This window comes from Aotus nancymaae, unplaced genomic scaffold, assembly GCF_030222135.1.
Source record: "Aotus nancymaae isolate 86718 unplaced genomic scaffold, 86718_ANA_hifiasm-v0.15.2.pri h1tg000006l, whole genome shotgun sequence".
NCBI classification, from domain to species: Eukaryota; Metazoa; Chordata; class Mammalia; order Primates; family Aotidae; genus Aotus; species Aotus nancymaae.
Genome location: NW_026988417.1, coordinates 30910701 through 30982789, shown reverse-complemented (window position 1 = coordinate 30982789; position 72089 = coordinate 30910701).

Genomic DNA, 72089 nt, shown 5'->3' with positions numbered 1-72089 from the left:
CTTTGGAATAGAGATGGCAGTGTCAAAGCAAGAGAATATAATCATCTTTTTTTATCCATAGCCATATGACCTTTAAAATTTTACATATAATTTTAAAATGTGTGATTTTATTATCACTAGAACTACTGAAGCCATATTTCCCATTTTTTTAATTTAGTGAAAGTCTGCACAATCTAGACACCTTTTCCTAATGTTTTTATGATCTATGTGATGTATATAATTAAGGCCTTTGCTGATGCAAAAGGTTCTTTTCTATTTTCCCTAAAAATGGATGACAGTGTGTTAGAATATAGGCTACTCTTACTGCCAACATTTCTCTTTAATGCTCTACAAATGTAGTCCATAATCTTCTGTAATTATTTTGCACAGAAGAAAAATATGTGGAAAGAAAAATGATGCATTCTGGTTTAAAGTACAAGTGCTTTTTCATCAGTTTCAACCATTTATTTAATTTATATTTATTGATCAGTTGCTGCATGTCTGGAACTGAACTACTAATAGAAAATTTGCAAACCTCAGGGAGCTTAGTCTGATGGAAAATAGCTATAAACCTAATAATGATATCTATTAAAACTCTTAGACATATAAGTTGATAGAATTGGTGGTGGCAAAGGTTGAATTGCATTTGGCTCATGAACTAAAAATATTTTCTGTGTTTTTAAATGGTTGGAAAAATTTTTAAGTATTTTAAGTAGTTGGAAATTTTTTAAGTTTTATAAATGTTATTTTGTGACACATGAAAATCATGTGGCATTCAACTAGCTTCCTGAATTAAAATTTACCTAAACCTAGCTATTCTCATTTTTCACTTATGTTGCAACTTCAGCAAAGTCTCAGGATACAAAATCAATGTGCAAAAATCACAAGCATTCCTATACACCAATAACAGACTTAAAGAGAGCCAAATCAAGAACGAACTGCCATTCACAATTGCTACAAAGAGAATAAAATACCTAGGAATACAACTAACAAGGAACGTAAAGGACCTCTTCAAGGAGAACTACAAACCACTGCTCAACGAAATAAGAGAGGACACAAACAGATGGAGAAACATTCCATGTTCATGGTTAGAAAGAATCAATATCGTGAAAATGGCCATACTGCCCAAAGTAATTTACAGATTCAACACTATCTCCATCAAGCTACTAATGACCTTCTTCACAGAACTGGAAAAAACCACCTTAAACTTCATATAGATCCAAAAGAGAGGCCACATAGCCAAGTCAATTCTAAGCAAAAAGAACAAAGTGGGAGGCATCACATTAACAGACATCAAACTATGATACAAGGCTACAGTAATCAAAACAGCATGGTACTGGTACCAAAACAGAGATACAGACCAATGGAACAGAACAGAGGAGTCAGAGGCAACACAACATATCTACAACCATCTGATCTTTGACAAACCTGATAAAAACAAGCAATTGAGAAAGGATTCCCTGTTTAATAAGTGGTGTTGGGAAAACTGGCTAGCCATATGCAGAAAGCAGAAAATGGACCCCTTCCTGACACCTTACACTAAAGTTAACTCTAGATGGATTAAAGACTTAAACATAAGACCTAACACCATAAAAACCCTAGAAGAAAACCTAGGCAAAACCATTCAGGACATAGGTGTAGGCAAGGACTTCATGACCAAAACACCAAAAGCATTGGCAACAAAAGCCAAAATAGACAAATGGGACCTAATCAAACTCCACAGCTTCTGCACGGTGAAAGAAACAGTCAATAGAGTGAATCGGCAACCAACACAATGGGAAAAAATTTTTGCAGCCTACCCATCTGACAAAGGGCTGATATCCAGAATTTACAACGAGCTAAAACAGATTTACAAGAAAAAAACAAACAAGCCCATTCAAAAATGGGTGAAGAATATGAGCAGATACTTTACAAAAGAAGACATACATGAGGCCAACAAACATATGAAAAAATGCTCATCATCACTGGTCATTAGAGAAATGCAAATCAAAACTACATTGAGATACCATCTCATGCCAGTTAGAATGGCAATCATTAAAAAATCTGGAGACAACAGATGCTGGAGAGGATGTGGAGAAATAGGAACACTTTTACACTGTTCGTGGGAGTGTAAATGAGTTCAAAAGACAGTGTGGCGATTCCTCAAGGACCTAGAAATAGCCATTTGACCCAGCAATCCCATTACTGGGTATATATCCAAAGGATTATAAATTGTTCTACTATAAGGACACATGCACACGAATGTTCATTGCAGGACAGTTTACAATAGCAAAGACCAAGAACCAACCCAAATGTCCATCGATGATAGACTGGACGGGAAAAATGTGGCACATATACACCATGGAATATTATGCAGCCATCAAAAACGATGAGTTCACGTCCTTTGTAGGGACATGAATGAACCTGGTAACCATCATTCTCAGCAAACTGACACAAGAACACATAATCAAACATCGCATGTTCTCACTCATAGACGGATGTTGACCAATGGGAACACATGGACACAGGGAGGGGAGCACTATAGACTGGGGTCTGTTGGGGGGAAGTGGGGGGGACAGCAGGGGGTGGGGAGTTGGGGGGAGATAGCATGGGGAGAAATGGCACATATAGGTGAAGGGGAGGAAGGCAGCAAATCACACTGCCACGTATGCACCTATGCAACAATCTTGCATGTTTTTCACAGGTACCCCAAAACCTAAAATGCAATAAAAAAAAAAAAAAAGAAATGTTACCATGAGGGGCCAGGCATGGTGGCTCACGCCTGTAATCCCAGCACTTTGGGAGGCCGAGGCGGGTGGATCACGAGGTCGAGAGATAGAGACCATCCTGACCAACATGGTGAAACCCCATCTCTACTAAAAATACAAAAAATTAGCTGGGCATGGTGGCACGTGCCTGTAATCCCAGCTACTTGGGAGGCTGAGGCAGGAGAATTGCCTGAACCCAGGAGGCTGAGGTTGCGGTGAGCCGAGATCACGCCATTGCACTCCAGCCTGGGTAACAAGAGCGAAACTCTGTCTCAAAAAAAAAAAAAAAAGAAAAAGAAATGTTACCATGATTGCTTTCATGCTATTACAGCAGAATCACATACTTGTGCAAGAGATCTAAGTTTCACAAAGCCCAAATTATTTACTCCGGCCCTTTATAGAAAAAACGTTTGCAGCTACCTGGTCTAGAACAGTGGAGCATTCTTTCTGGGAGTCCTATTACACAAAAAAAGTAAAAATCTACTGTTTGAAAAAATAATAGACCTAGTACAATGAAATTTACTTATTAAAGCACTTTCATTGGCATTTTAAAATATGAATTATGTTATTTTTCTTAGTTTTCCCAAAATTGGTACTTTCTAAAGATATATATGTTATTTGCCATTATATATATATGATTTCATATATTTATATAAATAAACATATATTTATGTATATTTTATATATATTGAATTTATATATATTATAAAATATATTTATATATATTTATACATTTTATATATAAATATATATAATATATGTATATATAATATATAAATATATATTTATTTATATAAATATTATATATATACACACACACATCACGTGTATCTTTTAATTTTGTTAAATATATAGATATACATAAATAATACATGGAAATCTGTGGGTGAATATTTTATATCCTTACAACTCCTCAAATATATTATATCCAGACTTTTCAGCTGTCAAAATCCTTCATAACTGTGTCCCAACTTGCTATTCTGACCTTATATTTCACTAGTACTTACTTGTGCCCTTCCTTTAGCGAGACCGTTCCTTTAGCCAGACTGGTTTGCTCCAGTTTTAGCGAACGCTTACTTACCCACACACACAGATGCATATGACATCGTCATATATTGAAAGTATGACCTCATGTGTTTTACTCATTCCTTTATTCATTAAACAAGTGATTATGAACACCTATGGTGAGGCAGGCATGACTCAGCACTGATTATAAAATGGTAATTAAACCTGATATATATTCTGACCCATGAATCCTAGCCTCTGGAGATGGTATCTAATGTTTAAATAAATCAAATGTGTTTTTAAACTATGGAATAGAGTTTAGGGCCACAAAGAGTAAACATAGGTTCTCATAATAATTTAGCTAAGATCTTTCATATTTAATCTATTTTTGAAAGTGAAACATTTTATTTAATAATGAATATAAATAAATGCTTATTATACAGTATAGCTAAAAGTATTAAATTTTATTTATTTATTTATTTGCAATGGAGTCTCACTCTGCTGCCCAGACTGGAATGCAGTGGCATTATCGTAGCTCAGTGTAACCTCGAACACATGAGCTCAAGCAATCCTCTGTCTCAGCCTGCTAAGATACGACTACAGGCATTCACCACTATGCCTGGTTATTTTTTAAATTTACTTTTTTAGAGACAGATTCTTGCTATGTTGCCCAGGATGGTCTCAACTCCTAGCACCAAGCAATTCTTCCACTATGGCTTCACAGAGTGCTGGAATTATAGGTATGAATCACCACCCTTGGCTGAGTATTGAAATTTCATGTATGTCCTTTACATTCATTATGAGAACAAAGACAAAAAACTCATTTTAAGTTCTAAAATTATTTTGTTTAACTTATTACATGAATTTAATTCCAGGAAGGTTTTTCCCATTAGCTCATTTCCACTAAAAATGAAAGAAAAAAATGGAAAACTATGTGGGTTTTAAAAATGTGTTCTAAAACTTAAGACATTCCTGAAATCACAGATAGTAAATGAAAAATATTAGATATCACCTCAAGACATCTGTTGCTGCCTTAAAATTGTGACTGTTTCTTTCCTTTTAAGGGAGTGTTATTACATGCTACTGTGGTTAAATCGATTGTTATTCTGATCATATGCAATGCACAAGGCATTGAATAATATACTAAGGACTTCTTTTTGGCTATTACATTTTTTAACTTTCAGCAGGCAGCTTTTTTATGTCTTCATATTCAGGTTAAATCTGGCCCAATGTCATTTATACAAATGGGTGAAAATTTTCTCATATGTTAATGCAAACACATCATTATCCAATAATATAAAATAATCTATTTCATTTTTGTTAGTATAGAAATAAGCCTTAATGTTAATATTGTTTGTGTAAACAAAATTTAGAATTAGGCTTTCATTTCAGAGATTCAGTTTTTAAGAAGATGCATGCCAAATGTGTGTGTTTTTTTCTTTTTTCCAATGATTTGTAATATACATTTTATGACTGGAAATTTTTTTGTACAACACTCCAATAAACGTTTTGATTTTTTTTTAAATGCTCTGCTAGCACTTTCCTGAGTTTTAGCAAAGGCAAGCCCATCTTGGAATACAGCACTTTCTGAGATTTATAAATAGGTGTAACAGTCATCAAAATATGTTTCTATTTGCTATAGTAGGTCAAAAGTGATTTATGACTAAAATAAAATCACAACCAAAATTCTAGGTAGATATTAAAATTGAATATAGATGTTGGTGTCTGGATTTCATAATTGGTCAAATGACACTGAATGTGACTTCTGATCTGATGCTATAGCACAGCATACAAGAAAGTGATGATAAATAGAATTTTAAAAGAAAATTCCTCATTGTTCCTCTGTGTCGTCCTACAAAAGAACATAGTTACAAACACTCAGTGCATTTGCAATAATGTGCATGAAAATTTATGAATTTGAGTGACATATCTTTGTTAACCTGACAAAATTATAATAAAGCCTATGAGTATAAGACAAAGTGAATCTTAAGCTGTGATTCATGGAAAAATTTTACTTTTCTTTTTTCTTTTTTTTTTTTTTTTGAGACAGAGTCTCACTGTCACCAGGCACCAGGTTGGAGTGCAGTGACACAATCTCGGCTCACTGCAACCTCCACCTCCCAGGTTAAACTAATTCTCCTGCCTCAGCCTCCTGAGTAGCTGGGACTATAGGCACATGCCACCACGCCCAGCTAATTTTTGTATTTTTAGTAGAGACGGGGTTTCACCATGTTGGCCAGAATGGTCTCGATCTCTTGACCTCATGATCCACCTGCCTCGGCCTCCCAAAGTGCTGGAATTACAGGCTTGAGCCACTGCACCCAGCCGAAAAATTTTATTTTTCTTAAAGCTTATCCAGTTACAGTTGGTCTTCAGTCTACTTTTAAAAAATCTTTATTTTATTTTGTTCTGTTTTAAAATAGTTTTTTGTGTCCAGAGTGAAAATTTACATTAAGAAGAAAATGTAGAATTTTATAAACTAGATGAAAGAAAAACAAACGTTCTGGCTTCAGGTGCATGTACTACATAGTTTATTTAAATGGGAAATGAAATCAGTACAAATCATTTTCTCATTTTGAGGCTAGGAAATTGCAATGTTACCTGTGACACTTGGAATATAAAATAATCAATCCCTACTTCTAATAAACATATGACATATTCAAATATTTTCCAAATTTTCAGTGGGAGAAAACCTAAAGGATTTTCTAGTGCTGATGACACCAGGAAGATAAGCTTCAAACCTGCTTTGGAGAGAGTCAGTAGCAGAATTCTGGATGACATGTGACTGGAAGTAACAGCTTTTCTATCATAAATTATTAAAAACAATGAATGCTTCATACGGAAGAAATAAAAATTGAAATCTTAGAGAACCCTAATCCCTCTCACAGGATGTGTGACAGGGGTGTGGCTCATTTGTTTGGCCACTGTGCACACTCAAACCCCTTACAGGAGGAGAAGCACACAGACAGGCAGGTGAAGGAGCTGGGGCAAGTGCCCCTGGGCTCTGGCCCCATGGCAGTGTCCAGGTGTGGGAGCCTGCAACGCCCGAAGCCCAAGTAGGCATGTGTTACAGTGTCCTGCTTTAGCTTTAACCTTCATGAGCAGCTTAAGTGTTAACTAGCTCAGTGCCCTCTTGGTACCCAGGTCCTTTTCCATTGTCCAGGAAGAATCAGGTCTCACATAGACTTGAAGGATGAATGTTTGGGGTTTTATTGAGTGGTGGAGGTGGCTCTCAATGTGGTGAATGGGGAGCTGGAAGGGAGATGAAGTGGAAAGATGATTTTACCCTGAAGCCCGGCCATCCATCTACTTTTTGACCACCCCCAGCCAAACTTTTCTTGGCATTTGGACACCGCTTTTCTTCTCTCTGCCATACAGTTCTGCTTTTCTTCTATTCTTCTGTTCATCTCCTCTTCTGCATGTGTGCTCATCTGGTTGTGGAGTCCAGGGATTAGGGTTTATATGGGCACAGAATATGGGGGTGTGGCTGGTCAAACAACAACTTTTGGGTGCAAAAACAAGAATGCCTGTTCCCATTTAGGGTCATGGGTTTCTAGGCTTAAGGATAGGGCATCTGCAGTGGAACCATCCTCTTCTTCTCTGTATTTCCCTGCTCTGTTTCCTGTCCATATCACAATCATATTCTACATTTGTGATTCTACTCGTGTTCAAGATTGCATTTGAATGTTACCTTGGTGTACGATCTACAGAGTAGTCCATAGAGGAAATGAACTCCTCTATGGCAGAACCCTATAGGATTGCTGTAAATGATGAACAGTGATGTGGAAATCTTCAATAAAATACTGGCAAATCAAATCCAACAGCACATCAAAAAGCTTATCCATCGCAGTCAAGTAGGTTTCATCCCAGGGACACAAGGCTGGTTCAACAAACACAAATCTATAAATGTAATACATCACATAAACAGAATTAAAGACAAAAATCACATGAGTATCTCAATAGATGTAAAAAGGCCTTCAACAAAATTCAACAGCCCTTTATGCTAAAAATTCTCAATAAACTATGTATAAATGGAACATATTTCAAAATAATAAAAGCTATTTATGACAAACCAAAGCCAATATCATACTGAATGGAAAAAAACTGGAAGCACTTCCCTTGAAAACTGGCACAAGACAAGGGTGCCCTCTCTCACCACTCCTATTCAACATAGTATTAGAAATTCTGGCCAGAGCAATCAGTCAAGAAAAAGAAATAGAGGGTATTCAACTAGGAAAAGAGGAAGTCAAATTTTCCCTATTTGCAGATGACATGATTGTATATTGATAAGGCCTCATTATCTCAGCCCAAAACCTCCTTAAGCTAATAAGCAACTTCAGCAAAGTCTCAGGATACAAAATCAATGTGCAAAAATCACAAGCATTTCTATACACCAAAAACAAATAAACAGAGATCCAAATCATGAGCAACTCCCATTCACAATTGCTGCAAAGAGAATAAAACACCTAGGAATACAACTAGGGATGTGAAGGACCTCTTCAAGGAGAACTGCAAACCACTGCTCAAGGAAATAAGAAAGGACACAAACAGATGGAAAAACATTCCATGCTCAGGGTTAGGAAATATCAATATCATGAAAATGGCCATACTACCCAAATTAATTTATAGATTCAATGCTATCCCCATCAAGCTATCATTGGCCTTCTTCAAAAAACTGGAAAAAAACACCTTAAACTTCATATGGAACCAAAAGAGAGCCCACATATCCAAGACAATCCTAAGCGAAAAAAAAAAAAAAAACAAAACACATAGCTGGAGGCATCACACTACCTGACTTCAAACTATACTATAAACCTGACTTCAAACTATACTATAAGGCTACAGTAATCAAAACAGCATGGTACTGGTACCAAAATAGAGATATAGAGCAATGGAAAAGAACAGAGGCCTCGGAAGTAATGCCACACATCTACAACCATCTGATCTTTGACAAACATGACAAAAACAAGCAATGAGGAAAAGATTCCCTGTTTAATAAATGGTGTTGAGAAAACTGGCTAGCCATATGTAGAAAGCTGAAACTGGATCCCTTGCTTCCACCTTATACAAAAATTAACTCCAGATGGATTAGAGATTTAAATATAAGACCCAACACCACAAAAAACCCTAAAAGAAAATCTAGGCAATACCATTCAGGACACAGGTATATGCAAGAACTTCATAACTAAAATACCAAAAGCAATGGCAACAAAAGCCAAAATAGACAAATGGGATCTAATTAAACTTAAGAGCTTCTGCACAGCAAAAGAAACTATCATTAGAGTGAACTGGCAACCAATGGAATGGGAAAAATATTTTTGCAATGTACCCATCTGATAAAGGGCTAATATTTAGAATCTACAAAGAACTGAAACAAATTTCAATACAAAAACAAACAGCACCATCAAAAAGTGGGTAAAGGATATGAACAGACACTTCTCAAAAGAAGACACTTATACAGCCAACAAACATGAAAAAATGCTCATCATCACTGGTCATTAGAGAAATGCAAATCAAAACCGTATTGAGATACCATCTCATGCCAGTTAGAATGGCAATTATTAAAAAATCTGGAAACAACAGATGCTGGACAGGATTTGGAGAAATAAGAATGCTTTTACACTGTTGGTGGGAGTGTAAATTAGTTCAACCATTGAAGAAGAATGAGTGGTGATTCCTCAAGGGGCTAGAAATGGAAATTCCATTTGACCCAGCAATCCCATTACTGGGTATATACCCTAAGGATTATAAATCATTCTATTATAAAGACACATGCACATGTATGTTCATTGTGGCACTGTTTACAATAGCAAAGACTTGGAACCAACTCAAATGCCCATCAATGATAGACTAGACAAAGAAAATGTGGCACATATACACCATGGAACACTATGCAGGCATAGTATTCAAGGGGACAAAAATTCCTGTATTTTCAAGACGTTTTAGAATAGAACTGTATAATTTTCACGATGTGAAAAACTTTGTTCATATATTATTTTAAAGCCTTAATTATTTTTTTTTTCTGATCTAGTAATTGCTAAAGACTTGCAGGGATATTTAGTAAACACCTAAATCACACTACCTGTGAGGCAGAGGAGGAAAAACCTGTGTTAACCGAGGTATAAACAATACCTGTGATATAAATTTTAGTTAGACTAGTTTATAAATTACACGTTTATACTGACCCTGTCTCCTTAATATATATTCTTTTCAGACAAAAACACAAGGAAGCATATTTACAGCAAAACGTATGAGAAAATATTTAGTATTTTAGCTTAACCTGCCCAGTGGTAGACTTGAGTAATTTTTATAGTACTAAGAAAAATGGATCTGGAATATCAGATTTTAAATCTCTAGCAGGGTTCCAAAATGTCAGTTGGATCTTAAGCTATGCTACGTTTCTGTGTAAGCTCCATAAAGGAATTGCTGGACCTGTGTATTGCTTAGCCTGCTGCAGGAGTTCATATACTGTATGAAAGATAAATACCTACAAAGGGTCCCATTCTTTGAAAGAAGACACTTGGTTAAGTGAGAAAATATGAAAGTATATTTTATTAATTTTTATCAGGACAAAACCCATCACAATTTTCTTTTTATTATTATTACTATACTTTAAGTTCTGGGATAAGTGTGAAGAACGTGCAGGTTTGTTACATAGGTATACACATGCCATGTTGGTCTGCTGCTTCCATCACCCCGTCATCTACATTGGGTATCTCTCCTAGTGCTATCCCTTCCTTATCCCCCCACCAATTAACCAAAGAAAAATAAAATCTGTCTCATAGACCTCCTTAACTTTATGATTCTTACTACCATCAAATGTTATTATAATATCCATAAAGACATTTTAACCTCAAAATAATTGACCTCTTTCACTCTTACTCCATTCAAGTTAGCTTTCTGTGAACTGCAGATCACCAGAGCTGTAATGCTACACATGTATACACAAAGAAATTCAAATTTGTGATCATCACCTCACATATTCCCAGCTTGCAATCTGATAATGCTCACTACATGTTTCTTTGATTTTATTCATCATTTATTCTTTTATTTATTTATGTAATCTGTAGGAATCAGAACCTCACTGTATGATATGCACTCTACAAGTTGGATGGGAAAATTGAAGTGTATTTGACCAAACTCAGTATACTTTATTAGCTTGTTCATGTGTTTTGTTTTTGTTTTTTGATTAACCAAATGGTATGAGTGTTAAGCATGATAAAGAGATATATTTGCTGCGTGCTTTGGGAACAAAAAGAAAGGAATAGGTAATTATATTATCTTAAAATAATCTTTAACCTCTCTAGGCAGGTTAAAGTTTATTTTAAGGTAATATAATTTCTGAACTGAGGCTGAGGGAGATGGGAGAAGCAGGAGGATACATGCTGAATAACAGTCATAAGGCCTGAGATACACTTGTGTGATCAGGGATTATATTGCACTTTATTTGTAAATATAAAAGATGAGGCCAGAAGTGGTCCTGTGCTCAGATCATAAAGAACCCTGCCCTGTGTCCCATGCTATGAATCACATGCTACTTTGGCACCTGTAGAATGTGGCTTTAGTTATCAATCAGATTCAAATTCAGGAAAGGCAAACAAATCTATTTCTTACCATCCTTCATCTAACCCCGTCAGACCTTCAGATTTTATTTCAGAAGTATGAACCATAATATCTGGCTGAATGATGGAAAAAAGTTTCAAGTTAGACAAGACAATTATTGTGTTGTTAAAGTCCATTAATCAAAGTGAGTCTACATCCGACCTCTTGATTATTAAACAATAGAAATATTGAAAGATTGACCTCTCATTCAACTGAAAAAAAAAAGATTTCTTCTCCCAAGAAAGGATATACTGGAATTTATTGTAAGTTAGAGTAAGGCAGAAAATAGACTTTGCTAGGAAATATTAATGTCAGAAATTTTGTTTAAAACTACTAGTGTCATCTGTGTGATAACCTATGAGTGTATAAAAACATACTAATGTATCTTTTTTATTTATCTCTTTCTTCTTTTCCTATTTAGTCTCTCCTTCTGTTATTGTCATTATCTACTGTTTTTAATGGATACAAATCATGTCACCATCCTCTGCAAATGCCTTTTCTTTATCAATTATTTTCTGCTTCTGGCTACTTATGAACTTTGGACAATTTGTAGATTACGTTTTTCTTGTCCTGTTTGATATTTTTGTTTTGTGTTTTTCAATAAAGATTCCCCAGAGAGACCATCTCACATGCTCAAGACTTAAGAAATGGTATTATTTTTTTACTTCTCCAACTTCTTGTCAGAAATTATTTCTTTCTTGTCTCTTTCTACTAAAGACAATTTAATTTGGTTCCAGTCTTCCAATGTGCCCTGTTCTCTTTCCACTGTCCACAACCCCAAATCCCATCCCCACACTATTTCACCTACAGAAAAGGTGTTTCAGGAGTCTCCCCTAAAACTAGCTGTGTGTTTTCTAACTACAATACGCTTTATTGATCATAATATTACAAGTAAATATTTTTAGTTTCTATTTGCTTCACAGTATATGTGATGCCTAATACTGAGTGTCAACATAATTGGATTGAAAGATACACAGTTGCGACTGGTGTGTCTTTGAGGGTGTTGCCGAAAGAGATTGACATTTGAGTCAGTGGGCTGGGGAAAACTGACTCACACTTAATCTGGTGGACACAATCTAATCAGCTGCCAGTGAATACAAAGCAGGCAGAAAAACCTGAATAGGAGCGAGACTGGCTTAGCCTCCCAACCTATATCTTTTGCCCATGTTGGGCGCTTCCTGCCCTTGAACATTGGACTCCAAGTTCTTTGGTTTTGAGACTCAGACTGGCTCTCCTTGCTCCTCAAGCTTGGAGACGGCCTATTGGGGGACCTCATGATCATATAAGTTAATACTTAATAAACTCCCAATTATATATTTATATATACATACATACATATATATCCTATTAGTTCTGTGCCTCTAGAGAACCCCGGCGAATACAGTATCTTTCTCCAGACTGTAAGATTTGTGAAGTCAGGGCACTATTTGTCTTAATCAGTATTGTACCCTTGGGGTTCAGTGTGATTTCACATTATAAAATACGTATTTGCTAAATAAATAAATGACTAAAAGAAGTGAGGAAAAAGTCAGCTCTTAGTTCAAACTCCTTAATAACTTTGCCAGTTTAAATACCATCCCTGAACCCAGGACTTCAGATTTTTAAGATACATAATGAGAGTTTTGAACTAAACAACTGACTTTAATTTCAGATGTTAAATTCTTTTGCTTTAGAAGTGATGAGTTTGAGATGAAACCTACCTTCTATTGGCATCATATTGATGTAATGTAGGACCTACATTACAGTGATATGCCTGACTTCTTCTATTCTTTTCTGGATGAGAAAGAATTATTTACCTGACTGGCGAGTTGGGGTGAAGAAATTTGCCATAAATTGCATATAACAGTTAGGACATGTTCTCCTCTTCAAACTTAGTCTTGCATCAACATCACCAGGACAGTTTTTTCCTGCTGGTAAGGACTGCTGCTGCCTGTGGTCAGGAAATGATTAATAAGTGCCTCTAACTTTGACTCCTTTCCATATAGACTGAAGTCATATTACACACCACTTCATCAGTAACGGAAAGAGTGTTTTTTTCTCCATCTTCCTGACTCTTTTATCTATCTCTAACTTGGTCCTGAACTTTGGAGAAAAAAAAAAAAAAAGACTGCTATTTATGAGACTTTAATTTTTAAATTTCAAGAGGTAAAAGCTACGAAAATGGTACTTACTGTTCTCTGTTTTCAGCCCTTTCATATAAGCAGAAATGCAATTTAAATGTTCACATGTGTGTGCATATATATGCATGTGTATATACATTAATATATAAGTTATGTAAAGAAAAATAAATACAGTGACTACAATTTAGATATACCTCAAGGTCAACTGTCTGTAGCTGCACACTCAAAATTGAAGCCATTCCAATTTGCCCAAAACGTTAGTTCCAATTGCCAAAAAAACATGAAATATAAGCGTCAAGATCTTGCCAGCATGATTTAATAAAATTAAACCAATCAGCTATAGACAAATCAGCTTAAACAGCCCCACTTGCCCTAAATAGGGTGTCAATGTATATCAGCCAATCACAAAGAAGATTCTTTATGAGTTATAAACTATGCTGTAACTGCTGTGAGCTGGACTTCTTAGCACTTTAACTTTGAGGCATCCCAGTTTGAGAACTATTATTTCATATGCACAAGAAAGTTTTAAAAATTGTTGAATTTCATCTGGTGTTATTAATGACATATATACATGTAAATATATTTACATATTTACAAGGCTAGTCTTCATATTATATGCAAAATTTAAACTTGTGTACTTATAAACTTAAACACTTTATTGAGTTTGAGTACATTACAGTCCAAATCCCATCAGTGGCGCAGGAAATGGTATATATTATGAGAGCAAGACAATTTCACACTGAACAATTGCAAATTTTATAAAACAAAATAGTCACAGATATGCTCGTAAAATAAACTGTTTAGATGGAAATGGAGAATCTACCAATTTCTGAGACCATGGATCTTAAATATTATATTTTAGGTTTTCTTATAATTCATATTTTAATTTTTTTTATTTTACTTTGAGTAGCTGGGAGTACAGTCATGCGCCACCACGCCTGGCTAATTTTTGTATTTTTAGTAGAGATGGGGTTTCATTATGTTGGCCAGGATGGTGAATATCTCTTGACCTTGTGATCCGCCTGCTTCAGCCTCCCAAAGTGCTGGGATTACAGGCGTGAGCCACTGCACCCAGCCTTAATTTTTAGAGATAGGTTCTACCTCTGTCATCCAGGGTTGAGTGCAATGGTGCTATTATTGCTCACTATAACCTCAAATCATTGGGCTCAAAAGATCCTCCTGCCTCAACCTCGTTAGTAGCTGGAATTACAGATTTGTGCCACCACACCCAGCAATATTTTTTTTCTTTTTTTTTTCTTTAAGGAAACAAGGCCTCATTACATTGACCATGCTCGACTTGAATGCCTGGCCTCAAGTGATCCTTCCACCTCTGCCTCCCAACGACTATAAAAGCCTGTAGTTTGTTGGGAACATCTTAGCTGCCAAGAGAAAATACCCATCAGAAGAAGAACACCCAGATAGAAAGAAGTGGGAGATGGCAAGAGAGATACAAAATTCTAATGGCATTGTTTTATATCCTGAAATCAGCACTGCATAAAACCGCCTCTCCTTCACATACTCTGTAAGTGTGTCATAAACAAATACATTCATTCTTTGTCTCCTGTCAGAAATAGATTCTGTACTTCAACCAAAAGAGTGCTGACCAACGCATAACACATAACAATACACAATATTCAAGAGATTTAAGAAATATGGAATCAGAAATTTGTTTAGGAAGAGTGGGGAATGATTTAAAGATTAATGAAAGATGATCTTGGCTTCAACATTTCTTTTATTTTAAAAAAAACATTTTATTTAGGAAAAGACGATAAAACTTTGCAATAAGTTGGCATGGTATAGTGTAGTTATTAACTAAGGTTTTTTTGTTGCTAATTCAGTTACAGAAAAAGGATTCCAGTATTATATCATAGCTCATCAGAAAAGACCATTGTGACATTAGTAATGTGTCTCATGGTTGCAGTGAAATTAACAAACATGTGTCATGCGTGTCACTCATCATATATAAATCCATAATCTTATGCATTTGCGGATCATATTAATCCTGTATCCAGTACAATGCAGATAAATAAAATTGTTCTTTATATGTATTCAGTATGATATGCATCACTTATCACAATATCGCCTGGCTGTGATATTTATCCCTGTTTCATAAATGAGGAGATCAAAGCTCTCAAAGGTGATGTGACTAAGCTAACATTTCAGAATTAGTTTGAAGCTACTCAAATTCAGATCTGTCTGGCATAAAGTTTAAATTCATTCTCAGGTCCTTTTATTTGTTTGATGTTTGTGTTTTATTTGTTTTATTAATCAACATCCCAATTTTAAAAATCCCATTCTAATGTTCATAAAGAAACAGAAAGGCTAATAAATTGGAACCATTCATTAAATGGTCTTGATTGAGATGGCTCTGTAGTTAACCACTGAATGCCTTTTTTTTTTCTCCCCCTAAAGCAGTAATCATGAGAGCCTCTGTAGAAAAATTTGTTGGGCGGGCATTATGGCTTATACTTGTAATACCAGCACTTTGGAGGGCCGAGACAGGTGGATCACTTGAGGTCAGGAGTACAAGACTGGTCTGGACAACACGGTGAAATCCCATCTCTACTAAGACCACAAATATTAGCCAGGTGTAGTGGCACACACCTGTAGTCCTAGGTATTCCGGAAGCTGAGGCAGGAGGATGTCTTGAATCCGGGAGGCAGAGGTTGCAGTGAGCTGAGTGCATGCCACTGAACTCCAGCCTGAGCAAAGACGAGAGACTCTGTCTAAAAAACAAAAACAAAAAATTTGTCTACCTCACAACTTTTGAAAGTGTTATGCCTTTCTGTGAACTGGACAACACCTTAAAGAAACATTATCAGGATAATTTCAAATAAGTGAACACATACGTCATTTTAAAAATGACTGCTAAACTGATTTTGTTTCTTTGTTTGGAAATATTTTATTCAATCTCAACACTCATTCTTTTAATAAAACTTGATAAAAATACATAAAAAAGATATTGTTCTAAATTAAAACCATCTATTAGAATTTTTTCTTATTGAATATCACACTACATTTTTACACAAAATTGTCAGAAATCTTTTCCCTTTATCTATAATACAATGGCAATATGACAGGTAATATTTTACTGCCACATATCTAAATTCCTTGGGAAACTCTTGGAACTTTTATGCAATGGGGAGCCATGCATAGATTTATGAGTTGTTAAAATTTTAAATAGCTTTAAATGAAAATAATATGTGGCCTAAATAATTCAAAGAATATATTTCAATATTCAAAACAATTCTATAAACTACTGTCTTACCAAAAATTTCAAGGTCAAAGATTAAATAATGTATGTCAAGGCATTTACAGTTATGAGAATGAACAATAGGCTAAAACTTTTAATCAGGTATGACAAAATTAATGTGACACTAAAATCTATTAATCAAAATCGAAACACAGAAACAACAAATAAAGAAACAAACATAGAAACAACATCGACACTTACTATACTTATTAATATGTAGAAATACACATGCTTACAACAATTAAATATTTCAGTGGTTCACAGTTTTATAGTGGTGATGAATACATTTAAATGTTCCTCTGTTTAAAACGTAACTGTAGTTCTTATTGTTAGTTGTATACAAAGAAACTGCTTTGTTGCTAACTCCCTGTAAAAATTATATAGGCATATTTTTAGAGAGTAGCAGCATGTTGCCATACAAAAATCTTGGTTGAGAGTTAATGGCATGTGGATATTGGCCTCAGTCATGTCATCAATAATAATTACATTGAGTATATATTGCACAGTAATTTTTTTCAATATGTTTCCTAAGTAGTAAAATAAATTATAGGAGGATGTTAGCACAAGATGTCTTTAAGGAATTCTTTTGTTTCTCAGACATGCATTGATTCCACTTAAATAATAAGGGCTGAATTTTCTAAGTTTATAATAATAGAGTAACCAATTTTTCCATGCTTTCATCAAATGACTGCTGTTAATTCTGAGATTTTCTATTATGAAATCCTTAACTTGAAAAAGCATCTCAAGTTTCCATGCAGAAGTACCATCATGAAAACTATGGAAAATGTCAGTTCATGATGAGTGATAAATCTAAAAAGTGGCGTGGCCAATTAATTTAAGATGACACACCTGAGTCCTTCTCACTTTGGTGGTTTCATGTATGCTCAGATAAAATGTGCCTTCAGAAAACACTGAAGGTGTTATCTTTTCATTTTATTTGTGAGAACACTTTACCTCATGGCGTTGATGGTTTCAGTTGAAATTATAGTTTCGGTCATTCATAAAACTTCAAAATTTAATTCATATTATTATATTTTTATATTTGATTTTAATTGGAAGATTATTTTTAGAAAATACGAAGTTCTCTTCATTCTACTTCTAATTTCTAATTTGTGGCTACTATCAGCTAGCATACCCAATGAAAATTATAAATGAAATTTAAGGAATTACCTCAAATAGTATTTCGAACATAAAATAAAGACAGCACAATTTGATCAAAATTTCTTTCTACAGCTTTGCAATTAGTTTTTCTTTTCTTTTCTTTTCTTTTTATGAGATAGAGTCTCACCCTGTCACCCAGGCTGGAGTACAGTGGGGCAATCTCGGCTCACTGCAATCTCTGCCTCCCGGGTTTAAGGGATTCTCCTGCATCAGCCTCCCAAGTACCTAGGACTACAGGCGTGTGCTACCACACCTGGCTGATTTTTTGTATTTTTAGTAGAGACAGGGTTTCACCATGTTAGCCAGGATGCTCGCAATTTCCTGACCTCGTGATCCACCCACCTCTGCCTCCCAAAGAGCTGGGATTATAGGCATGAGCCACCATGCTCAGCTATAATTGGTTTTTCTTTGAACAAAAGTCTAGTTTCACCATGCCCAGCTATAATTGGTTTTTCTTTGAACAAAAGTCTAGTTTCAAAGTGGTGCTGATGATTACAACAAGTTTTTATTAAAGTAAGGTAAGTTATGTAATGGGCCTGAAGTCGGTAAGAAAGATTCTTTATCAGTAAGCTTTTACCTTTTTCTAGATTTTGAAATGACATTTTTCTTCATTAAATCCAAGAGAAGAAATATTTTCTGTTGAACAGTAAAAATTATTATATGATTTTAAGAAAAAGATATGGAGAAAACATGTAAGCAAAAAAAAAACAACAACAAAAATATATATTAAAACTCCAAAAACATAGACTATTTATATTAATAATAGAGACTGTATGGCAGCATTTTCTCTCTTACAAAATGCTATAAATAGCTACACACGTAGGGAGAAATGGATCAGAATTTGAAATTACAAATAAAATCCTGAAAGATGCCTATTACCTCTATCCTTTATAGTTTATGAGATTGGTACTTGTTAAATATCAACCTCAAAGTAAAATCAAACAACAGAAATAAAAACAAATTCTCCATAGTAGACCCAATTTTCATTAATTCAATGGACCGTGATAAATGAAAGTTGGGAAGAACCTGATTTTCATACCATGCTTATCTTACATTTTAACAGCTCATTTAGCTCTTCTGTATGGAAGCAATAAACTTTAAAGAGATGTAGAAAGGCAAGAAGAGAGAGAAGGTGAAGAGAGAGAGTCCAGGAATTTCCATGAAGAAGTAAGTTTGTCTCAGAAACTAGAGCACTATGCAAATGTAATCTCATGTTTCTTCTTTTCAGTCAATGTACCTTGCTCCTTGCCTCCCCCTCCACCTTTTTACCCTTTCTAAAATTTTTTTATTTATTTGTTTGTTTTTTTGAGATGCAGTTTTGCTTTTGTTGGCCAGGCTGGAGTGCAAAGGCACCATCTCAGCTCACTGCAACCTCCACCTCTTGGGTTCAAGCAATTCTACTGCCTCAGCTTCGCAAGTAGCTGGGATTACAGATGTCCAACTCCATGCCTGGGTAATTTTTGTATTTTTAGTAGAGACAGGGTTTCACCATATTGGCCAAGCTGGTCTCCAACTCCTGACTTCAGGGGATCTGCCTGCCTCAGCCTCCCAAAGTGCTGGGATTACAGGCATGAGCCACCACTCCCAACTCCCTTTCATCCCCTCTCTCTTTTTTTTTTTTCTCTCTCTTTCTAAATACCACTATATTCTCTTTGAGGGTTTATTTTGCTCTCTCTCTCTGTCTGTCTGTGTGTGTTTCTAAATACCACTGTAAGTATTCTCTTTGAGGGTTTGTTTTTGCAATCTTTCAGTCAAGGTTTCCTCCATCAAAGACTGTCAGATTCGGGCATGCCCACAGTCAGGTTGTGATTGGAAGTCAGACTCTCTGTGCTTCTCCTCGTGGTCTTGTAATTGCCTACACAAGAGCAATCAGACATATCAGCTAGAACAATCATCTGTATCAGCTGGAAACCTGTCTTTAATTTAAGTGAATACACCAGTTGAACACATTTATTTGGACAGTTATTTCTGTTGGAAAGAAATTATGTCTTTCCCAAGGTTTCTTAAAGAATAGGTTGTATAGGTTTTAAGAGCAGAATCTGTGGAAATAATCAGATGACAAGCTTTGCCCTTTTTATATAGCTAAGTGAAACAATGTAAAAATCAATATTTGATGACCCTTTGAGAAAATCATCTAATTCCAGTCTGTCAAATATTGTTTAGGATTCTGGGCATTCTTGTAGCGTTTTTTTCTTCATAATAAACTAAGAATGAAAAGCTATTTTGTATTTTATATATAGATTTTCTTCTTATTCTAAAAAAAAAATGAGTTGCACAAATGACAATAAGTGACCCCAAGTCAGTATTTTTATCCAATTCACCTTCTGCAAATTTAGCTCTAAGGGCAGTTATTATAGACAGTGACACATGCAGGCCACATAACACCAGGTGAATGCCTGGTTGTCTAGCATATGCCTTAAAGTGCCATAGAGGATTTTGATAAACAAAACTGGAAATTTACTGAAAACTAAAAATATACACAATAAAGAAAACAAAGAAACTAAATCATTTAAATCTCCATGATCTTCACACACTTTAAGTATGTGAAAAATGAAAGGATTAAAATGATTAAATTAAAACATGAGATTCTTTGTATTAACTGTAAATATATATCATTTCAGGTTTTATAAATCTTTATTCAAGTTATTAAACTTCTCAGTAAGTATCTTCAGTACCTTTGAAACCATGCCTCCAGTGATCTACAGGGATTATATTTATAAAACTAGTTTCTTGGTTTCAAACTCTTAGTTTTCTAAACCTCAGTCCCTAGTAATAGTGCTAATGTCTTATTCATCTTTGAATGCTAGCTTATTTCTTAAGATAGAAGAAGAATTCAGTCAATGTTTCTTGAATGAAATAAATAAAACTATGCTTACACACATGCACAAAATCATACAAGAGGTAATTCATCTGCTACTCTGTGGTCAGCACTTTCATGCATATTTATAGCAACTAATTAGGATGATAACATATGGATCAAGAGGAGTCTTACTGTATGTACCTACGATAAAGAAATGTGTTAAAAAGACTGCCTAATACTCCCTTTTCATCTAAGTTTCCATTTTGTGCTGAACCAAGCATATACTTGTTTGATGAATATATTATATTAAGCAGTCAGGGGTTTGTGGGGAGTACTGAGTATTCTTCCAGATTTTTAAATACCAATGAGGCAGAAGAGAATAGCTGCTAGCTGCATTTGCAGGTTTCTAGCCAAAATTAGGCTAAAAAACATAAGTATTTATGTTGGATTGACATCACCTACTTCCTACCATTTGAGTATTATGAACTTTACTTATTTTGCTGATATGCTTTGGAGAAATAAAGAGGAAATAGTATGAAGAAGCTTTCTTTATTCTCACTTATTGCAGAGAATGGCCTGTGTAAAATGATTTGTAAAAGGAGTCATTTTCAGAATTAAACTAAACAACGTTTTAGCTACATTTTTGCCAACACAGAAATAAATATATTTATGATACATAGTACAATCATAGATGTTCAATGCATATTTATTAAACTATGCTGAAATCACAATTTCTCCTCATTTTTTATCTTTGTTTCTATAAAGTTATAATAAGCTACAGAAACACACATAGATAGCTAGAAAATCAATTTTATTTGGTCTAATGCAGCACACATTTAAAATAATTCTAACCCACAGATATTAGCTAGACTAATTGCTATTCTAACCCTCCTCATCCTTGAAAACTTTAATATATAGGATGAAAAGGTGAAATATTTGAAGAAAGAAGAAAAGATATGACAAATTTTGACAAATGAAATCAAGTGTATCTATATTATGACATACTAAGAATGGTTTCGCCTTCTTAATAAATTAAAGGGGCAGGGAGGCTCCTTATTCACACTTAGAAAATAAATTAATACCTAGATCTCTGGCAATCATGTGACTATTAAGTCCAAGAGAACATAGAGATGCCGAACCCAGCATCAGAAACTGCCTATTTGTAGATTTCTTGATAATTACGCAGGTTTTCTTTATACATTGCTATGTTATTATCAAACATTAATTAGATATTAGTAAGATATAATTTAACTTATTGATTCATCATTTCTAAGTTCAGTTATTAGTAAAACAGAAAAATGAAGAGTATGGTTAGTTTTTTTTTTTTTTTCAAGAAATATTCATGTCTCTTGTTTTTTAGTTTTGTATTGTTTATATCCCAGGTCAAATGATGAGTGAGACAAAAATGAAGATATCAAAAAACTGTTAACATAAAAATACGTAAACATTTATAGACACTGGCATACATTATCTAGCCAGAGAAATGTTTTCATATGGCAAATATATAAAACTTTTATGTAACTTACTGTAAAAAAATGCTTTAAAACAATAAATTAACACAAATGAATAACTATAAGAAAATAATGACTTAAAAACATTTTAATAATCTAAATATTATTTACATTATAAAGGATACAGAATATTAATTTTTAAATAGTTCAGACACTAAAAATGTTCAAATCATTGTGTATTAAACCCATGGTACATGACCAAGGCTTTATTCAATAAAATGTATAGCTTTAAACATATTATTGTCAATTTAATAGAATTAATGAAAGAATTTAAGATGTTTGTAAACAGTAAAATAATACAAAGAAAATTAGAATAGCAGAAAAGAAAACACAAGGGCAGAATATATATATTAGAGAAAAATCTGAAAAACAAAAACTGTAACATAAACAAATAAAATAAAACTATGACCTGGTTCCTCAAAATGATCAACATAACTTATTAAACTTTGACCATTTGATCAAAATAACACACACACGAAAAACACATAACTTTACTTGGAAAGAGGATATACATTTAACCACAAATGTTAAAAGAAATAAAAATGTTAATAAAATGCTATGTAAAAATAGTTTAATCTGAAGTTATTGAAGTAATTTTAAGTAGCTTTGGAATCCAAAAAAATTAAATTAGTTGATGTGGAGGTTTAAGATGAAAAGATTTACAGATCAAATCATTGATAAAAAGAAAAAAATCTAAATCTGCATCTTCAAAAGCTCTAAGCCCAGGAAGTTTTATATACATATATATCAGTTGCTAATATTTATGGTATAAATTAATTAGAAATAAAGTTTCAAGAAAGGTATTTATTAGAAGAAATGTAAATATATGGTTTAAGTAAAGGCTTAGTTATATTTATGCCACATCTGTAATATAATTTATAATTTGTTATATTCATAAATTATACTCTGCTAGAATAAATAGATTTCATTATATGCTAAATTTGTTTATATTAATTAAAAAATTATTTCAGCATATAATGCCACACATCTTTCTTGTATTTTCATGAATATTCATAAGAAAAATTATACTCAATAAAAATAACTGTAGGAGATGGGGGATTGCATTACATTTTTTAAATTTTTAAACTTTTTTATTGTATTTTACCTCAACAATTATAGGTAAATATTTCGTAAAGGTCAATCTCACTAACAATGAAATTACTGTAAACTAAATCAGATAATGAAGTAATTTTGATCCTCAGGTTCCCATCTGAATATTTTAATATTTTTTTCATTTTATTTTTCTCTTGCCAGTCTAAATTTCTATCCTGAGACTGATATATTTAACTTCCAACCTACAATCTCCAGTAATAACAGTCTCTTCAAATTCAGCAGATGTATATAAAAGTGAAACTATTTTCCTCTAAAGGAAGTCATTTTCAGGGTTCCTAACCTCAGTTAATAACGTATTCCATGAAATTGCATAAACGATAATTTGTATTTATCCTAAATGTCTTACACTAAATCTCCAAATTACAAGACTATGAATTTTCTTTTCTATTTCTTAAATTTCTTTATTTTTTCCTACTAAAATCAACCTAAGAAGTCACTATTATATTACCTCTCATTTGCTGTATGATTTTTGCTTCCTAATCTGTCTTCTTAAATTTAACTGGCCCATTCCTCCAAACCATTCTCCCCACTGTATGAAGAACTGTTCTTTTAAAAACTAAAACTGATCATGACACCATTCAACCATCTCATTCCTCCAATCTTCTTGGATTAGAACAAAATATTTCAAATATCTCACAAAGCTCTGGGTGTTGGTCAGGTTTTAGTTTCTATTGCAAGTAATTTGTTGTATGTCCTAAACATCATTGTGTTGCAGACAAAATGACTTCTGATCACAGGTAACAGTGTGGTATTGAGCCATCATTCCATTCTATGTTCAACCATTTCACCATTGTCTGTTGAACCATTGCACAATTCCCTTCTGGGGTAAGAGTAACCAATGAAAACAAACAGCAATCAGGCAGCTGATTTATTGGCTTTGAAGGAAGAACTGGAAAGTGAAGATCAAAGTGACTAGACACATGTAGTCTTTGCTATGAGTATTTACATGGCTGGACTTACCTTTAACTACTTGTAGTTGTTCTTAATCAGAATTCTTCTGTCATTGACAGTGATGTCAAATATTACTTATCATAGAGGGTAACGTGAACTATTATACATACTATTTAGCATAACTTATTTTGGACATCTTAACTGTTATATAAAATTTGATAATTTGAATATTTCTAATACATCTATGTATTTCACAAAATACATAGATGTTTTAATAGACAGTATGTAAAAAATTGAATAATTAAATTAATAGAATTCTGCAAGTCTTAAAAATCAACAGACATAATGGTGCTAAAATATATTTGTTAATAGTAACAAGTGAAATAATTTTACATTTCTGTATTGACTTTCTACATGTGAAAGCAAGAGGTATTTTGTCATAACTAATTTAAAAAGGAGATTGATCTTACTTCTTTTCAGTGCATTCATCTGTGAATGGATTTGGTGAAAGAAGGAAAAGGGAATGGTAGGGTTTCTGTTTACCTGCTCATTCTCGAGAGCTGATTGATTATTATTATGAACTGGTTACGCAGGAATCAATCACTTTTTTCTGTCCCAAAGGACCAACTACTAGTTCTGAAGTGTGTGGAAGAGTGACTTCCAATGTATTTACAAACTTTAAATGCCTGAAATTTTACTGCAGTACCCCAGATGGTCAATTTCTTTCTCATTTTAAATGACACTGGAGTATGTCAAATTATAGTTAATGAAAAACAGCTCAATTTTTTCATTTTCTATTTTTCCAATAAAGATTTATTGGAAATTAGTTTTATTAACCCATGTCCACTTTTTTCCCCAGCAATTTGTAAGGGATTTTATGCTCCAGATTAAGTTCAATATATATTAGAAACATAAGTTCTTATAAAAAAAAAGTCAAGGCAATCACAAACATGAATGAGGAGTAACACTTGAAGAAATTGACATTATGGACATTCCACTGTGTTGCAGAATAAACGGGGATTTTCAGTCTTACACGCAGATAATGACGGAATACTTAGTGGCTAACTCTATCTTGACCTGTAGTATCACTCCGCCCACAAAATGTTCCCTTTTACAGTCTGTCATCACTCTTAACACATAGTCTTCCTTGAGAAAACTTCTAACTCTTCCCGTTGGAAGAAGTTTCACCTTTTGGCCCCTCCGTGTTTCCTGTTACTTCAAGCAGTCCTTTAGGTTTGAGCCACACAACTATATAAATATTTACTCAATCTTCTTGGGCTCAAAAGAAAATAAACAGTTCTAAGAATTACATCTAATGCAAGTGACCCCCTTTCCAGACTGCCTTCCCAATAGTAAGAGTTATTCTTCATGTGAAGTAAGCACAGCTTCAGTGATACATATTTTTCTTCAGTGATTCAGTTAACCCATACTAATTAATGGTCTTTTTCCTTTTTACATGGTTCTAGTTGTATTTGGTTAGGAATAATAGTCACCCAGCCCTTATTTTCCTGAGATGAATGTGGTTCTTTTCTGCCCCACATAAACCCTGGCTGAATTATAAGAGAAAGTACAGGGACTATTAAATGTGTCTCTTTCTGTGTCACTCAGTGGACTGTAACAGATCCAATGCACCAGCAAAAACTAATTATATTTTGACTTGAAACCTTATTTCTAATGGAAGAAATAAGGAAGAATATGATGCTGCTCTTCGTAAATATTCTCCTTTTCTCAAATACTTCTTTATTTTCTCTTTTCTTTTCTGTGAAAGACTACAACAAAGAATAAGAGAGTCCTTTTATTGCCCCCTAAAAGACACCCCTGAGATGGAGACAGAGAAAGATGGTCTAACAGAAGCCTCCACTAATTGTCCTTCCTGCAGGAACACCAAAAAAGCAGCTTCATAAGAACCAAATATCAGCTTAGGTGCCAGACCAACCACAGTGGAGTAGGTTACAATATGGGCTTTTAGTTTCCTGATTCTAAGACTTGGCTCTTGGATGGCATTTCTAGACCCGCCCTGGGCCAGAGGGGAATCCACTGCACTGAAGGGAGTGTCTCAGACCTTGCAGCATTCACTACAAACTGAGTGAAGAGTCCTCAGGCCTTGAGTGAATATTGGCAGTAGCCAGGAAGTACTCACCATGGGGCTGCAGTGGTGGTGGCCATGAGGAGTAACTTCTCTGACTGTGTAAAGGGAAGAGAAAAGTTGATAGGACTTTCTTTAGTGGCTTAGATGCAAGTTTAGCTACAGTAGAATAGAACACCAGGTAGACTCAAGGTTTCCAACTCTAGGCCCTGGTTCCCAGATGGCATATCTGGACCCACTCAGTAATAAAGGAAACATGCATCCCTAAAGGAAAGGACTCAGCTTTGCTGTGTTTTTCCTTTTTTTTAAATTTAATTTAACTTAATTTTTGGTTCTGGGATACTGGTGCAGGACTTGCAGATTTGTTACATAGGTAAAATGTGTTACATAGCCAAAAAATACACACACACACACACACACACATATATATGCACTCAACATTATATATGTGTGTATATATATATGCACTCAACATTATATATATATATATATGCACTCAACATTATATATATATAGATGCACTCAACATTGGAGCACCAAGATATATAAAGCAAATTTTATCAGACTTAAAGAGATAGATAGATCCAATACAGTAACAGCTGGAGACTTCAACATGTACTTTTAGCATTAGGCAGGTGATCCAAACAGAAAATCCAACAAAGAAACTTTTAACTTAAATTGAACCATAGGTCAAATGAACCTAATATGTATTTACAGAACATTTCATCCAATGACTACAGTGTACACATTCTTCTCCTCAGCACATGGATAATTCTCAAAGGTAGACCATATGATAAAAAAAAGTTGTAAAAGGCTACAAAAAAGTTGTAAAAGCTTTCAAAAATTAATATATCAAGTGTCTACTCTAGTGAAAACAAAATAAAACTAGGAATCAATATCAAGATAAGTTTTAGAGCAATAAAATTACATGAAAATTAAACAATGTGTTCCTGAATGACTAGTGGATCAATGAAAATATTAAAAAGAAAATTAAAAAATATTTGAAACAACTAATAATGAAAACACAACACACCAAAACCAATTTATGGGATACAGCAAAAGCAGTACTAAAAGGAAAGACTGTATTTATCAGTAACTACCTTAAAAAAGGTAGAAATAAACAACCTAGCAACGCATCTTAAAGTACTAGAAAAAGCAAGAGAAAACCAAAACCAAAATTAATAGAAAAAAAAAGAAATAATAACAAGCAGACTGGGTGCAGTGGGTCATGACTATAATCCCAGCACTTTGGGAGGCCGAGGTGGACGGATCACCTGAGGTTGGGGGTTCAAGACCAGCCTGACCAACATGGAGAAACCCCATCTTGGGAGGCTGAGGCAGAAGAAGAATCACCAGAACCAGGGTGGCAGAGGTTGCAGTGAGCTGAGATCATGACATTGCACTCCAGCCTGGGCAACAAGAGTGAAACTCCATCTCAAAATAAAAAAAATAAATAAAGAGCAGAAATAAATGAAATTGAAATGAAGAAAAAATATAAAAACAAAATCAATGAAACAAAAAGTTAGTTTTTTGAAAAGACAAACAAAACAGACTGACCTTTAGCTAGACTTAGGAAAAAAATAAGAAGACCTAAATAAATAAAAAGAGAATGAAAAATGAGACATTAAAACTGATACCACAGAAATTCAAAGGATCATTAGAGGCCACTATGAACAACTATCTGCCAATATATTGAAAAATCTAGAAGAATTGGTTATATTTCTAGACACATAAAGCCTAGCAAAATTGAAGCATGGCGAAATTCAAAACCTGACCAGATGAATAAAAGTAATGAGATTGAATCTGTAGTAAAACATCTCTGAGTAAAGAAAAGGCCAGGACACATTGGCCTTCTCACTGCTAAATTTTACCAAACATTTAAATAACTAATACTAATTCTACTTAAACTATTTTAAAAAAATAGAGGAGGAGGCAGTACTCCCAGACTTATTCTACAAGCTCAGTATTAACCTGATATCAAAACCAGACAAAAGCACATTAAAAAAAAAAAAAGAAAAATACAGGCCAATATCTCTGATGAACATTGATGCAAAAATCCTCAGCAAAATACTAGCAAACCAAATTCAACAATACATTAAAAATATTCTTCTTTATGACCAAGAGAGGATATTAGGATCCTTCAACATATGCAAAACAAGGATTTAGCCTGGGCATGCAAGGATGGTTCAACATATGCAAATCAATTAGTGTGATACTTCATATCAAAAGAATGAAGGACAAAAACCATGTAATCATTTTAATTGATGCTGAAAAATCATTTGAAAAAAGTCAGCATCCTTTCATAAATTAAAAAACCTTAAAAAGCTGGGCATAGAAGGAACACATCCCAACATAATAAAAGCCATATATGATAGACCCATAGCTAGTATCATACTAAATGGGGAAATACCAAAAGCCCATGATAAGGTAGCCCACTCTCACCACTGTTATTTAACAAGGTACAGGAATTCCTAGCTACAGCAATCATACAAGAGAAAGAAAGGACATTCAAATTGGAAAGGAAGAAGTCGAATTATCCTTGTTTGCAGATGATACAATCTTATATTTGGAAAAATGTAAAGACTCCCCCAAAAATCTATTTGACCGAATAAACACATTCAATAAAGTTTCAGGATACAAAATTGACATACAAAAATCAGTTGCATCTCTATATGACAATAGTGAACAATTTGAAACAGAAATTAAGAAATTAATCCCATTTCCAATAGCTACAAATACAATAAAATATCTAAAAATTAACCTAACCAAGGAAGTGAACAATATCTACAATGAAAACTAAAATATCAGTGAAAGAAATTGAAGAGGCTACAACAAATGAGAAGATATTTAGCGTCTCTGGATTGAAATGGTGAATATTGTTGAAATAATCATACTATCCAAAATAATCTACAGATTCAATACAATGCCTATTACTAATAAAATAATGACATTCCTCACAGAAATAGAGAAACCATTTCTAAAACTCATATAGAATCACAAAAGATCCAGAATATTCAAACATATTCTGAATGGAAAAGAACAAAACCTTTAGGAATCACATGACCTGACATCAAATTATACTACAGAGCTATAGTAACCAAAACAGCATGGTACTGTCATAAAAACAGACACATAGACCAAGGAAACAAAAGGGAAAATACAGAAACAAATTCATACATCTACAATGAATTAATCTACAAAGCTGCCAATAACATACTGGGAACAAGACAGTCTCCTCAACAAATAATTCTAGGAAAACTGATTATCTGTATGCAGAAGATTTAAACTATACCCCTCTGTCCAACCATATACAAAAATTAAATCAAAATAGATTAAAAACTTAATCTAAGACATAAAACTATGAAACTAATAAAACAAAACATTGGGGAAGTTCTCCAAGACATTGGACTGGGCAAAGATTTCTTGGGTAATACCCCACAAGCACAGGCATCCAAAGTAAAAATTGACAAATGGTGTCTTATCAAGTTATAAAGCTTCTACACAGAAAGGGAAGCGATCATCAAAGTAAAGAGATAACCCACAGAATGGGAGAAATTATTTGAAAGCTATCCATCTGACAAGAAATTAATAACTGAATGTATAAGGAGCTCAAACAGCTCTATAGGAAAAAACAATCTAATAATCCTAGTAAAAATGGGCAAAAGATTTGAATAGACATTTCTCAAAAGTAGATATAGAAATGGCAAATAGATATGGAATAAGATGTTTAACATCACTGATCATCAGAGAAATGCAAATCAAAACTGCAATGAAAAATTATCTCACTTCAGTTAAAATTGTCTTTAAAAGATGGGCAATAACAAATACTGGTGAGGATGTGGAGAGAAGGAAACACTTGTATAATGTTGGTGAGAATGTAAATTAGTAGAACCACTATGGAGAACAGCTTGGAGTTTCCTCATAAACACTAAAAATAGAGCTACCATATGATCCAGCAATCACTGCTGAATATATACCCCAAAAAAGAAAATTAGAATATCAAAGAGATATCTGCATTCCCATGTTTGTTGCAGCAGTGTTCATAATAGCCAAGATTTGGAAGCAACATATGTGCTGATCAACAGATAAATGGATAAAGAAAATGTGGTACATATACACAATGGAGTACTATTCAGCCACAAGAAAGAATAAATTCCTCTCATTTGCAACAACACGATGGAACCAGAGGTCCTTAAGTGAAATAATACAGGCACAGAAAGAAAAATTTTGTATGTTTTCACTGAACTGCGGGAGCTAAAATTAAAACAATTGAACTCATGCACATATAGAGTAAAAGGATGGTTACCAGAGGCTTGGAAAGGTAGTGGGGTGGAGAGGAAAGCGGGGCTGGTTAATGCGTACAAAAGTAGAGTCACATAGACTCAATGAGATCTAGTACTTGATAGCATAACAGGGTGATTATAGTAAAAATTAATAGTTTATTATTAAATATACTCAACAGTCAATAATTTATTGTACACTATAAAATAATGAAAAGTTTGTAACTGGATTGTTTGTAAATCAAAGAATAATAAATACTTGAGGTGATGAATACCCATTTACCCTGATGTGATTACTACAAATTGTACATCTGTATCAAATATATCAAATACTCTATGAATATATACCCCTACTATTTACCTACAAAAATTAAAAATATTTTTTAAATAAATTGAATTTTTAAAAAATGCACCCCTCTTGGTGTGCACACACACACACCTACACACACACACACCCCTATGCATGCACGTGCACACACACACACATCCTCTCTCCCAAAATAGGGAGAGACATGTTTACTCTTTTTTAAGAAGAAAAGGAGACTAGTCGATTATGGCATACAACAGTATATTTTATGTATTTTAACAAAGAGGGTAATGCTGTTAAAATATCTATATATTTTTAGATTTTAAAAATTATTATTAACATTGCTATTGGAAGAAATAAATATCTGTTCACGATTGCTTTCTGAGTTTCTAAACTCTGCCAATATTTTTTTCCCCCAGAAGTGTCTAGTTTGATGTGTTAGACCTTTCTGGTGGGTGGTGGGTGTGGGCTGATCCAAAACCAAATAAATAAGAATGAGAGAGAGAGAGAGAGAGAGAGAGAGAGAGAGAGAGAGAGAGAGAGAGAGAGAGAATAGAATGACAGAGCTTGGGAGAAAGCACACAAAATGAAACAAAATCTTGGAAGAAGAGAGACTGAATTGTTTATTTGCTTTTAAATGACTATTTTGGTAGAAAGTGAAGGGCAGTTGAATAGCCTTTGACTGGTCCTTGTCCCTTTGTGTCCTTAATTGTTTGCCTTCTTACAATAACCAAGATTAAACTTACAGCAGAGAATGTTTCCTGGCTTGGAAGTGGTTTGAAACAAGAATTATAGAAGAGCAAGAAGAAGCTAAGCAGGTTATTTTAAGAAGGGAATTTGAGTCTCAGAGCACGTGTTTAATTTGAGGACTTAATGATATATGTAACAAAATTATAAGTTTATATACACTTTGTTTATACATAAATGTAACATAAAATATGTGATATATACCAATATTAACAATATATGCTATAATGGTTTAGGACATTTACATATATATATGTGTATATATTACCTATATGTAGGTATGTGTGTGTATACATGCCTGTATATTATATGTGTGTTTGTGCTTTTTAAATTTATTATTGTTGGTATTTTAAGAGTTCTATAAAGCCCCTTAGATGATCATGGTGAAATAAATAATAATTTAAATGATAATGCATTTGAAGGTTAATTTAATAACTACAGTTTCTTGAAAAATAAAAGTCATTAGATATAGAAGTGAATATGATCATTTAGATTCAGATTATTTTATACAGATGCTCACATCCAAATATCATATGTTGATTGATGACATTACATTTACTGACAAAACTTTTTTTCAGGAAAGTTGGTTATGAACTGGGTAGGTGGCCTATTACATGACTATATGATATATGTTCATTTCTCTAAGTGATAATCTTAAACCATTTGGACTATTTCTTTTCTCCTATCTCTTACCTTATCTATAAAATGGTATAGTTGGCCACTAACTGGGGACATATTTTTTGGAACAATTGCATCCAAATGAATGAAAACTAAGGATTACCACATGCCGGTGCTTAAAATTATTATTTTCCCTTGTTCTTATTTTAGTAGAAAAGCTTTCCCAATTGATGGTCGGGTACTACAAAAGACTTAAGCAATTATGGGAATTTCCTTCAAGGAGTTAGATTCCTTGAGGGAGCATTGTTAAGAGGAAACATAAAATCTCACCTCTGACACTTGTCATTGTTAAATATCCCATGATATTGTTGATGCAAGCAAAGTTGTTAAACTGTTCTCCTGTCTAATTTTCAGTCTCTATTATAATGGTCTGCCCGCCCAGAATCCTCTTGTACTTTCACTGGAATTGTTTTCAGATGTTTTGTGCACTCCTATAAAGTTCCAGTGCTTTGCATTGCGTTACCTGCTGTTAACTTACATAGTTTTAATCGAATAGAGAAAGTTTGTTTTACAGCACTGTTCCACATTATGCCTTCGAGACATTAAATTAAGTTCTCACAAAACTTACAGATATTAGTATCATCTTGTGGCCAACATAATTTAAATTTATTATCAAAAATTTTTAAAAAGTCATTATTTAAGCAAATTTACATTGAAAATACTGTTTATAAAAGAAAGTACCCATCACATTTATATTTTTTTGGCATAGAGGAGGGATTGCATTTTACCTTGTGCTTTACTTATGTTAGACATCTTTAAGAGGCCCAAGTATTTATACCATGATCTCTTTAGGAATACTGGACTCATTTATGAAATTTTACTGTATAACAACTCATGAAAAATTCATTGCTTTAAAACAACAACTGTGATTTAGTTTATGCTGTGACTTGGAAATTGGGGAGAGGTTCAGCTGGGCATTTGGCCAAATCAGGCCAGGACTGGCTGATCTCAGCTTGGTCACTCGTGAAGCTCCATTAAGCTCCTGTGCAGTTGCAGGTTGGATCTCTGATCCTCCAGCAGACTAGGCTGTTGTTCATATGGCTGTCTCAGAAGCCCATGTGAAACAGCAGGAGCACGCAAAGTAGAGGTTTAGCTACAACAGCAATTCCACCACATTGCTATTGGCCAAAACTGAACACAAGCCCAATTCAGATCCCAGGGAAGGAAAAATGTCTCCAAGGATGGATTACAATAATTATTTGCAGTACACTGCAATCACCATCTTCTATTTCTGTTCTTTCATGTATATGATAGAGGTTTAGATCAGAGAAAAAGCTTTAGGAGAAGATATTGAAGAATTTCAGTACTTTATTATTTTTGAAAAAGTTTATAAAAACAGTGAAAATGTTAGTGAGAGTTTATTAAAAACATAGATGGCTGGGAGAGGTGGCTCACTCCTGTAATCCTGGCACTTTGGGAGGCCAAGGAGGGCGAATCACCTGAGGTCAGGAGTTCGAGATCAGCCTGGCCAACATGGTGAAACCCTGTTTCTAATAAAAATACAAAAATTAGCCAAGTATTGTGGTGCATGCCTGTAATCCCAGCTACTTGGGAGGCTGAGGCAAGAGAATTGCTTAAACTCAGGAGGCAGGGGTTGCAGTGAGCCGAGATCACGCCACTGCACTCCAGCCTGAGCAACAGAGTGAAACTCTACCTCAGAAAAAAACAAAAAACACAAAACAAAATAACAAAAAATAAACATAGAGTATAAGGAGATTTAGTTTCTATATATTTTTTTCAAAAGTATTTTACCTTACGAGAGCCATTTCCTGGGTTACGGGGACCTCCGGGGCTCACAAAGGAAGAAGCACAGGTTGTGTATCACCACAGCCCAGCATATTTTGTCAGCATTTCCAGGCTGACAAAATATGAACTGAACCCAAAACTGGGAGCAGACCATTGTTCCCAGGTATCATATAAGGAGCTTTCTGTGGGGAGTAGAGAGGGGTTACTGTTGACTGCTAGCTGCACACGCCTATGGATTATTCAACAGAACTGGCTTGTGCCCATACCAAGCAAATCGCTAAGCCCTATTTCAGCTGTTTTGTGTACCAGGTATAATAATAATCTCCCTTGAAATCATAATCTCATAGGGCCATGTTCCCATCTCTGAGAAGAGTTAAAATATTTTAGAGGATGAAAATCCAGGCCCCTGAATTTCTGTCATACTACATAGTGGTACAGTATGCCCATATTACATGATTATTTAACATTTAAATTGTATTTACATTTTCCTATGTGTTTAAAAAACTTACCTAGTTATATGAGTTCTTTGTTTATTTCCTTATCAGTGTTTAACAGAGTCATTTGTTAAATGTGCTAACTCCAATAAAATTAAATAATATAAAAAAGATATACTAAGAAGCAGGCATGGCTAGCTAGGCAGAATGTAGTATCTGCTTCTATTCCTTTGGAAGCCATCAGTGCCAAAAGGAGGACAGAACATAGAGGAGATAACAAGGTCATTTGATTTGTCATTTGGAGAAAATTGACTTTATTAGGTTGCTTAATGTAATCAAACATAACACAATTCTTTTCCTTCATTCGAGGACTTCAACAGACTCTTCAAGCGTATAAGTGCCTGTAACAGTTTGGCAAACTGTAGAAGAAGCTCCATTATAAACTCTATTTTGGAGCTGATTTCTGATGAAATCTCTTGGGAAAGAAGTATAAAGAGTGGAATTTACAAAGTAATGAAATACAGCAATCCAATTAAAATTAACATCACTTTCCTTCATCAAGTAGGAAAATGAAACAGTCTAACAGTTAGCTTAACAGCATGAGACACCATCAAAAGCTAGATATAAGTGAGGAAGGCACTGCTTACTCTGTGTAAGCAAGGGTACTGACACAGTGATAATAAGACTATTTTGCATTTAAACGATGTCTTACTTTGCAAAACATTTAAAAAATTATAATTATCATTCCTAGAATGGTTTCTAAATGAAGAAAGCTATAAGGAAATTATCCTGGTCTTAAAATTAAACCTAGACTAGGTTAATAGATCCAATGTGTTTATCAATTTTAATTCTTTGGGGTTTGAAGTTAGTGCCAATTACCTATTAAATATTATGAGAAATTTAAAAGTATCTGTAAATTCCTTGAGAACATGTGCTTTAATCTACTTTGGAAATAGATGAATGCATGAATTTTAACACGAATTTATGTTGTAAAATTCCAAAAGACTTACAAGAACTACTAAGATCTTATATTGGGGGAGCTTTCCTGAATCAATAATGAAAAATATTCTTTGATGACTTAGAGCAAAGGAAACTCTCATACTTTTTGTTTCTATTTCTAAGGAATATAATTTGATGTCACGATGAAAACATTCTTTCTTGTTCTGTCACTAATAATTATGCAGTGAAAAATTGGTCTTAAACGTCCTCTGCAAAACATCATTCTACAACTTATTTCGTTTTTCAAGGCTTGAACTTCCAATAAAAAACTTATGTTTTGGTTTTCCCAGGTAAATCACTTACCTTTTCCCTCAGTTTTCTGATTTTTAAAGTTCTGATGTCTGTTCTACTTCCTTTCACAGTTCCAAAACTAATAACTAGAAATATTCTTAGACATTTTGATATTGTACAAATATAAATCAATTTCAGTTACTTAATATTCTTTCGATTATGAAATTGCACTAAAATTCCCTCACAACTCTCTTGGTGCATTGATTTCTCAAAGTATTTATTTATTCTGGAAGCACCAAGCAAGAAATTCTCAGCTCTGTAGATTTTTATCCTGAAAGTCACCTTTGCAATCTTCCCATAAAACTAATGTAATAAAATTGCTTTCATATGCACCTTTTTATTGATAGAATAAATAAATATTTCCATTGATATAGTGAAAAACATAAAATCAAGTTTTTTTATATACAAGGACCATATAAATATAAAGCAGGTCAAAATTAATAAGCAGTGAAAAGGAAATGAATCACTGTACTAGGAGTCAGGACACCCACAGTTTCCACTCAGTGTAATGACCTTCAGCAACACACATCACTTCTCTGAGGTTATTTCCTCTTTTCTAATATAGAAAGGTTACCCTTGATAATTTTAAGGTCTCCTCTAACACTACGTTCTATGAAGCTTTACATCATTTTCTCACAATGCTTCATATTTCGTTGACATATCAGCAGGGAACTTCACACTTCATTGGAAATCCATTAAAACAATTACCATGTCATTAGTGAAGACTTTTAATTATGAGCTTAGTAACCTAAAGAATTCACTGTGATAGGCAAGATTAGCTCTGTGAGCATGTGCTACATTGGAATGCATTGAGTGGAGAGATGTGTTCTCTTTGGAGAATTTGAAGCTGTCATTCACAAAGCAGTCAGCATTGTTGATTAGGCATGACAGCGGAAAAGTCAGGAAACAGGGTAAAGAATGATAACCTCTCAGATAGTTTTATGATGAAAAATCCCAGAAACATGAATGAAAATGTTTCATTTGATATGATTCAATGAGAGAATAGCTGGTAACCACAAAAGGAGGGACTTTCCAAAGATAATGAGGAGGAGGAAAGACCTGTAGATGTGAATGCATAGTTAAAGAAGACCAGAATTGTGAGTATAATTCTGCTGAAACGGCAGATGTGACAAGAGCTCTGTTCGTAACTTTCTGTATGCCTGCCATGCTTTCATATTTTATATGCTTTCATTATAGCAGATGTGGCCCTATAAATAGCCATTACTCAAGGAGTCCTCCTCCTCTTCCTCCACCTCCTCCTCCCCATCGTTTTCCACTCTTTCTCCATTTCTTCTTTTCATATAAGTGGTATATCCTATAATGTTCTAACTAAAAATTAAATATATATTCTGGAAAAATGACTATGTATCATATAAATAGTTCACAGCTACACTGAAAGTAAGTGAGCTTTCCTTATCTTCTACCTTGCCTTATATATTTAGACACCTTTCAGTTCTTCCCTTTTTAGGAACTCTCTCTGCCATCTACAACTTGAAATTCGAGATTACCCAGGATAGCATTCTCATGTTTTCTCATTCTTTCCACATTTTTTTCTTACTGCTTTAAATATACTATTTGATTTCAAGGGAATCTACAAGCAAGCCCAATTGGAGACAAATGTTGCTTTTGTGAGACAGAATGAAAGCCTCCTGCAATAATTTTAATTATAGCCACAAGAGTTAAATTTTCTGTATCCTGGTTCCTATTTATATACTCTGGGAAATTCGTCACTGTGTTTGTACTCCCTTAGCTTTTTGTTTTCTGTGTGAAATGAGAAATTCCTATATGATTGGTCCCAAGAAATATCTGGCACATAGTAAGTGCTCAATACGTGTTAACAAAATTCCACTGTATTACAGAATATAAATACATGTTGGATTCAAAAACTCAGAGCGAAGGACTGGGAAAACACCAGGATCTGAAGTTACTGCACTTCTCCATCTCTCTTTATCTCTTCCTTATGCTCTGTAATATCACCTCATTTTCATTATCCCTTTTAATTTGTCTGTTCTACGAATCTGACTCCTCTCACTAGAATCAGTGTTTCCCCAAATCTAGTCAGATGTGGCAGGAGACACATATGGTACAAATAAGGACAATTAGCTTTTACTCAGAACTTCAGAAGACTGTGTTTAGCGGGACTCCTACAAAAGGGAGAGGTAGAAGTTAAGCCTTATAAGTGTATTGAGTAATTTCCATTAGGTGTATTCCAAAGTCTTTTGATCTTATCTCAACTTTTCCCTTCTACATATCTCTCCTGGTTTGGCCCTCCCCATTAATATCAAAGTAATACTGATAAAAGACAAATTAAGCATACTTATTATTCTACTTAAAATCCTTCAATTATTCCAGTCTCTTATTTAGAAATAGGCAACAAGCAAGCAAGCTTTTAAAATATCTTTAGAATTAAAGTCCAGAGTAACTGGAGTAACTTCCCTGTGTCATTTTCTATCACTTTCCCGTTACTGAACTCTATAAATAAACACGAGTATTTGTAGATTTTTAAACAGAGTCATCTCTGATCTTTTGCACATCTTTTATTTCCATGAGAGCTGATTGTTAAGAAGACTCTGGCATCTCCTTCCCATTCTCTCTTGCTTAAGCTCAAGCCATGTGATCTCTGCATGTCAACTCCCTTTTGCCTTTCACTAGGACTAAAAGCAACTTGATGTCCTCATCAGAACTTCACTAGATGCTGGTGCCATGCTTTTTATATAGTCTGGAGAACTGAAAGCCAAATAAAAGTATTTTCTTTGTATATAACCCAGCCTCCTGAATTCCTTTATAACAATAAAAAAGAGCTAAGACAAGTATCTTAGCTAAGAAAATTGATAATAGCAGATGATCTTACACTATAATTCAACAGTAGTTTGATCACATTTTGATCATTTGGTGTCAGCAATAATGAGAAACTCAAATTCCGATATAAAATAGAATGTTACAAATACATCAATTGTAAAATTGACATCATTAAAAATGGAAAAACAAAAGCAAAATTCCCAACACAAAAACCCATTTTTATCACTAAATTTCAATATCTTCATAGAATAATCGAAGAATTTTAGTCATAACCTTTCAACAAGTCTCCAGGAAGTTTCAAACTTTCCCGTATCTTCCTATCTTCTTCTGAGCCCTCAAAACTGTTCCAACCTCTGCCCATTACCTAATCACTTTCACATTTTCAAGTATCTTCGTAGCAGTACTCCACATTACTAACACCAATTTTTGGTATTAGTCTGTTCTCACAGTGCTGTAAAGACTGCCTAAGATTCTGTAATTTATAAACAAAAGGGGTTTAACTGACTCAAGATCCTGCATGACTGGGAGGCCTCAGGAAACTTACAATCATGGCAGAAGGAGAAACAAACACCTTCTTCACAAGGGGACAGGAATGGGAACAGTGTGAGGGGAACTGCCACACACGTTTAAAACCATCAGATCTCAAGAGAACTCACTACCATGAGAACAGCATGGGGAAAACCACTCCTATGATCCAATAACTTCCTACCAGGTCTCACCCTCCACACATGGGTATTACAATTCGAGATGAGGTGGGTGGACGAACAAAGCTAAACCATATCACCATTGAAAATGCAAGGAAAAATACTCATTACAACTCAAAGTGTGTAAGTGTGTGTGTACATATAAGAGTAATAGGATATTAAAAAAAGGCTAATGGATAGCCTTTTCCTTTGTCCTTTCCTTCTTACATCTTTTCCAGATATGTGAAGAATCATGTATGCATAATATAAAATGTTCTTCTTTAAGACAAAGACATTGCAAAAGGAATATGACATTGTATTGTTGATTATATTTTCAAAGGTAACATAGATGTTCTTTGGATACAGTTGGTAATCACTTCATTTACATTAATTATTGACATGGCTATATACTATTAAAACTTACTTCCATAAATTCCCTCTTCTCTTTCCTGAAGTATCACCCATTTTTAAATATGTAGATATGAAAATGTTCCAAATGAATTATTTTATTTGGTGATTTTACTATTATTTTTGTCTTTTCTTTCTTTACCCTCCTTTTTCTCCTCTTTCTTTTCTTCTCCCTCTTCCTTTTCCTTTTAGTCTTCGTACTAACCTAATGGATATCTGGCATATTCAGTTGCCTCAAAGTTCTATCTAATGTTTCCAAGACACAATAAAATTACCAAATTTCTTAATTATAATTTCTTAATTAATTAGTTTTTTTTAAAATAAACATGTTTTTGTATGTTAAAAACTAAAATAATTCATTTAACCTGGTGCTAAAGCCATAATAAGATCTTTTTCTTTACATATGAATGAATGATTTTTACTTGCTATTGCTGATTTTATTCTTCCAGTCTTCAATATAACCAAAGTGCTCCCATCAGAGAGTATTCTATAGTTCTCACCTATATGAAAACTGTGCATTTCAGGTTTTTGACAATATGACTTACAAGTAATATGTCACTTTTGCTCCAACTATCAACCTTCTAGATAAGACATGATTGTAATTTCGTAAATTAGATTTTATAAACAGAAATTCATAGGTTAGAAAAAACTTAAGAAAAAGAAAAAAGTGGAAGAAAGAAAAAATACACATATCAGGATGACTTGCAGTGCATCATTTTTTCAGATATTTCCAGCATTTATATTTTAATAATTTGGGTTAGTGTGAATGAATCATGATCGATGTATGTCATTATTAGAGCATTTGTTGCTTTGACCTTGTAAACTTTTTGTAAAAGATTAAATAGATATTTAATCTTTTCTATCTACTTTACTAGCTTTGTAAAGTCCTTTAGAATAGGCCGTCTTTGTTTTTGTGTGTGTGTGTATTCAATGACTACTATATATAGTTGATGTAGATTGACATAGTTTGGATGCTCCCTCCAAATCTCACATTGAAATGTAATCCCCAGTGTGGGAGGAGGGACCTGTTTGGAGGTGATTGGATCATGGGGGTGGATTTCTCATGAAACATTTAGCACCGTGCTCATGGTGCTGTCTTCACCATAGTGAGTACGTTCCCTCAAGATCTGTTTATTTAAAAGTGTGTGGCAACATCCCTCTGGCTTTCTCTTGCTCCTGCTCTCTCCATGTGATGTGCTTAATTCTGCTTGGCTTTTCTTATCAGTAAACACTTCCCTGAGGCCTCCCCAGAAGCCAAGCAGATGCTAGCACTATAATTCTACAGCCTGCAGGATCATGAGCCAATTAAACCTCTTTTCTTTATAAGTTACCCAGCCTTAGGTATTTCTCTATTGCAATACAAAGAAGAGCCTTATGCTGACTTCATATGTAGCATTTTATAGTATGATTACATGTATGTGAGCCAGAAATTTAAATATAAGTAATCAAAATTTCATCAATGAGAGATATTGATAATAGTAAAATGTTTTTGCAATTACATAGGCATCTGTATAATTTCAGAAAGCCTTTTTAACTAGAAATTTAATCTTGGATATGATCTACTTAACTTCTCTGTGTCTCAGTTTTCTCGTCTGATAAATAGAGTTTATTTTAACCGTAGTATATGGATGGATGAAAATAAAATACAAGTAGAGTAACTGGCATATTGCTTAGTACAGAGTAGATACCAAATAAATTCTTTTGTAATCTTGATTTGTTTTGAACCCCAACCAGTTTTTATTTTTTTATTTTTTGGTATTTTAAAAGTATATTGTTTCATAACTTAATATAACACACTTTTAAAAAGATCAGTTAATAAAGTTGTCTATAAAAGTTGTGCTACAGAATTTTTCTTTTCCTCCAGTGGATTTGGCTACAATTAATGTGCTATTCATTGTACATCACATGACCAGCAGTGTCACATCAATGTTACAATTATTTCAAACAAATACCATGGGAAATAAACATTGCAGTACATTGTGTTCTCTTTCACAATCCTGGTTAGGCCATATGACTTGTGAGAGATGGTACCGTCACAAGAAAAAAAGTGAGATTTTGGACACAGAGACGTTTGAGTTCAAATCCCAGCCACACCAGTAACTACTTTTGTGACTTGAGACAAGCCAGTTACCTCTCAGTGACAGTTTAAAACTTTGTAAAATGGGTTTAATAATAACGCTAGCATAATATAGGTAGAAACATTCAAGAGTTAGCTATTGGAGACAAAAGGCTTGGAAAAACCGTTTTGTTTTGAATAGAAATAATAAACTTAACTTACATAATCAGCATCACCAATATTGTCAATGCCTTTTTTTTTTACTATGACATATCAGTGTACCTCAAACTCCTTTTATTTTCATTCTTTATTAATATGTATATATATGTGTGTATATATACATGTTTGTGTATATATGTGTGTATATATATGTATATGTATATGTATGTGATGTACATGTATATATGTGATAAATATACATATATACACATATTTATATATTTTAATATACATACATATTTAAATATGTACATTTATATATGTGATATATACACACACGTATATATACACACACATATTTATATACACACACACATGTATTTATATACATATTAATAAGGAATGAAAATAAAAGGATTTTGAGGTATACTGATATGTCATAGTGAAAAAAAGGCATTGACAATATTGGTGATGCTGATTATGTAAGTTAAGTTTATTACATACACACATATATATATATTTTATTGCACTTTAGGTTCTGGGGTACATGTGCAGAGCATGCACGATTGTTGCACAGGGACATACTTGGCAATGTGGTTTGCTGCCTCCATCCCCCATCACCTATATCTGGCATTTCTCCCCATGTTATCCTGCCCCAACTCCCTAACTTCCACTGTCCCTCCCGTATTTCCCCCCAACAGACCCCAGTGTGTGATGCTCCCCTCCTTGTGTCCATGTGTTCTTATCATTCAACACCCAACTATGAGTGAGAACATGCGGTGTTTGATTTTCTGTTCTTGTGTCAGTTTGCTGAGAATGATGGTTTCCAGATTCATCCATGCCCCTACAAAGGACACAAACTCATCATTTTTTATGGCTGCATAGTATTCCATGATGTATATGTGCCCCATTTTTTTTTTGTCCAGTCTATCATTGATGGGCATTTGAGTTAGTTCCAGGTCTTTGCTATTGTAAACAGTGCTGCAATGAACATAGGTGTGCATGTGTCTTTATAATAGAACAATTTATAATCCTTTGGCTACATACACAGTAATGGGATTGCTATGTCAAATGGAATTTCTATTTCTAGGTCCTTGAGAAATCACCACACTGTCTTCCCCAATGGTTGAACTAATTTACACTCCCACCAACAGTGTAAAAGTGTTCCTATTTCTCCACATCCTCTCCAGCATCTGCTGTCTCCAGATTTTTTAATGATCGCCATTCTAAATGTCATGAGATGGTATCTCAATGTGGTCTTGATTTGCATTTCTCTAATGACCAGTGATGATGAGCATTTTTTCATGTTTGTTGGCCTCATATATGTCTTCTTTTGAAAAGTGTCTGTTCATGTCCTTTGCCCATTTTTGAATGGGTTTGTTTGTTTTTTTTCTTGTAAATCTGTTTTAGTTCTTTGTAGATTCTGGATATTAGCCCTTTGTCAGAGGGGCAGATTACAAAAATCTTTTTCCATTCGGTTGGTTGCCAGTTCACTCTAATGATTGTTTCCTTTGCTGTACAGAAGCTCTGGAGTTTAATTACATCCCATTTGTCTACTTTGGCTTTTGTTGCCAATGCTTTTGGTATTTGAGTCGTGAAGTCCTTGCCTATGCCTATGTCCTGAATGGTTTTGCCTAGGTTTTCTTCTAGGGTTTTTATGGTGTTAGGTCTTATCTTTAAGTCTTTAATCCATCTGGAGTTAATTTTAGTGTGAAGTATCAGGAAGGGGTCCAGTTTCTGCTTTCTGCACATGGCTAGCCAGTTTTCCCAACACCATTTATTAAACCAGGAATCCTTTCACCATTGCTTGTCTTGGTCAAGTTTGTCAAAGATCAGATGGTTGTAGATGTGTGATGTGCCTCCGAGGCCTCTGTTCTGTTCCATTGGTCTATATCTCTGTTTTGGTATCAGTACCATGCTGTTTTGATTACTGTAGCCTTGTAGTATAGTTTGAAGTCAGGTAGCATGATGCCTCCAACTTTGTTCTTTTTGCTTAAAATTGACTTGGCTGTGCGGGCTCTCTTTTGGTTCCATATGATGTTTAAGATGGCTTTTTTCAGTTCTGTGAAGAGGGTCATAGGTAGCTTGATGGGGATAGCATTGAATCTATAAATTACTTTCGGTAGTATGGCCATTTTTTACAATAATGATTCTTCCTAACCATGAGCATGGAATGTTTTTCTATCTGTTTGTGTCCTTTCTTATTTCCTTGAGCAGTGGTTTGTAGTTCTCCTTGAAGAGATCCTTTACATCGTTTGTTAGTTGTATTCCTAGGTATTTTATTCTTTTTGTAGCAATTGTGAATGGCAGTTCATTCTTGATTTGTCTTTCTTTTAGTCTGTCATTGGTGTATAGGAACACTTGTGATTTCTGCACATTGATTTTGTATCCTTAGACTTTGCTGAAGTTGCTTATGAGTTTAAGGAGACTTTGAGGTGAGACGATAGGTTCACAGTTGAATTCTACCAGACATACAAAGAGGAGCTGGTGCCACTCCTTCTGATACTATTCCAAAGAATCTATAAAGAGGGAATCCTTCCCAAATCATTTTATGAGATCAACATCAATCCTGATACCAAAACCCAGCAGAGACTGAACAAGAAAAGAAAACTTCAGGCCAATATCCATGATGAACATAGATACAAAAATCTTCAATAATATACTGGCAAACCGATTGCAACAGCACATCAAAAAGCTTATCCATCACAATCAAGTAGGCTTCATCCCAGGGATGCAAGGCTGGTTCAACATATGCAAGTTCATTCCTTAGTCTAACATATCATAGCTTCTTTAAGTTAGAAGTTCAGAGAGTATTTGAGGCCATATGTGAAGACTATAAATAAATGATGCTCATCTTTTATCTTTAGAGAGTTTATCAAAGAAAAGAAACTTCCATATAATTATGCCCTCTTTATTCTGTAAGTGTGAATGATAATCTTTTAATTAGAAATTTTAGGTCCATCAAAATGTCTGGGTTTTTTAAATAAATAGAATGACTCTAGGCTACTAAATTGCCAAAATATTAATCTAGAGGTAAACTCAAACCTTAACTAATATGTTTTGTCCTAATATAATACTCATATTCAAGATCTGTGATTCAGCAGGTTTTCTAACTTATAGTTAAAAATAGCAATAATTAATATAAGATGATTGAGGCCATAATTTAGGAGACTTGGATTTACATCTGAATTCTGCCAGTAGTTAGCTATAACCTATGGTGTTATTATCATTCTAAATGTTGTTAAATTTATATATTGTATCAGGCACACTAGGAATAACCCTGTTTTGCTGAATATCTTCAAGTTTTTATAAGATATGGTAATTTTGTAAAATAAATAAGCATTCACAATATAGTGTATTATAGTGAAGGAAAAATTAAGAAAAGCCATGTAAAATCATAAAATATCATATAATGTAAATTTTATATGATGAATTTCATACTATCTGCATTCACGTAAGATTATATGGTAAAACTGACCATTTTAATTCAGGCATTGACAATGTGGTTCATCCCTTAATCTATAATTGCATTTTTCATTCCAGTAGAATTTAATAGACTTATTTATTTGAATTATATGGGCTCTTTACGTGGCAAGCATTGAGTTATCAGCTGGAGTAGCATATGTGATGAATGTTTGTTTTGTTTGCATGTAAGAATTTTTCAGTATTTGTTTGACTTTAAGTCACACTTCCAAATTCAGTTGATGTTATTCTGCTTATTCTCAACATTATTCGATGCACGGTGAGAGAAAATATATACTGCTTCTTAAACATGTTTGAATATCTGTCAATGATCACAAATCATATCTTGATATCCTAAATGTTATATCATAATTTAAGTTATTGGCTAACATTCTAGAAAATATTGGGAAATCAGTTAATTTTCTTGTATAAATGTAATTTCAAAATTTGTACATACACACATAGACTTATAGCATACTTACAGCAAAAATGTGAATGTGGAAAAAATGCTTAAAGATTAACTATAAGATTTTCCTTTGAAACTTTCAAAACTGAAGATAGCACAGATTTTTGTTGATGTACCTACAAGCTTTTTTTGTATTTATATCATTTAAAAATTTATACAGTTCACTGGTTCTTTCTCTCTAAAATTATAAGCTAATATGTTCAAAATAAAATCTATTTTTAAGACACATTGGCTCACTAAACAAGATGAACTAAATATAAGGAATTTGCTGCCTGAATGAACATTTCTAAATTTCATAGATAAACATATTCCTTGGCTTTTGGAATATTTAATAATTCCCAATACTGAGAGAACATTAACTTAGTTGATCCTCATATTTAAAGTGTTCATATAAATTTGTGGATGTATAAATGCTGAGCATTATGGTTTTTTAACACATTGAGAGACTAATGCAAAAATATGTTAACACAGGTACTATTCTTTGGTATTTATTTCACTATGAAGTAATCACCTCTGTATTTTTTTATGACCATGTGGACTTGATGTTCCTTTCTTTCTCTGACACACACACACACACACACACACACACACACACACACTATACACCTAAGTTCTCCATTTTTATTTGTCCTCATCTTCCTCATTCTTTGTTTTCCCCTGACCCACCCATGTGTTGACCTCTACATGTGCAGAAGGATATCAGAAACATCTTAGTTAGAAAATTCATCCTGTTTATTCAATGGCAGTAAGAAACCACTCTATTAAGGGTTGTAAATTACTATTTTTTCTACCATCCTGTAATTACCCAAAAGCTCATCAGAATTTTACATGGATAATTAGAAAGTTTTAAAAATATTGAAAAGGAAAGTAATATGAAGGAAAATAGAAATGAATAAAGGAAAAGAGAATGGAAAGGGAAAAGGGAGGAGGAAGCGAGATTTGAGGCAAACATTCATATATGTATCATTGCACTAAAATTTTGTTCCTCTCTACTATTAATTACATACTAGAAAATGACTATGAAAACAGGTAGCAATTCACTATCCCCAGCTTACTATACTGTGTCTCCTATGATCAGGCCCTTCTCAGGCAGTACATCAAGTTTCTAGGGTCATAGAGATAATTTCAGCAGTCCACCGCCCTCAAGAAACTCACTAATATATAATGAGTTTCATGTGGACCTGTAATAGCAAGGTGAAGTATGTCAGAAAGACTAGAAGAATAAAATAAACTGAGATTTTAATTTAACCCAGAATGTTATGAGATTTATGTTTGTGGGAAGAAATATTGAAGTTGGAATTCAAAGAATGACAGGATTTGTACCAACAGGAAGGGCAAACTGAACAGCTTAAACAAAAACAATAGAAGTTAAATAAGCTTAGGGCATGTAACGTTAAAGGCAAAGTAAAATCAACACACACAAACATAGATTGCTTGGATGAGAGTGACAAGGGATAAATCCAGAGTAGATTATATAGGGATTTTGATAATATTGGCTCTCTTGCAATGTATCTTGTTTGATGATGTCTTTTACATTGCAGGAGTTCAGTAAGTATTTTTAGTTTAGTTGTTTGAAGTACATTTATCTAGTTTACAGATTATATTCTGTATTTTTATACTTCTAGAGATTTTATTATACAAAAATGTGGGTTATATATTTTGTGTTCTTAGGATTTTTCCTGCATCCAACCTTTGCAATGATTGCTGGTTTTCTTGGCTTTGCATGGATCACTCCACATTCCCAGAACTTGTTTGCATGTCTTTCATGACTCGCACACAATTTTGAGCTGCTTATTGATAGTAGGCATCATGCAAACTACCCTGCATGCCATAATTATTGGGCTTTCTGTATCTTGCTCTGCCCTACATTTATATAGGGCATGGATATATTTGTATCCAGCATGTTTGCAATACTTAATTTTTAGCTCATAATTAGAAGCTGAAAGTATCTGTAAATTAAATTAGTACTTACTGAGCACTTACTATGGCATAAGTGTTTTAGTATATGCTTTATGTTTGTTATCTCGATTATCCTATCAAATACTAATTCCAAAAACAAATAGCCAGGTAAGTAAGTCCTTTGCACAAAATCAAACAGCTGTGAGTGTTTGCTTATGTTTGGACCAGAACAAATTTTGTCAGAATCAAGGCAATTTTTTCCTATGCCTTCCTGACTTTCTAATAAAAGGAATCTACAGTTAGAATTCAAAATACACAGAGAATGTTAAGTTAAAGGGTATTGAAGAGATGCTCTACTAAATCTCCCAGGATTGGTCATTTTAGAAGAGGATGTGGTTACTTAGAGTAATCACTAAAATCTAGTAATAATCAAGAGACGTAATAGAACAAATGCCAAAAAACAATTCTTAGTGACTATCCAATAAAGATGAAGCTGTTTAGGAACCAATGATTCTTTAACACATTTGAGCTGGTAATATAATTTCTGCATTATGGAAGATGTTTCACTAGGGTTAGAATGGTGTGAGAATAGTTCAGTAAAGCAGGGTACAGATGTACTTCATATCTACAATATGTTAAAGGACAACAACTTTCAGTTGAAAATAATTATGTAGTGTATTAAACCCAAATTTGATTCTATATTATAGGTGTAGTTAAAAGAAGTATAAAAGAGTAAGATTGCCAAGTTCAGAAGAGAGGAACAGTCTTTGATAATGACGCAACAAATATATATATTTGAAAAGAGCTGGCAAATGTACAAGAAAAATATGAGTTGTATATAATACTACTATGCATGAAATGTGGAAAAATAATCTTATTCTTGTAATTACTTTTGTGTATTAGTATTTACATTCATCAATCATTGACTCAGTTATAAAAATATTTGAGTGGCATTGATTATTATAGAACCTGAATACTTTGAAATTCTATTTTAAGAATGAAAAGGATAAATTATGATTATTAGTTTGCTTTCATTGCCCACTCCAATTTCAATCTGCTGAGAATTAAGAAAAAAAATTATCTTGAAACTAGGAATGGAAATGTGTGTGTGTGTTTGTGTATGAAAAAGAATATTTATGTATTCTCTTTTATTTTAGATTTTAGAATAAAGTTTACTCTAAAATCATAGTCTATATTTTAATAAAATCACATTACCCTAATTCTTGGAAATATAACGTTACTGAAATCTGACTTTTCACTGGAAACATTCTTTGCCTCATAAACACATATTTCCTTCAGTTTTAATTACCTTTTCCTTCCATTTTCTGATTCTCTTTAAGTAGTCTTAATAATATACCTATGATCTAGACAAACAGAAATTCTGACCTCGATTTGAATAAGCACACTTTGTTTCAGTTGAGTGAATTTTGTATTGTTACAGTCAAATTTCAGATCATTTCTCATTGTACTTAGAGTAAACCCAAATTTGTAATATACAAGCTACAACTTGTCATTCACTAAGGAATTTCATTTTGCCATCCCCCACAATAACAAGTGATGTATATGGACTTCTTTAAAACTGTTTCTGTCCCAGACTTTTTATCTCTATTGACAGTGTTCCTTCATCTCTCATGCTGCCCTTCTGGTCAATTGAAAAATTCAAATCATTTGAAGGTTACCAACAAGTTCTCAATCCTAAGTACTCTGTCTTGATCATTACATATTCCATAAACGTAATAAAATATGACATGATTCTATATATATGTGCAAATATTATGTATCAATGAAAAAGGGAAAGAGATTAGTGTCAAAAACAGTAAAATACATAGGATTCACAAAGAAAGATATTCTTGCTCATTCAGTTACATGCAAACTTTTGCCACTACATTTCAATTGAGAATTAGTACTTAGTTGGAAAACCAGAAACCTTCTTTTATAATTCCCTCATTCACCACACATTGCTGGCATTTTTTTTTTTTTCATGAGCTGTTAGTATGCTATACAGAGTAGTGTTTTTCACATTTGGGAGCAGATGAAATAAATCTGGATATCCATGCAATGTACTAAGACTCTGGATTCAAAAAAGCTCCCCAAGTGATTCTTACTCACAACCAGATTTAAGCACCATTGGCATACATTTGTTCCTTCTATTTCTCCCTGCACAAGAACCACTCTGTCTTCATTATCTGAAAGTATAACTTCAGTTTCACAATGAATACAGCATAAAGTGCACGGAGAATGAGCAGAGGTCTCTATATGGCGGGGCTAATGAGATATAAGCTTTTACTATTTCTACTCCCATCATTCTCAGTGGGATTCACAAAAGTGAGGTGAGACAGAGTAAGGGGGCTATGAAAGAAAAATATTCTTTAAAGCATAAATTCTCAGCCAGCAAATACCACCTTATCCAAAAGGACAAGGTTTATGTCACCAGTAATAAAAAGTAGTGATATTATTAACCTCTTGATAGGATGCAGTGAGAAGGCTGCAACATAACCTTTGTGATATCCTTACCAAAAGAAATGAATAACTTCATCTAAATTGTGAAAATATCAGATGCACTCAAATTCAGGGGCATTCAACTAAACATCTGACCATTCTTCTTCAAAAATATCAAGATCATTAAAAGTAAGAGAAGACTAACAAACTGTCACAGATAGAAAGAGACTAAGGAGAAATGCAATGCGCACCTCTGCATAAGATCATGGAACAGAGATAGCGTCATTAGTGGAAACACTGGTGACACTTTGCTAAGGTCTGTATTTTAGTTAAATGTATTGAACCAATGTTAATTTTCTGGTCTTGATCATTTTACTATGTTCATAGAAGATGCTAATCTTAGGGGAACCTAGAAAGAGGAAGATACAAGAATTTTCTGTATGCCTTTCACAACTTTTCCTTTAATTTGAAACTTGTAAAAAATAAAAAGTTTAAAACACAAACCTACACAGGTAAGTAACGTAAGTAAGTAAAGTTTAAAACACAAACCACTACAGGTAAGTTAGTTATCGTCTGACTGTAAAATTAATAAAACAATGTACTTTATCAGGAACAAAGTAGACATTAAAAGGAAAATTTACAAACCTAGCATACTGAAAAACATAAAGATATAAAATCTTAATTTACTTTTCAGATGATAAAATAGATCAATAGAAACAAAACACTTAGTATAGTGCCTGGAATCAAAATAAGCATTTCATAAGTAGTAATAATTTCTTAATTGACAAAGAAAGAACAAAAGTAAAAATAATCCACTTAAAAAAAAACTCTACTGCATTCCTCAAAACTGTTTTCACAGAGATTCAAAAGAAAAATTACATACTAGTCATTGTGTAATACAAAGGACACTTATTTTATGTTTTCTTTTTAGTAATGGTAAATATGTTTATTGAACAATTGCTATACATCAGAAAATGTTCTGAACTCTAGGAATATTGATGATGAGCAAAACAAACCTAGTCTCTACTTTCGTTGGGATCACACGTTGTATAAACTGGTTTTAGAAAAACAGCTTGTATATTTTCACGAAAAGAAATCATAGCTCTATCAAACTAAGAAGAAGTGGTCTTCCTTCATAAAAGGACATTAAATGAGACATGATTAAAACACATGGATTCAGATTAACTTGGTTGAAATTTCAGCTCTTTCTCTTAATCTTAGCTAAGTTTTCAAAATTGAATTAAGTACTTTTTCTTGTCTCTAAAATTGAAAGAATATTACCTAGATTGCCAGGATACAATGAGAATTAACTCAAATAACACATGTAAAAAATTTACTACATTGTCTCTAATATATTGGGTTCTTAGTAAATGATAGTTACAAAATACAGCAAAATATATACATATATAAAGAAGAAACTAGAAGGACTTATCATTACAGAATTATAAAATATAATAATATGTGATATCAGAAATACCAATAAGACAATACATATATAATACTTAGCATGGTACCTATAACATAAAAGCAGTAAGTAAATGGAATGTAAAAAATTTTCAGAGTAAAAAGTTAAATAAAAGCACATTAGATATAAATAAAATAGGCTATCATGCATATCAATATAAAGCAATAAAATAATCAGACATATAAATACTTCAAGTACTTTAAAAGTAAACAACATTTAACTAATTGGTTTAAAAAATTCAAATTGATTTTAAGATTTCTTTATTGTATGCAATTCGTATTTGTACTCAAAACCATGAAAAAGAATGAGTATATTCATTATAAGAACAGATGCCAGATATGTAAATATGTTTAAAATACAGCCTACTTTGTGGAAAGCAGCTATATCAAACTAAACAGAAGCAATAATAAAAGTTATAATAGATGAAAACTTACAATAAAAATTAATAGTATTCCTAAATATATAGTATAAAGGGATTCAATACAAAACTTGCAGACAAGCCATACCTACAGGCATCATGGCAAATAAGAAGAAAAACAACTGTTAATACTAGTATCCAGGGAACAGAGAGGAGAAGAAAAGATGTCTTCAGAAGAGGCAAAATCCAGATGGACTCAGATTTCTCTTAGTTAAATTACCTGACACAAATGGAGAAACTTTTGTGGGTTTTGAAGGATTATTGAATAATTTTCTACCAAGAGATTAATGAAAATAATGACAATAACAACAGCTGTGTTACTTTTCTGGAAAACGATGATAATAATACATTAGAAAAATAATCATTGTAATCTCCAGTTGATTATTTGTCTTCTTTATGAGGGATATATAATTAAATCTTCAAAACAATCCAGTGAGTTGGATGAACATTAGTTTTATCATTTGTAGATAAAAAACTGATTTTCAGACAGGTCAATTGCCTGTTATTACACTAATATTATGATTCAGTACCAGCATTATTGTAATAAAAATGAAGTATCTCTTCTGATGAAAAGCAGTAGAAAATATTGTGCAATATAAACGGATTCATGAGATGTTTTGTCTATTTATCCTCTACAAATGATTATTTGAAACATACCATTCTGCAAAGACGTGAATAAAAATTAAGAAACTCATGCATGAACAAGTTTTAGAAAAAAAAATGAAGTTACATTTGAAAGAAATAGCCAACCTACAGAGGAGTGAAAAATGCATGGGTCATATTAATCTGGTGTAAAAGTCTGATTTGCTCTGCAAAGTTGGACAAGTTATTTAAAATCTGATTCCAGTAATATGAACCTATTAATAACCCCTACACCACATACTGTAATAAATAAAGGAAAATAAATTGTGTAACACTCTTAGAACAAGGCCAGGTATGTTGTAAGCCTAAATAAATCCAAGCTTTTATTATTGTTATGAAGTCTTGAAAATGGTTAGACAAAGAGAAAGGCCACACAGGTTCTGTAAACATTAATACAAGATTGTCAACTGAAATTATTAAAATAATTTCAATAGTTAAATTAACAAATGTCAACTGAAACTATGAAAAGAGTTATAACTTAAAATCATCACCAGTCAAGTTTAGAAAAACCCTTTTAAAGAATTTTTGAATAAAACATTATAATGTTCCTGAAATTATTTTCTTCATATAGTCTTTTAGTAACTTAAGTAATTACAATTATTTTTATACTGATGGTTTAAAGTGTGTCATACGAAAAATAAAATATTCAAGTCAATGAACTTAATTGTTCATAAAGGGGATTTTTCTCACTCTGCAGTGCTAGTTGCAATATACTTTCATAAATGAAAAGGAAGCAATGTACATTAAGAAAAAATAATAACAAAACAAAACAATTTTATTATCTGGAGGTCTCTTGAGTAATAGTCACAAAGTCTGTTTTTGAAGAACTCCAGATGTGTTGCTGCTCAGATCTCTTGAGAGAAAACTTTAATTGTGAGTATATCTAAAAAAAATATGATCACAATTTTAAGATTTTATGTTCAAATAAAAGCCATGTGTAAGATTGGTCAGTTATCTGTACTACATCTTAATGAAAAGGCAGTCAATTACACAGAAACATACACTCTCCTGAGTGTTTTAGAAAAACTGAATATACCTCAAATTAACAGAAAGTAGTAATGTATGCATATCATACCTTGAACTTAGGCAAAGCAGATAAATATGTATTTTTTTTTTTAAAAAAAAAAGAGCAAAATGTTGTATTTAAGCATCAGAATAATCAGAAATATTAAATAAATAGATATCAAATTTAAAGAATACATAAAAAATGTAAAAGGAGAATAGAAATACAAATTGCAAATAACCATTTAAAATAACATCTTAACTAATAATTAAGATAAGAAAAATAAAACAAGATACCAACTTTTCATGGTTCAAATAAAACATATTTTAATGTAATTTTCAGCTCCAGAAAAGGTATGATGAGGGATCATATGACACAATCCAAAATATTACAAATTCAATATCAAGTCTAACCAAAAATATCATTCTAAATTGGAAATGCGTTTATCTATTTGCATCTGGGTTTTTCAACATAAGAACTTGAGGGAAAACATAGAAGTAAATTCTGATGACAGAAACATGGTAAGTAAAATATGACATATTCATATGAAAGACCACTGTATAACCATTGGAAATTACACTTTTAAGAATAGTGTTGTGACAGGAGACACACTTGTGTTCAAAAGTTAAACGCACAACCTGAAATGTAATGATTTCTCAAGATAGAGATATTAAGTGTAATGTTTACTCTCTCCTCTCTGTATTCTTTAGGTCTTTCAGGCTTCAATTCAGGTTCTCGTATTAAGTTTAGTTATGTCTCTTTAGTCTCCATTAGCCATTTTGTCTCCATGAACTTGACACTCTTAGAGAGTACTGGCCAGTTATTGTATCTAATTTCCTCCATTTGGTCTTGTGTGATGTTTCCTCAAGATTAAATTCACGTTTTCAGCAAGAACCGCACAAAAATGTATTCCTCCGTGTATGGCATCAAGAGTCATATGTTACAGCTCCACGAGAAACTTGACAGGCACCACCTTACCAAGTCATCTTATCTTTTTACAAGAAAATTTAGAGGCAGCTAAGTGGAGCTAGTGTCTTAATTATATTTTCTGAAATTATAATTGTTTAAGCAGTTTTATCCCCCAGATTCCATTGAACTTTTGTATATGTGACTCGCAGTTTAATTGGCCCTTATGTACACCCAGCATTAGTCTAACTTCATGGTTCTGTTTCTAGAATCAAAATTCAGGAATCACATAACCATATTTTATACTTAATGACTCTTTTAACTTTCCAGTATTATTAACCTATTATTTTGTAAGCTCCTGAAGACAGACATGGCTATCCCCTAGATTTTGAAGTCTCCGAAAATTACCTGTGAGTGGTTGATACTGATTAAACGGTAATGACTGCTGAATGACTACCTGACTAGCCAGTTAAAAGTGGAAATATCACCTTTAGCATCCAGTGAGGATTTCTCATTATTCCAAATAGACCACAAAAATACCTCTGTAGGCTTCCAAGACAAGAAATAAAGACGGTATAAGCCAGCAATTGATTTTTTTCCTTACATAATTAAGAAAACAAATAGACTTGGTGTTTCATTCTACTTTCACACTGCCACTTCATACCTTTTCATGACTGTTATTTTCTAAAATATATTTTGTTAAAAAAAAGTTTTTAAACAGTTATCAACAAAATAAGAAATCGAAATAAAATCAGCCAAGTCAAATCAGCAGTATTTTTTTTTCCTTATATTATCACACTTATTTTAGTTTAACATCTGTTCAATGACATCTCAGGCTATATTTTGGGATGTGTGACAATTTTTTTTTCACAAATTCTTTACTCACAACTCAGAATGTTCCCATTAATTGTGATTTGTAAAGGAAGCATTTAACTCAGGGCAGATGCTGAGCAGCCTGGGTATGGAACTATGGCAGGTACGAAATGACACATGGAATTTGCAAGTGGGCACGGATGGCCAGATGGTATTGGCATCTGAGAGATTTATTATACTAAGTTGGCAATAAAACATGTGTGATCACTAATTTAACATACAAAACTGGTCCAGAAAATGTTTATGTTAAACAAATCTCCTCTCTAAATATCAGGTGCAACATATTTTATTATGTTTCATTTCTCTTTTGAGAGATCCAAATATTGAAAATTGAATCCTTTCTTTTCAGCAAGAGTTCCATTCATTTAGGGCAAGTCATGTCTATATAAGCAAATTTAAGTAAATAGATGCACAGTTCTCCATGTATTGTAGGCAAGTGAAATGAAGGAGTGGGGATATGATTTTCCTTGGTTTATCTTAATTATTACCTTGGTCCTATACTTAACTGTGGTTGGCTAGACCCTCTGTTTTTGACGTCTAACTCTTGGCTAAGATGTTGAAAATTCCGTATAGGGAAATATGAATTTGTTTTTAGATTATCAGAAGATTCTTCATACCGTTTATTAAATTGTTATTCAGAAAACCAAAGCATATGACAATGTTCAAATATAATTGAATTGCAATAATTTTTCTGGAATGCCTTTTCTTCTTTCTGACTCCTAGTTAGCTACCACTCTTGCACTGTTTCACCTTAAGTGCTATCACATATATGAAGACTTTCTAATTTTCTCTGTTATCATTGGATGCTCACTTATTAGACAGAGTTCTCTGGCATTCAATTAATACCTGTTATAGAGCTCCTCTCAAATTCCAAAGGGAAACATCGGGGCTTACTTGATAGCCCTTTGTGTTAAATGTAACTGGTTTCTAAGGTGGGCAACTGTGAGCAAGATATCTTATCATTCAATTTCTTACTTTTTAAAGCAGGGATAATAATACTAATTCTACAGAAGGTTTAATTTAAACAATTTCATTAGATAATATACATAAAAAATCTAGTAAAATGCGTAGAATATAATAAGCAGTATTCCTTATAGATGTTGATATATATCAACATTTTGCCAGATTCTGAACATTTTTGATGGCAGACAGAAAATTCATCTCTATACTACTGAACGTGCTGCATGCTACTTGGAACATAACATACACAAGCATATATCTGTGAGTGTGTGTATGTGTGTGTTTAGATTGAATAGAAGTTAAAAAAATGAACAGAAAATAAGCAATTTCAAGTAACATATAAAAGAGACCCAAGATTTCTGTTCTGAGGCTTCTTTTCAAACCATCATGTATCAAATAACAGAATTTAAGGGCAGGATCATGGCCAAATGATGTATTATCCAATATAAGTACACTACATTAATCTGTGATGTTAGCAATAAAGATTAGAACTGTCTTTATTTGGTAAACCAAACATACTAAGATCTAGATCAAGAATCAAGCAGCCATTTACAGGAAAATGAGTAGATGCAATTATCTACATAAATTATAATAAGACCATTTAAAAAAATAGACTTCTATTTTATTAAATTTTTGTAATGTCAAAAAAGATTGTAGATATTTTCATATACAACCACATTCCAACCATAAACTATAAGAGTGTAGTTTTTATAGTGCAGAAATTCTGTCGAGGACCAATATATTTCAGTTTGCTGTAATACATAGCACTAGGGTGATAATATTGCAGTGATGAAAAAGATGACATAAACCATCAAGTATGACTGAATCTAGTTTCTAATACAGAATTTTTTTTTTTGCCTAGCAACTAGCTGAAAATATAATATTTAAGCTACAATGAAAGTGTTTTGTCTGTAGAACATCTGGATGTTCTCAAACACCTGGACTGTTTTCAGTTTTTATTCCAAAAATATATTGTAGCATTCAAAAATATGTTGTAGGTGTCTGTACAGAGGTAAAATATTTTAGAGCAAAACTTGAATTTTAATAACTATATGTAACAGTATTTGAGAAATAAAAGTAGTTTTACTTTTATTTTTGATAAGATATATTTCTTTAAAGTACTACAAACTGAAAAATGCTAATACAGGAAAAAACTGTGATATTATGTAAAATGATAAATTCACAATATAAATCAATGTATGTGAAATATGACCAAAAAATGAAAAATAAGTGCAAAAACTACCAAGATTTAATGATTGCTTATGCAATTCTACACTATGGTTTAAACATCTTATATAGATAATTTTGTTTGATTTTCAAAGAAAACTAATGATATGAGTATTACTATTATTATCATCATTTTACAGAGGAAAACCCAAAGTCATGGGGTGGTTAAACAATTTACCTGGCATCATGCAACAGGATTCAAATTTAAAATTCAGTTCTGATTAGAGCCCAAACGCTTTGCCACTATGTGGCAGAGAAAGCAGATTGGAAAAGTATCTAAAATGTTAAGAGTTATCTTCATCTGATATTTTTAGGGAAAATATTTTAGCAAAATTTTTATGATGGACATGAATTATTGTCATCATCATCTTATTTTAATAACATCATTCATGCAATTTAAAAATTAACTGGACTGCCAAAATGACAGAAAAATCTATTTTTGTAAATTGCTCCTAACAGATGAGATAGAACACTAAGATTGAGAAGCTTACTAAGTTTAGAATAGGATACTTTATTTTCATAGCTATACTGACTTGTTTCATGACTCTAAATGATTAAAGGTAAGTAGTGGCTTTGCAAAAGTTATTTTGTTCCTTTGATGTTATATCTTAAACACAGTTTATAATATCTCAAACACAGTTTATAATATCTCATCAAAGAAATAAAGAAACTAGAGATTAAATAGCATCTAATGAATTCCTTTGTGATCCTATGAACGTGTACCACACTATCAATGAATACTGTAATTGCATAATGTTTTCTCTCAGTGTAAATTCCTTGCATGTCTCCAGGAGATGCCACTCAGTTTATACTAGTCAGTAACTATTGTTGTTATGAGTGCCTAAATCACTAACAAACTGGTTTATACTATTTGACTTCTAGTGACACAATTAGAGGCGGCTGAGGACTTCATCTTAATGTATTGATTTCTTAATAATTTCCCTTGAATTGCCAAAATGTTCCAGATACAATAAGTCTGGAAATAGAGGCAAAGAACAAAAGAGAGACTGCTGCTTGTTTCCATGTACTCTGCTGAGGAGATGGTTATGCAAAACAACTATTGCAATACAATAATGTATTTTCTGAAATCCAGGAAAAAAAAAAGCATAAGAGAGCAGTGTCTGAAGTAAAACTAATACTGGCTTAGGAAAGTCTATGGCAGCATGTGAACTAATATTTGAGAGAGAGTCAACCAGATGAACCCTTAGGCAGAAATAACTACACATGCAAAGGCTTGGGAAATACGAAAGCATAGTGTGATGGTTAATAGTGAGTGTCAACTTGATTGGATTAAAGGATGCAAAGTATTGTTCCTAGGTGTGTCTGTGAGGCTGTTGCCACGGGAAAATACCATTTGAGTCGGTGAGCTGGGAGAGGCAGTTCCATCCTCAATCTGGTTGGGCATCCTCTAATCAGCTAACAGCATGGCTAGAATAAAGCAGACAGAAGGTGGGAGAGGCTGACTTGCCAAATCTTCTGACCTTCATCTTTCTCCCCTTCTGGATGTTTCCTGCCTCGAACATGTGACTCCAAGTTCTTCAGCTTTTGGACTCTTGGACTTATATCAGTGGTTTGCCAGGGGCTCTGGGGCCTTCAGCCACAGATTTGAAGGCTATACTGTCAGTTTCCCTGCTTTCGAGGTTCTGGGATTCCGACGGGCATCCTTGATCCTCAACTTGCCGATAGCCTATTGTGGGACTTCACCGGTGATCATGTGAGTCAGTTCTCCTAATAAACTCTCCTTTATATATACATCTATCCTATTAGTTTTGTCCCTCTAGAGAATCCTGACTAATACCCATAGCTTGTTCCAAGACATACAATTATTATTGATGTATATGGAGTGATGGAGCAAGCAGAGATGAGTCTGGAGGAGTATTCACAAAGCAGATGAAGAATAATATTGCATCTCATGCATAAAAGTTTAAAACATATTCTTAAGACTTGGGGAGCAAATGAAGACTACTGATCAAGGCAGTGAAAAAGAAGATATATATGTCAGGAAGATGACTATGGTGGCATACTGTAGCCTATAAAGGAGCTGGTGGGACAAAACAAAGGACATTATTACTGATCTTCAAAGAAGATGATGAATTATTTGAACTAAGCTAATGTCAAAGATGATGAGGAAGAGAGGGAAGTTATTTTTGCATGTGTGATCTTCTAAATCTATAATTGCAGGATTTAAATATTAATTCAAATTCAGTGGAAAGAAGGTTGGGAAAATAAGGTAAGACTTCATTGTTTAATAAACTTTGACAGACTTACCAGAAGGATGATGAATCTGCAGACTTTGAGTAGTGGGAAGCTGTTTATATAAAACTAAATAAAGGAAGGTGAGTGAATTTGGGTATAAAATAACACTACGCTCAATGTTGGATCTATTATACTAAATGGGCTCTTAAAATATCCAGAGACTGCTGGCGGGTATTTGGATATATAGATGTGAAAATAAGTTTGATGTGTCCATGTAGGCCCGATTTGAGACATCGTTCACCACACACGGGGTCAGTCCTGCAAACCCTGACTCTGAGATGGATGAATAAATACACTCAAACACAGAGTATAGTGAACGAGTGGGCTAGGGAGGTCATCAGCTGCTCTCAGAGGGCAGTTGCAGCTACCCAACCCCTTACTAGCTGTTCCTTCTCACATTATTCAGTATAGATTTAATAACAGAGGTTCTACTACGTCAACACACTTGTTGATAATCAACATGGTTAAAAGAGTGTTTATACAAATAATAGAGGGTTTGGTTCTGCAGCCTAGAGCAAACACTATTAATGAGTAATTTCCCTGGTCAACCTCCCTGCAAGATGGCCATCTGGCACAATGTATACATGAATAAATAAGCTAGTTAGAGTAAGACAAAGGAATGTGGGGTAAACAGACTTAACTGGGGAAGCTTCTATTATCCCTAATCTTTACCTTATGTCATAATGCTCTAAGGTAAGAACTGGCTGCCTTCAGTCTGTTCCATTATTACAAGTTATGAAAGCCTTCCAAAAGGTTTGAGACTGTATCTTATAACTTTCTCTAATATTTCCCTTGATATTTTGCCAACCACCCTGAGTGAATCCCAACAATGAGTGTCATTTTTACAAAAGTGATATTAGAATTGTTAGGGCCTGAGTAAAATAAGCCATGAATAATGTTAAAGTGAGAAAAAACAAGGGCTAAGGACAAAAAGCTTTGGAAATACTCACTTTTATGAAATGTCCAAGAAAAACCTAGCAAAATGAATAGCAAAAACTGAGAGGTAGAAAGAGAAATAGATAGTAGTATCCCAGAAATTAAGAACAGAAGTTGTTTAAGGAAGGTATTAAATGTGGAAGAAAGAAACAAATTAAGATAAAGACTGGAATAAATCCATTGTATTTATAATGAACTGCAAGAGCCATTTGTAAATTGGAAACTAAACTTCAGTGGGTGGTAAAGTGAAAGGAGGGTGTCATGTATAACTCTTATATGTATACAACATTTTGCAAAAATGTTGAATGAAAGGAGGCTGAGAAACAATTAAATAATTAGAAGTAAATGCCAGGACAAGGGAAGATCTCTTTGTATTTAAGCAATATACTCAATACTCATTTGTGACCAGACAGGTTGCACTTCATCAGCTTAATACTAAAACAATGCAACTATTCAATGTAGAGTCCGTATTTTAAGTTCCCAATTAACCTAATAAAGTGTTTTAAACTCTTTTCTTATTAAATAAGAATCAACCAATGCTATGTATTTTAGTTTGTTTAAACTAGAAGAGTTTACCACATTGAGTTTTTAAAAATATTTTAATAGCTTTAGTATATTTTGAAAATTCCAAGTCATCTGTTTTGCATAAAATCCTTCAATTCCATCTTGCCTAATTGTTTCCTCATGATTAGACTGTGGCTTTTTTTCTTATTCTTCTTTGTTTTTATAGGAATATCACATAGGTGATATTGTGTTGTTCTCAAGATATCACATTTTAAGGCATGCAATGTCAATTCATTATTGGTAATATTAAGTTCCACCATTTAATTAAAATGGTGTCTGCCTGATTGTTATATGGTAAAGGTAAACAACTTCCTTTGGTAATGAATGACTAATCTGTGACGTGATCATTTGAAACTATATTCCTGTTTTTCAACAATACGCTGACCAAAGTTTAGCATCAATTCAGAATTATTTCCAGCATCACTTTTTACTATTTTTTTTTTTTTTTTTTGTGAACTGATAATTTTTTAAGTTCTATTGTTCCTTCCAGCTTTATTGGTTGATATTTCATGTGAGATAATTTTTAATTCAGTATTGGAGCTGAGGAGTAATCTTAATCTTGGCATCATTGAAAAAAAATACATATTCATTAGAGAAATTTGCCGTTGCACTCTGTTGTACGTTACATACATTTCAAAACATAATTAATCCGTATTTTAGAAAGAACAGGGCTTCCCATTTTAAAATGTATTCAAAGCTACCTTTATTTCTCTAGCACTATTTTAGTTAGCACTTGACAGAACAGTTAAAAAAAAAAAAAAGAAGAAGAAAACAAACGATTTTGAAGATCCAGGAAATACCTACTTTCCAGAAACGGTATATGAACTAATTCACTGTTTTGTGGAGTGTATTAAGAATGAGATAAGACTTGAGTGCTAAGAACCGTTTTCATTACTTTTAAACTAAAGAACAAAATTGAAAAGATGCTATGTTCTCCCACATATTTTCCTAGCCAATCAAAACATTTTTTTCTATCAATCATAAGGTAACAATTATAAAGACCAAGTGGAATTAAATAATGAAAGTGTGATAACATCACTGGACTAACAGTATGTTGAAAAACACTCCTGTCACCTATAACAACAACAGATTTTTTTATTGCTCGTTAGCTACAAAAGACCGAAGGAGATTGTCTAGAGAACTCACAGAAAGAACTTTAAAGCAAATTCATAAAATTAGACTAAATTAAACAATTTGAAAATGTAATTGGAGTCCTAGGAAGAGGAATTAAACCTAGTAACAGCAGATAGAATCTGTTGTTCCTGCAGTGCAGATTAACATCTGCAGAACATTTTTCTTTTTCTCCATATGTTGGAATGAAACTTTTCCTAAACAACTTGACCTAAGCAAATATTTTTAAAAATAACTATATGTTGTAAGGTGTTTAAATGGAAAGATGTTTTCAAGTTAGCAATGTCTTATTCTCATAGCCTTAGTGCTAATTCCATCCCTTACTTTCTCTTAACTGAAAAATATTAAACTCCTACTTCCAGCTGCGTTTTTTTCTCCTTTCTTCATTTACAACGCATGTAGATCAGTATTTTTGCAATTGTAACTCTACTTACTATTTGCTGGTTAGAAAAATAGCTGAATTCCTTAACTTTCTGCAATCTGGCCACATTCTATCTGTTGCTTCAATTAGTTTCAATTCAATTCAATGCAATTTATTAAAATCATTATTGCAACTATTTAGCTTGCCAGCCAAAGTGTTAGACTTTGATTTCAAAGAGCTCTCTGGTAAAAGTGGTACATGTTTTAATAAGGCTTACAATAAGCAATTAAATATATGTATAATTTATCAATTATATAAGAAGGGTTAGCTAAAGATGGCGCCATTATCTTCTGTATGGAGACAGGTAAAATATCCAGCAGGAAGGTGTTTATGAGTTGTGTGTTCAAAGATTCTAAAAAATTAAGAAGCAAATGAGATAGGAGATAGGGACTGAAAATGACCTTCTGTCTGAAGGGGTGAGGGTAAGGACAGAGAAGCTGTGGAGGATGGTTGAATAGAAAAGAATTGTGTTGCAGGTTTGGTTAACAATAGACACATCACACTACAAAGGTTTGCAAGTAAGGTAAAGAAACAATATAAGGTATTAGAAAAGTAGGCAGTTTGAACACTCGTGATAGGTTTTTCTTCTAGGGCATAATTTCCAACAATTCTCAGACAATGCCCAAACCGAACTGTTCCTAAATATTCTAAATATTCAAGTATAAGACTGTGTGTGTGTGTTTGTGTGTGTGTGTGTGGTATGTGTGACTGTGTGCATGCACCCGGGTGTTGTTTGTAGAGGTCAGGTGTCGTACTATGTTTACGACTTACTAAATTTGAGAAGTGTGGGTTTACATAAAGGAAGTTGTGTTTGCTTTCTGAGATTTCTACTTAAATTATCTAATCCAAACCTTAGTTTATTATTGAAAAAGAAGGCGCAGTTTTTAAAAAACTTGACCTATGCCCAAGTTTCCTGAGTATAGGTATTTAGAGGTATTTAGAGGGTATTTAGAGGTATTTAGAGGGTAGGAGGTATATAGAAGTATATAGAGATATTTAGAGGGTAGGAGTAACATAGGTTCCTCTGGTGTCTAGCTAGTAACTGATATACTAGCAGTTAATTAGTGTTCTCAAAAGAATGATTGGGAGAAAAACAAAGCATATATAAGTGGAAAGTTATGGGTTTTTGTTGTTTGTTTGTTTTTGAGACAGGGTCTTGATCTGTCTCCTAGATTGGAGTGCAGTGGTGAGAACTTACCTTACGGCAGCCTCAGCCTCCTGGAATCAAGCAGTCCTCTCACATCAGCCTCCAGAGTAGTTGAGACCACAGGCATGCGCCACCACACCCAGCTAATTTTTGTGTTTTTTGTAGAGACAGGGTTTCACCATGTTTCCCCGACTGAAATTTTTGTGTGTGACATTCGTTGCTTGTGATTTTTGGTACCACTGAGTCCAACCTCAGTCACAAGCATTCCACATTTATTCTGGAAGGGATATCTTCACCATATTGGATAAAATTTGCTGTTGCTCTAATTCAAAGTGCTCTCCTCTTATAGATAAAATAATGTGCCTCCCATTCTCCCAAAGATGACCCTTTCCAAATCTCTGGAACTTGTAAATATGCCACCTTCCATGGTACAGTTCCTTTGCAAATCTGATTAAGTTAACATTCTGGGAATGCAAAAACTACACTGGATTATTTTAGTGGGCCAATGTAAACACACAGAATTTATAAGAAGAAGGCAGGGCTGGGTGCGGTGGGTTAAGCCTGCAATCCCAGCACTTTGGGAGACTGAGGCAGGTAGATCACCAGGTCAAGAGTTTGAGACCAGCTTGACCAACATGGTGAAACCCTGTCGCTAACAAACAATTAGCCAGGCATGGTTGCATAGGCCTGTAATCCCAGCTACATGGGAGGCTGAGGCAGGAGAATGGCTTGAGCCCAGGAAGCGGAGGTTGCAGTGAGCCGAGATGCTGAGATTGTGCCACTGCACTCCAGCCCGGGCTACAGAGCGAGACTCCATACTCTATCTCACAAAAAAAAAAAAAAAAAAAAAAAAAAAGAAAACAAGAAAAAAGAAAGCAATCAGAGGCAGAAGGATCAGAGGATCAGAGTCAAAAAAGAAGATATTATGACAGAAGAAGAGGTTAGTGTCACATTCTTTGAAGATGGCTGAGGGATCATGAGTCAAACAATACAGGTGATCTCTGAAATTCGGAAAAGGCAAGGAAACTGATTGTCCCCTGGAGGCTACAGAAAGACTGCAGCCCTGCTGATACCTTGATTTGAATCCTGTAGGACTTATTTTGAACTTTGACCTGCAAGACTATAAGATAATACATTTGTGTTGTTTTAAGCCACTACTGTTTTGCTAATTTCTTGCAGCAGCAATAGAAAGATAAAACAGCCCTCAAGGTCATTCAGTGAACCCATGAGCCAAGCTGGAGCAAAAGACACTGGTTCCTTGGACAATGGAGATGATGGCTCATGACTAACACTATTTCAATCTGTGGTGCTGCTTTGAGGAAAGCACGTTGCATTAATAAACATTACCAGCACTTTTTTATTGCCTGTTATCTTAAGCTGGGTTTCCTTAAAAGCAGATTTTGAAATGTGACTTTGTCTGCATGTTGCAGAGTTGAAGGAACAGAGATTGAAACAGAAAAAAATGTCAGAAAACAGACCCAAGATGTTTAATCTAAAGTCCCTGCATTAGGCACAGGAGTGGGTCCTGGGGAGATGAACAGAACACCTTACCTACTGGTCCGTCTGAAGGCTGGGACATTTACTCAGGGAAATTATTCTCTATTGGTTGAGGGATGCTCTGGGGGTCTTTGACTTCCCTACACACTTAGCTATACCTGTAGGTGGAGCAGGCTCCCCATGCTTCAGAGAAAACCCTGAGCCATAAAGGTGGAGATACTTGAGTGCTAGCTAGAGGCAGGACACTGTTAGCATGCACAACTGTGACAGAAATCACAGGTTAGCCCGGGGAGGGAGTTCAGTACACCCAAAGCATCCGACCTGCTCTTCTTTATCAACCTGGTTCTCCAGCTCTCCATCCTTCTGCACTGTTCCAATCATCTCTTTTTCTGTAGGCAACTCTGTCAGATTTTCAGAGCTGGCCGACAAGACTAGCTGGTAAATGCTTCCTGTGAGATTCTTCCATAATCCGATCTGTTCTTTATCAAAATTGTTTTAGTCTTAATCATTTTAAGTTCATTTAACTAAAAATTAAGTATAATGAGAATTACTATATTTATTTCTTTATAGTGAGAATTACACTTCAGTGTGGTGCCCTAATATTTTTCGACTCACTTACAGAAGCCCAATGATAGAGTTTGGATATTTGTCATCACCAAATCTCAGGTTGAAACGTCACCTCCAGTGCTGGAGGTGGGACCTGGTGGGAGGTGCTTGGTTTATGGTGAATCCCTCATGATTTGGAGATGTTGCTGTGATACTGAGTGAGTTCTTCTGAGATCTGGTTATTTTAAAATATATGGCACCTCCCCATCCCCTTGCTCCCACTCTGGTCATGTGAGAAGCCTGCCCCACCTTTGCCTTTGGCCATGATTCTAAGTTTTCTGAGGCCTCCCCAGAACCCAAGTAGATGTTAGTATCATACTTCCTGTACAGGCTGCAGAACCATGAGCCAAATTAATCTTCTTTTTTTTTTTTATAAATTACCAGTCTCAGGTATTTCTTTATAGCAATGCAAGAGTGCCTAAAACACTCAACATACATTGAAGATGTCAGACGAAATTTAAAACGCCTTTAAATACAAAAATCATGGATAAATATGACATTGTCTTGTAAATTTTCTGTCATGTGTCATTGCTTATGTCAAAAAGAATCACACTGTATTTTCAGTGCCAGATTGTGGTTATATAAGAAATCTGAAGATAAGTTAAAGACTACACTGATTTAAAGTAATTTTTGTCACCTAGATTCTTTTAATTTTGTTTCATTTTAAACTTTATTGATGCTGATGAAAAGGAACATTAAACTTTCAACTCTGTGAGCCACTCCATAAAGTTACAGACTTGATTTGTGGAAATCCTGCACAGTCAAGTCTAAATGGTCTCTCTCTCTAGTCTGGCCCAGTGTCATTCTGCCACACCCCAGCATACAATGGTAATTAAGCTGTCCTTGGCTGGCTCTGCAGTGTGATGCCACGTGTGGGAGGCTGTCAGCTTGAATGATTCTTCCCCACGTTGTGCCTGTCCTGGGCATCACACACATGCTGTGCACTAATTTTCCTCTGCTTCTCATTGCTCACAGTTCAGATTATTCTACCTCGAAAAAATCTTTCCTCATAAGAACTGCATACTAATTAACCCCTGCTCTCTTCTCTTTGTTGCTTTCAATCCTTGCCTAATTACCTATGAAAATGTTGCTTCGTTTCATTCATACTCTCCTGGATTTCAGTGCCTACGCTTTGCCCACTCTTTTCTCTCATCCTTTTCCTCCTCCTCTTCCTTCACAGCTTCATTTCTTTTCTCTTATCTGCCAATCATTTTGTTTTTTTAATCACCTGTCTTAGTCCATTTAGCACTGCTGTAAAAAAATACCAGAGTCTGGGTAACTGATAAACAAAAAAGCTTTATTTGTCTGGCTGGAAGATGGGGCATCTGGTGAAATCCTCAGGCCACTTCCATGCATATCAGAAGGTGAAGGGGAGCTGGTGTGTGCAGAGATCGTGTGGTTAAGAGGGTAAGCAGGAGAGAAGGAGAGAAGGAAGAGAGGCCAGATTCTCTTAAACAACCAGTTTTTGAGGAAACTATCAGAGTAGGAATCCACTCACACTCCCACACCCACCCCTCCATGGGAGGGCATTAATCTATTTATACGGGATTCACCCCATGACATAAATACCTCCACCAGGCTCCACTTCCAACATTGGGGACCAAATTTCTAAATGAGGTTTGAAGGGTCAACTATCCAAACAAAAGCATCACACTTTTATCTCTTGTGTTTCTCTCTCCCTGGCGGGGAGATTTGGCCCCTAAACTTCCTCTGCTCCCCTCCATGGTAAATGCCTCTCAAGGTAATACGGAGGCTTGAGAGGTCCACGAAGTGGGACTTGTTCTTGTTTGAGGATTTTTAGTTTTACCAGCTCCTGAACATTTGTTCATTGGGTTTTTGCTTTAATTTTCCTTTGTAATGACAGTCTATTAAAAAGAACATTTTTTAAAAGTGGGCTAACTTCACAAATCTTTCCTCCTTTCTCTCTATTAATTTTCCAAATGAATAGTGATCTCTGTTGAAACTTGTAATCATCAAAGAAATACTAGTGATAAATTCCTTCAAGGAAAAACAAAACTATAAATGTGGAAATTAATTAATAAACAACTACATCCATCAAGCTCTAAAAGTCTTTTAAATATCTAAATCTTATCCTTCCCCTGACACAACTCACCCCACAAATAAAAGTATTTTCTGAGTTTGCTACTCATTAGCTGTGAAGATTTAAAGATGGCATTCAGATATTATCAAATGCAGTAATATTTCATAATTCAAATTAACAAATAATTATTGAAATTATGTAAGCTCATGAGAATTTTGCATATACTGTTCCATTTGCAATGAGACTTTCTCCATATTGCTATTTTCTAGTGATGCTTGTAACTATGCCTGATCCTTTTGAACTTCTGGTTCAATGTCTCACTCTCTGATATTAATCCTATCATAATTCTTGGTAATTTTATCACCCACATAGATTATTTTTTCAACTACCTTGGCTTCTTATTACTTTGAAGTCTTCTCCCATTATGATTTCATCTTCTACTCAACACTAGCCATCAATTTCCATGGTCATACCTCAGTCTTTGAAAAAACAGGAAACTCCTCAAAATGTAATACGTAAGCATCAGACTCAGACTGCCACCTCAAATATTTCCTGTTTAATCTTTCCAGAATCCCAAATCATACAACTCTTTTATCCATCAGTACCTACAATGTATATGTTTTATTTCATCATCTCTGTCACTGAGTTTCATCATGCCCTCACATACTTATTTACCTCCCTTAAAAGATTCCATGGCTATTCATTAAAATATGTAATTTTTATTCATATTCAAACTCCCCGTATCTTTTTCACATCATCTCACCCAGGGGGTAAAAATGTTCTGGTTAAATTTAGGTCTTTGATCACTCTTTTCCTGCAGAAGCTGAGCTTGAAGGTTGCTTGAGGAAAATAAGAAACATACGAGCTGGTCCTATTTGACATTCATGATTTCAGTTTATAAGCTCTCCCTTAGTGCTACCTAACAAATCCCCTGCAGGGAGCTAGTCCATTCCTCTCAATGAGAATTTTATTCCTTTCTTCTTTCTTCAACTCTGAAACATAGTCTCAGGTGGTAACCCCACACTCAATAGTAATGCTGAGTTTTTGATTTTATTTATTTTATTTTATTTTACTGAGAAAAGGGGAAAATTCAGAATAAAATGTCCACATGCTACCATCAACTATGCTAGCCTACTTTCATCTGAATATCTGTATTTCTCCTCTCTTTCATAGGATAATGTATCTCACCTCCTTAAACCAAATCTTTCACCTGAGCACAATGTAGTATAAATGGTGACTATCCGATCTCATTGCATAATAGTCTGATCAAGTCTGCCCTCTGATAAAGATCTTCCAATAACTTCCCATCTCAATAAAAATGAAAGCAAAGTACTTCCAATATTCTTAAGGGGCACTGAGAAGATTTGGGCCATGGCCAGCAGAAGTTCTCATTTGTCCACTGCATCAGGCATGTTGGTTTCTTCACCATTCTTCAGATTCATCAAACACATTCCAAATTCTGGCGTTTGTATTTGCTGTTCTTTAGGGTATTTTATGGCTTCCTCCTTGGTACATTTTATATCTTTGCATAGATATCTCCTTCAAAGAAGCTCCATTCTGATTAACCATAAAACATGAACTCTAAACACACGGACTCATTCTTACTTTGCTTTAATTTTCTTTCTTTCTTTTCTTTCTTTTTTTTTTTTTTTTTTTGAGATGGAGTCTCACTCTTATTGCCCAGGCTGGAGTGCAATGGCATAATCTCGGCTCATCGCAACCTTGGCCTCCCAGGTTCAAGTGATTCTCCTGCCTCAGCCTCCCGAGTAGCTGGGATTACAGGCGCCCGCTACCACGCCTGGCTAATTTTTTGTATTTTTAGTAGAGACGGGGTTTCACTATGTTGGAAAGGCTAGTCTCGAACTCCTGACCTCAGGAGATCCACTTGCCTCTGCCTCCCAAAGTTCTGGGATTACAGTTGTGGGCTACCGTGCCTGGCCTGCTTTAATTTTCTATGCATTATATCCATTTTACTTTTTATTTGTTTATTGGTTTCCTCCTCCTCTCTACCACCACTGTATGCAAAATACTAGAATGCAGGCAGCATGAGGGCTGATGTCTGTCTCAAGCATTAACTTCTGTATTCTCAAAGTCTAGAAACCCATACTGAGATTTTTAATGTGTTAAGTGACCGACTAAATGAATGAATAAATTGTCAGAGTATCTAAGTGTAGTTCCCAAAATGTGTTACTTTTAATGTAAGGTGCTTAATTTTAATGCCTTTTTTTAAATCCATCCTTACTTAAATCTTTTTTTTTTTTTTTTTTGAGACAGAGTCTTGCTCTGTCGCCAGGCTGGAGTGCAGTGGCGCAATCTGGGCTCACTGCAACCTCCGCCTCCTGGGTTCAAGTGATTCTTCTGCCTCAACCTCCCGAGTAGCTGGGACTACAGGCGCATGCCACCACACCCGGCTAATTTTTTTTGTATTTTTAGTAGAGACGGGGTTTCATCATGGTGAGGATGGTCTCGATCTCTTGACCTCGTGATCCGCCCGCCTCGGCCTCCCAAAGTGCTGGGATTACAGGGGTGAGCCACCGCGCCCATCCAACTTACTTAAATCTTAAACACTGAAGTTGAGACCAAATATTCTGTACTTTTCTGAGTTTTTTGTTTTGACAGTTCTGGAAGATTTGGACACAAATATGTTTTGTGACAGATTTGTCTACAGGATTAAATCCAAGTCTAATAGCCTAACCTAAACTGTTTTTTATGACCTAATCCCTGCTTACCTCTTTTGTCAGCTTCATCCCCAATGATTCCTCTTTAGATACCATGTTCTCCAAGCATAATCCCAGCTACTGGGGAGGAAGTAATCCCAGCTGTACAGATTACAGTAATCGCCTGCAATCCCAGCTACTCAGGAGGCTGAGGCAGGAGAATTGCTTGAACCTGGGAGGCAGAGGTTGCAGTGAACGGAGATCGCGCCACTGCACTCCAGCCTGGGTGACAGAGCGAGACTCTGCCATGGAAAAAAAAAGTTAAATTTCTACTTATGACTAAATTTGAATGTTCTGATTCATTTCCAAGGACTGAGGTGTGGCAGCTCTACCATTTTCTCGCTATGGAAGTCATAAGACCTCATATACTTCTCTCTGAGCTTTATTAATATTTTACTTTGGTGCAAAAGTAATTGCTGGTTTTACTGTTGAAAGTGATGGCAAAAACTGCAATGACTTTTGTACCAATGCAGTTTCTTAGTTTTGGTGAGCCTTTAACATATATAGGACTTTCTGTAACATAGCTACTTACCTGCCACCTCTGTGTATTTTCCCTGACTTTCCCCTTTTCCTGCTATTGTTCCTGGTATATGGCTAACTTCTCATTCCTTCTAACATGTGAGATTTTGTATTATTTGCAAAACCTTTCATGACACCTAGAAGCAGACCAGCTGCACCTAGCTCTCCGCTCGCATCACATCTAGCATGTAACTTCTGTTTAGCACTTACTATATAGTCTTAAAAGTGTTTTTATTATGGTGTGTCTTCCTCTGAAGAGTCCACAACTGGAAAACACTGATATCCATCTACTTTATAATTGTATCCTCAGCACCACAAACTGAGTCTGAAATACTAAAAGGCACTCAACAAAAAATGCTTATTGCATAAGTCAGCATTTGAAAGGGAAACGTATCCTGTTGGATTATCCTGGATCTATATTTGTCACTGATGAAGAAAAAAATATACAATTATCAAAAGTGGGGTGGGGGGTTTGGAAGAATCTCCTAAGCAAAATGAAAGACAAGTTAATATTTTTATGGGAATTAGGTCAATTATATTCCAAATTGTTCCTTACCTGATTAAATTTTATTGCTCTGCCATTTCCTGTGTGTTTGAACTGAAATACCAGAGGAAAAATATTCGATGGAAATAATTCAG